Raw genomic sequence first — 59986 nt, 5'->3', positions numbered from 1 at the left:
GCATTTCCCGATACAGTGGACTCGGTGCTTGATCTACTTGGCTTATTCTATCGTGTGGGTACATTAGGTAAGTGTAACACACACACACACACACATCTATATTATCTTTATTGACTCTTGAAAGATAATGGTGGCTGGGAGAATTGGTTTCAAAACTCCACCCATGTACCCACTGTAAAATTGTATAAGAAAATGGAATTTGTTAGCTCTATCGATGAGGGCATTGGTAATGTTACGCAAAGTTTCTTTTGGAACTACGCCTTTCTCGGCTCCAAGGCACAATTGGAGTATTTGGTTCAATCGAATTTCTCCGATGAGTAAGCAATGATCTTAATCATTGATCATAAAGTACAATAAATCACTGTCTCTTATTTTCTAGAAACATTTCACGTCGTTCGGCCTTGCATTTGAGTGAAGAATGTTTTGCTCTCTTTCAAATTGGTTTTCTTTATCCACGTGAATCCGTATATAAACGTAAAATCGACTCAATGATTCTCCTGGCCCAACAGAGTGGCCTAATGGCAAAAATCGGCAATGAGGTTAGCTGGGCCATGCAGCGTTCGTCTTCGGGTCGCCTCCTCCAGGCCAGTTCGTCCAGTTCACTACGCGAAATTATACAAGAGGAACGTCAATTGACCACAGCCGATACCGAGGGCATGTTTCTATTGATGGCATTGGGCTATTTCCTCGGCGGTGTCGCCTTGGTATCCGAAATCGTTGGTGGCATCACGAATAAGTGTCGTCAAATTATCAAACGTTCACGTAAATCAGCCGCAAGTAGCTTATCCTCGCGGCATAGTTCATCGAAAGACTTGGAACGCACCTCGGCCGAGCAATTGGCCCACGATGAAAGAAAGCTGGCACGTCGCGAGGCCGCCGATGAGGGCCAACGCATGGGTTTCGGCATGAGAGAATTCAATTTGACACGAACAACATTGCGAGAGTTGTATGGAAATGTAAATAGATCGGATCAAAGCTCAAATCAGCCATTGGAAAATCTAAAGAATCATCATGGCACCCACAAACACACAAGTCCATTGAATTCGGATGTCCATGAAGCACTCGATGGTCTTGATGAATTTATAGCTCAGATCGAAATGACAGATGATAAACAATCTGCAGACCAAGAACATAGCAATTGTGACCATTTTGGACCATCGTTGGACCACGACGAGGAAGTAGAAAAAGAAGCTGATGATCTACCCGATCCTTTTGGGGATCTAAGCAATTTCCGTTTGTATAATATTCAGGAAAGCAATTCATCGCAGGAATAACCACAAAATTAGCAAATTCTTTAGTTTATGAAATAATTTCAAACATCGTCAAAGCCAAATTGGTAAAGCTGATCCAGAAAATACTTAAGAAGATAGTGTTGAAGATGAGAGCAGGTGATTTTTATTTATATTTGTATTGACTTTTTTTCCAGTAAACATTCTTTATGGCCAATTTGATTGATCAATTGTGTAAATGATGATTATTTTTTGTTTTTGATTAATATTGACTTTAAGTTGAATTGAAATTGTTTGCCATTTTTGATTGAAATTTGATTTATTTCATATTCTCACGGACAGGAACATTTCTTTTTTTCTTATTGAATCAAGAATACTGTTGGAAGTCATGGTTAATAATAAATTGTATTAGCTTTCATCTTCATTACATTTGCTTCATCTTGGTTTTTGTCTTGTTCGTTTTGCCTCTCTACTTCTGTCAGAGTTTAGTATAAGAATGGGAATGACGAGCATAAGGATGCGGATGACGACTATGTTGTTGTTGTTGCTGTTGTTGTTGTTGTTGGTGTATTTGCTGCTGCTGCTGCTGCTGTAATCGTTGAGAGCGCGCACATCATTTCACGCGGAAATCAAAGACGTTTCCTTATTTTTCTTAAGTTTAAATTGCAGGAAATTACTTTCCAGTGCCAGTTTCCCTCCTGACAGACCCGCTTTCCTCTTTCTCTCTCTCTCTCATCCTCTCTCCTCTATTGCCTTCACTATAGACATCCTTAGAGATCCCGCTATCTCATCTCTTTCTGGCTGTGGGCCACTGCAATCTCACTAATATTAAAACTCAAAAACTTAAAAAAAAATAAAGGTAAACCAAAGGGGGCAAAAAGACCAGGTGGGAGGGGGCAAATAAGTCGTTGCACAGTTAAGAGGGAGATTGTGGAATCCTTGACCACGAAGCAGGAAAATCTTAACTGCTACTTATCGAGTCGCGCCCCCTGAGCATTTCATTTCATTTTGGCGTCTTGGTTGCCACGGAAATTCATCAAAATCATATCAACTCGTTCGCCCGCGTCTCTAACATCCGCATCCGTCTAGCCATCCATCCAGCTGCCATCATCTTACCGTGGAAAGATTGCGGTTTATCATTCGCGAGTTATAGCCCCACCGCAGTAACAAAAACAACACTTTGAGAAATTGTTTAAATCGACTTGAGAATTACCCTCGAATGAGAACAGAGAACAAGAATTAAAGACAAAATCAAAGAAAATGCAATGAGAATATATCAAGGAAGAAGAAAGAAAGTTTACAACAGAAACAATAGAACAATAAACAGAGAAAAAAAAAATCTAGGTTATCCAAATTTAGTTTAGGCCATTTGAACTGTTAAAGGATATCCCCAAGTGATTGGAGTTATAATATTTTTAGCAAACTCTTCGACTGGTGTCATGGTTACAGGGTATATAAAACTTTCCACTTTCCGTGGACCTACCGACGTTTGCATGTTTTTCTTACACGATTCTTGTTGTTGATGCCTCCGACTGCTGCTGCCAGTGGCACTCGAGCAATATTTGATTTTCTTCTTTGATGCCATTAGTTTTCCCTCGTATTTCTTTTCTTTTTTTTATGTGTTTTTTGTATTTTTTGAGTGGGCCTCGTCTCTATCCGCTTCCTGGCGAATCGCGCACACTTGTAGATAAACTTTTGTAAATGAAATTGCAAAAGAAATATATGTAGCTGGTTGGGGGCTTTTTCTTCGGTCCACTCAGGCAGCTGAAGCAGATAATGCGTTTTGCGACTGCACTGCAACTGTATTGCAGTTGTATCTACCGTTTCGTGCCGTATCCTGCCCGTTCTAACTTCGCAACTCGATTGCCTGGTACTTAGAGACGATTCGAGAGTAATCAAAGCTTGAGCTTGTCTACTCATCCGCCACTCAGAAGACATCGAATTGACAGGCACCTGGTGAACACCGTGTATTTGTTACTCCATTCAATTCCTCAGTCCCTCTGCAATTTCTTACGCCCACTGCATTTATATAAGTTACAATAACACAATAAGACGATTACTAAGAAAAACATATTGCATAGAGAGACTTTAATCAAGATTCATTCATCTAATAAAAGAGGGTTCGAAAAGAGCGCAAAAAAGTATGGAAAAGTATCTACACCGAAACTCACATATTTTTAATTCTAAAGTAAGGAATCTGGTTACGATTCTTCACCTATAATCAACTGATATCTCAAATGCATAGAATTATATGTATGTATATTGAATTTATAAAGACTAAAACTACAGATAACAGAAGCAATTTCAAGTAATATCAGTAACCGTTATGATATATTAACCGTTATATGTATATTTGACATCTTATGTTCAATCGAATTGAATCGAAAAAAAACGACAAAAACAATATTCACCCATCTTTAATACTTCTACATACATATGTCCATGTCCCAACCATACACATCCACATTAGCACGCACACACAAACACACACACACAGACACTCACACACCCACACATGGAAGAGCGCAATCTCAGTTGCATTTTAATTACCGAATCAAAAATCACAGAAGCGGAAATACTTATGAATTTCTTATGAGCATACAAAAAGTAGCAGTCGAATCAGAAGAACTAGCAATAGAAGTAGAAGGAGAAACAGCAAAAACATTGAAGAAATAGAAGAAGAATGCGCCGACGATAATATGAAAAAAAAAAAAAGGAAGAAAAAACACATGAAGGAGCAACAAGATGTAACACAGTAGAGTGGAGCAATGGGAGCAGAAGGAGCAGCTGCTGCTCAGTTGTAGTTAGTAATGTTGCTTCAGCTCCTACTGGATGGGTTGCTTAAATAGTTCTAGATCTCAATAGATCTAATGGTACACCTAAACGATTCAAAAGCGAGCCAAGCGACGAAATATGAAAATAGAAAAGAAAACAAGTTTTAAATTCGTTTGCCGATTATGTAAGTTCAAAGGTAAATCTAGGTTAAGTATGTATTTTAAAACTTCAGAAAATCACCTTGTTAGGCAACTGAGACAGTCAGACAAATTGGTTTAACACACACACATGCACACACGCACACTCACCCACTGTGTTTGTGTCTGAGCCACACTCGTTCGGTCTCTCTGTGTGTATGTGTGAGTGTCCCTACTTGTAGGTGCATATATAACGAGAGATATTTAATTCAAGTGCGGGCGTTTTGGGCCTGCCTTTTTATATACATATCCTGATTCCCTCGGGAATCAACGGGTTAAAAGGGTATATTGAAGACTTTATGATGTCTGCAACAGTTCAAGAACAATTTGATAGATCTGAACGTATTGAAATCTCTTATAAAGGGTATACGAAAGTCGTTTAGCTTAGACTGCAAAAAGAATTTTTCGGCATTGTGATTGTGGTGTATTCTGGTTATGTGCAGCTGCTCATCTTCTCTCTTACTCCGACACATTCTTTCTAGCTCTTTCTCTCTCTCTCTCTCTCTCTCACACTCACACTCTCTCTCTTTTTTGCCCTTTTTTGAGTTTTGCGGTTGCACTTCACTAAAAAATGATATACTTCTCTGACATTGCTTGGTTCTGTCTCGGTTTTGTCTCACTTCTGTTTGTCTGTCTGTCTATTTGTCGATGTGTGTGTGTGTGTGTGTGTCTGTGTATCTCTGATGATGTTCACACTTGTGGCCATTAGAGTGGAACTTATTTGGTTTGCTGCCAAACTCTTACACTACTCATAGTGCCATTGAAATACATATGTATCTTGTTCTATATATGTATATTCGTTTGTGCCTGTGGTTGCTACCAACTTCTGTCAGTTCGTCAATTGTCTTTTGACTATGCAGCTCTTAAGTATCGTTGAGATATCTTTCCTCTTGCCTACACACACACACACACACACACCACAGCACCTCTCACTCATACCACTCTTCCTATCTATCTGTCTGTCGGTCTGTCGCTTTGTCTGCATGTCGTTCTGTCTAGATGTCTGGTAATCCTCTTATAAGCTGCTGCGCATACAAATGTGGCAAAACTGGAAGCGAACTTTTTGGCTACTTTTTGACTCCTGATGTTATTGCTGCTACTGCCGCCTCTGCTGCTGGTGGTAATTTGTCTGCACCAAAATGTGTACACATATTTGTACTTAACAATTATTTATTTATGAGGTAAACATCATTCAGATGCAGGCAGCAGCTTTATGAATATATAAATGCCCATACCCCTGCCCCTGCCCTTGCCCTTGCCACTGCCCATGACCATGTCCATGCCCAGCCAAGCCCACATGATGGCCGTTAGATTGGCTCGCTGCCTGGCTGTCTGACTGTCTGTCTGGCCAAATGACCGTTGCAAATTTGATTGCATTTACATATGCAAGATACACAGGGATACAAATTTATCCATTGCCAGCAAGGGACCAAAGCCGAAGGGGTAGCCAGATACGGGGGTGTAGGTGGGGGCTCGGTTTGGAAGCAGAGGTGATAGCGAGTTTCAGACAATCGGGAATTTTTTGCCTGTAATTGCCGCAAAAAGCATCATAATGATTTTTATGTATTGCTTACATTTCCACTTAACAATAAACATTTCGCCCTCATAAGTATGCTATGCTTCTTTTCTCCTCGTCTTCTCTGTTCCTAGCATTAACTTGAGGAAAGTATGTTAAGTCCAAACAAATTTTAGCAATTGTAGCAAATTGAAATGCATTGTGTAATGAAATTATAAAAATATTCGATTTTATTCACAACAAAAACATGTAACAAAATACGCGGGAAAAAATGCATTCAAAATGATTGCAATTAAATTATACCCATTTTTTTATTCCTACTAAAGGTGGCTCTTTCCGTGTGGCCAATTAAAAAACAAATAGTCAATTGACCGACAGATTGAATAATGTAATTTCCAATTAACCTATTACTTCCTTTTTTGATTTTTTTGTTATTTTAATTCGGATATATATTCCTATAAAAATTTGTTCGATTACTCAAGTTGAGCCGCATTTGGAAGCTAATTCGGGGAGGAGATGCAGGGGAAGCATAGCATCCCACCACAAAAAGGTGCTGTTCAAATATTTATGCCAATTTTCGGCGCTTGACTTTTTGCGGTTGCCTTGCAAGAAAATACAATGACTACCAAATGAATGAAACTAAATAAGGAATATGGCGATATACAATAACCGAAGGAGAACCACGAGCAACAGCAGCTACTACTTCTGGCTTGACTGAATAATGCATACGATAGATACAGATACAGACAAGCACAGATATATATACATATACAGACATGCATACATACATAGCTACAAATATAAAAGCCTTTTGTTTCTTCTGTTTACTGTGAAAGCGATGCCAAAACCATGAATTTCTGAATTTAGGCGTTACATTTTGGTAGCTCTCTCGAGTGGCTGCTGTGGGGGCCAAGTGTGGAGAGTGAGGGGTAGTGCTGTTGCCTGGCGTTTTTATTAAATCTTTCGCCCTTTACGAGTAACAGGCATATGGGAGAGGGAAACCCAAACCCATATTGCATATAAGTAGTGCACAATTACACACATTTTTCGTCCCAGTGAGTTTCAATGTCTGTGTCTCTCCTGCGCTGCCTCACGATATGCTCTGTCTGTCTCTCTATATGTGTGTATGTGTCTGTGTGTGTGTGTGTGTGTGGGCCATCAAATATTTATAAACGCGCCAGGGGAAGCCGCCGCCAAGCAATCGCTTCATATTCAATATTCAGTTGTTACGCGTCGCGGCAAGTGCAGCAAATTGCCAATTCACCATGCCAATAAGCCGAATCCAAATGAGCAAAAGCCAAACAGCCCAAATACACACCATATTGTTATATTATCTACCATATACCATACATGTATGTATATGTAACAGTAGAGTCAGGATTCAAACTGAAGCAATTATCCAGGGACCAGCCAATAAAATGCAAGCAATTCCATCCTTCAAAGTCTCCAAGTACCTACACACAACCATACATAGAGTCTAAGCTATATTACTCATCTTGGTTAATCAAAAGTGTTATAAAGAAGTTAGAAAAAAGGGCAGATTCCCAGGGAGATCCAATGAGCCAATGAGATCCTTGCATTCCACTCGTTTGCTCGTTGTGTTTAGTTAAAGATATTTAGCACCTACATCAACATAATTAACAATGAATAAACTCTAATTGCACACACATTTCCTAGCACTTAGGCAATGCCACTCAACTCTGGAGCATCGTTAAATGTTACTTTAAACAAAAAACTGAAAAAAGACTGATACAAATAAAAAAAAAATTGAAAACAAAGAAAAAAAATGAAACTTTTCCTGACCAGTTACGGCACATAAACAAACCGAGGCAAACAAACAGTCTCCCTTCGTCCGGCAAATAAAAAGCACTGAGCGAAAATCGATGTGCATAACAGAGTAGTGATAAAAAAAACAAAAAAAAAAAAACAGCACCTCATACACAGAGAAATAGACATACAAAAACTTGGACCAGTTCACATTAGGCCGGGCTCTCCATCTCACCAAGTGGATTGGTAACGTGATAAAGGGCGCGAGGGGGAAAAATGTCACTGAGAGGAGAGGAGCGTGGGTCGGGTGATGCGGGGGTGAGTGGAAAAAATGCTCGTCCCTTCGAGCAGCGCAAACACTTGGGCACTTGGCACTTGGCACTTTTTGATGTTGTTAGTGGCCATGTTGTCGACGTCGACGTTGTGGATAGGGTCCGGTCTGGATATGGCTTCGATTCGTTGACCGGTCTGCTATGGTCTGGTCCGGGGTCCTCCATTCCTGCAGGTGTCGGTGCCGCGCGCTCGGGACTTGCAAACTATGCACATGGCGGTAAATACTCGAAACGCCACGTGGTCTTCCTGCCAAGCGCGCTTAAATTTACTGCCCTCAGGCATTTTTTGGTGGGTCTTCTACAACCGAAAGATACAGCGCCATCGATAGAGAGAGAGAGAGGGAGACAGGGACAAGGACAGGGACAGTAGGGTCCGCAACATTTCCGAAATGCGACAAAAAAAAAAAAAAAAAAATCAAGCAACCAGAGAAAAAAGCAAACCCCAAAAAGGGAGTCAAACACAAAAAATAGCAAAAGAATCGTAAGGAAAAAGATACGATACAGAGATACATGGACACACTTTTTCTGTCATGTCGAAATGTCCGATTGGAATGAATGAAAGCCAAAATGATGACAAAATTTTACACGGCAGCGAGAATTGGCATGGCTAAAAGTAAAAGGTATTATCAGTCAGCAACAACCAATACATAGACCACGTAGTACAGTCACTTCAAAAGTTGGCAAGTTAAAACCGTTTAAATCGTGATTAGTTTTTTACTGAAATGTAAAAAATCATAAATATTTTAGCTAATTTCTAACCGATTTAATAAAAAGTTTTAACGTATTTTGGCATTTTTGGCAGAATCACAAAGTAATATAGATTATCAAAAGTCCTTTTAACCAGTTAAAATCGTCCACACAATTGTTATACCTATAAGCCTAATAAACCTTTTCTTCCACTCACTCTATAATTGACCTACTTGTTCAGTCTCAAGTGTATAAAAGGGACGGCAAGGCAAGAAAATTATATTATAAACGACTTTTTCACCAAAGCTTTGAAAATAAATTGCTTCGATTCGAGCAAGTCTTCAAGAGTCGCGAACTTCTGGAAGGCTCTTAAAAGTGGTTACTTAATATACTCAGAATTCTCAGGTAAAGAGATCACTGAGGAATTTGTGTGGCCAAGTGACCAAGTGACAAGTAATAAAAGGTCGAAAAAAAAGTCTTTTTCATGAGTAGCTTCAACTTTGGCGATAAATTGTCGTAAGTCCGTGCGATACAAAGTCAAATGCACTTTATTTGCCTGAGTGTGGGACTTCGTGTGTCCTTTAGTGGGTCTGTATGTGTGTGTGTGTGTGTAAGTTGAGTACATGTGATTTCATTTTGCAATATTGCATATTGTGTGTCGCACTTAAATTCAATTAAGCCACAAAGGCAGTTACACAACGCAGAGAGCAACACTCTGCGCTCAGCGCCCCCCGGCAGCCATCCCAAAATGACGATGACGCCGATGACGATGACGATGGCTTTGGCGATGACTATGAAGATGGTAAGAATGTGAATGCGACCGTAGGAAGGGGATGGGGATGGGGTTGAAGATGAGGTTGCCAATGATGACGTTAGAGAAGCGATACGAAATGAAACGAAACGTTACTGGCTACAGTTTATGGCATCGCCCTTCATGAGCTCATTCATTCATGCACCAATTCGCTCAACCATTCAGGCTTACACTCATTCAATCATTGTGAAATTTATTTGTAAATTGAGTGAGTCAGTGTGTGCGTGTGTGTGTGGGTGTGTGTTGGTGTGTATTGGTCACCACAGCTTAAATTTCAATATGGAAAATGGCAAAAGATCAAGCATGAGCATGTTTGCTTTGGGATAGGAAAACATTTAAGTAATCTATTACAATTATTGAAGCCACAGTCAAATAGTTGTTTTCGTTTTCCAACTTATGGATAAGGCATTAGATGCTGTATTTTAGTCTTTGGTTTCAGAGATGTACGGTTTAACTGAGGTATTTATGATCTATAATCTATGTAAATACAATGTTTTTAATCATTTATGAGTTTTAGAAGCCACACTCAGAATATATTTTGTGATTCAACTATAAGATGGGCTAATGGAACTGATTTCAAAGAATTGAATTATATATTGAGAGTTATTTGAGATATTTATAGTTTATATCTTAATGGTTGGTTTTCAATCATCTTTTTTCCACATAGTTTGGCATTTGACAGACAACTTGCTAAAAGTTAATATCAATTTATTTACTCTTTAAAAACAATTAAAGGCAAACTAAAATTCATATTTAGCACGTGCTAAAATTGAAATCAAATTAAAAATAACCCATTAATATCACAGATCAATTGACAAACAAGGCAACACTAGCAAGTAGTTTGACAACTGATGAGATCTAGCAGAGGTCCTGCTTCAGGACGTACTCCAGTTCCCGCCCCTGTTCCTGCAGTCTGTTTTTTCCCACAGTCATATTGTGTATGAGTGTGTGTGTGCTTGTGTGCGGGTGTGTGAGTGTGTGAGCTTAAAGGGATGTTTTGCTTGCTTGTTTTTTTGAAAGCTGTTGAATGACGTTCGGTGAATGCTGTTAGATGGGCGTGGCTCATAGCCTGGTCTGGTTATATGAGTGTGCAGATGGATGGATAGATGAGAGGAACAAATGTGTGTGTGTGTGTGTTTGTGTGTTGCATCTCTCTAATTTCATTTGCACGCTTTTCAACGCTCCTTTTACTTCAATTGAGCTCTATTTAAATGTTTGTCTAGGTGTGTCTTAGGTACGCACAGCAATCCCACCCACACACACACACACACACACATACACACCCTGCCCAGCTGTCCGCCCCTTTCATAACATACCCACTTCTTGTGTGTGCCTTTATTGCTTGCTGCTTGCTTTATTTTTTCTCTCTCGTTTGCCTTTGTCAAGATACATTGCTATCGTCTTGGCATCTTTTGCATTTACATCTATTGATGCTGTTGGCTGTTGGCTTCATCTGCTGCTGCTGGTGTTGGTGCTGTAGAACTAATTCCATTAAAGCAACCTCTAACTTGATTTTCAATTGACTCCTTATTTGGTGGGTGGAGCTGGGCTTGAACTGAAAGTGGGCGCTGTCAGCAATCAACATGTTCAATTGAGCATATCCTGGTCCGGGCACAGGACACTGTCAGAGCGAGAGCTAGTGAGGGCGCAGCAATGTGATTACCCAACGCTATTTTGTACACTCACACACACACACACACTCACACCAGTGAGGAAGAGAGAGAGAGAGAGAGAGAGCGAGAGTCAGTGGGAGACCCAAGGACCCGACAAGTCGAAGAAGAAGGACAACAACAAGGACGTCCAACAGGCGCCTTTGGTTAGCTTGGTTGCCTTTTACATTTCATTGGATTTTATGCGTTTTACTTTATGCTGATGTTTTTATTATTAAATTTTCTTGAATTTTCATTTACATTTTTCTTTCACTTCCCGCCCATTTTTTGTTTTCGCTTTTTCCTTTGCTTTTTGTTGTTGTATTATGTCGTGTTATATGTTATTTTGTGTATTCTATCCTCTGTGAGCGATGTTGGTGATGATGACTCCACTTCATTTTCACACTTTTCATTCAATTTATTGCATTTCGCAATTTGAGCACTTCTCCCCCAACAACTCGTGTCTCTCTTTCATTTTCTATTCAACCTCGTTTCATTATTGTGTCTTTTAGTTTTCTTCTTCTATTTTTTTTTTTTTTTTTTTTTTTTAATGCTTTTACAATTTGAAACAAATTTTACAGAAATTTTGCAAACAAACTAACGTGAAAATAATCAAAGAGCATTCTCCTCACAAAGAAAACCCTCAATCGTATCGAATTCTCAGTTTCAGCATAGATCCCATTATTTCTCCTGCAGTCTGCAGATGTTGGATGTCCTTCGATCTTTTGCTGGGTTATGCATAAAGGATATGGAAATTTTTTCAGCCTTATCAGCCTTATATTGAGAAGGTATTGCGATTCGATTGTCTGTTTTAAGACTGAATTCGCCATGCCAAGTAATGAAGTAGTCTAGTTGAAATGGTTTTACTTCGTTCCCCAATGATGATTAATATGTATATCGATTATTTCAATATTCTTTCAACTAAGCAAGCAAAGGCTTTATACGTCAACAATTTGTTAACCATTTTGCATTCGATTTCAAATTAACATCATGTGAGTGCCAAAGCAGAAAGTGATAGATATTTTTCCGACAGCAAATGGAAAAAAAAAAAAAATTAATAAAGCTCACCCAAAAATTACCAACAATCGCGAAATTCTCATTTGCCATAGACCGGAAACCAATTTGAAAAATGAAACCAGAAGAAACTGCTTTAGCAACAGCAGGAGCAGCAGCAGCAACTGGAGCAGCAGCAGCAACTGGGGCAGCAGCAGCAACTGGAGCAGCAGCAGCAACTGGAGCAGCAGCAGCAGCAGCAACTGGAGCAGCAGGAGCAGGTGGAGCAGCAGCAGGAGCAGCAGCAGCAACTGGAGCAGCTTTCGATGCCAATGATCCGAGCACTAGCCAGGGGCAAGTGGAGGAGCAACAGCATCAGCGACATGTCAGCTCTGATGGGTTCGAGAAAACTACTTGCATTAAACGTCTTTACAGGGAATTGGACGAAATCCGTAGGAATCCACCGCCCAATTGTGGTGTAGAGAGTCATATGGGCGATATCTTCCGTTGGAGGGCCTTCGTAAAGGGTCCACCCGGCACTGCCTATGAGGGTGGAACCTTTAAGCTGGATATACGGTTCCCCAAATCGTATCCATTTCGGCCGCCAGGCGTTCGCTTCGCCACTCGCATCTATCATTGCAATGTGGATAGTCGTGGTGCCATTTGTGTGGATGTACTCAATGAGCGTTGGTCCCCGGTGATGACCATTTCCATGTTATTGTTATCACTTTGGGTTCTGATCGGTGAATGCAATCCAAATGATCCCCTGGTCACATGCATTGCCGATCAATATAAATCCAATCGAAAGGAGCATGATAAAATCGCACGAGCTTGGACCTTGCGTTATGCCAAAGAGGAACACGAATGAACAGCAGCAGCAGCAACAACAACAGAAACACTGATCCCCGAATAGACTTAATCCAATATATACACCACCAAATCATTGTATATGTTTCGTTTTTGGTTATTCGCATAAAGTTATTGTATATGTTTATGCGAAAAAACCAAAAACGACCGCCACTCCACACCCCACATTCATTCTCCTCATCCAACAGTCACTTTCTGTTTGCCAATAAACCATGTCGATAACATTTTCCCGAGGCTTGAGAAGGTATACTGCGCTATACCCCCAAATAGGACTGTGTGTGTGTGTGTGTGTGTGTGTGTGTGTTCGTGTAGAGGTGTGGACAATTTATAAAACCATGTCCAACCCTTCTCTGGCTAAAGCTAGAGCGCTGGGGCTGTTGCGGCCAAGATACGTAGCCATCGCAAGCCATAGTGGGAGCGTTTGGCACGTTCATGTCTATGAATATTCATGAGCTGCCAAAAAATGAGAAAAGGCAGCACCAGCAGCAGCAGCAGGAGCCACGAGACGGAAGACGGAAGACGAGTTCGCGTTCCCCGTTTTCCATTCGCGGAGCAGGGCCAAAAAGCAAACCCAACCAAAATGGCGAGAGAAGAAACTGTGTCGTCCGGTTTGTAGATGATACGAGGCCGACAAGTGGCTGAATGGTTCCGTTTTTTCTGTTCTCTCCTTTTTGTTTTCTTGTTTGGATAAACACACTAAGTAGTTTCTTTTAAAATAAGGTCAATGAAATTGAACTTGGTGTATATTTCTCCGCTTATTTTAATTTTAAAGCCCATATTTGGTAGTCTAAATTGGAAAATTGAAGGATCGGTATATCAAGTTTAATAATACTACTGATATCAATAATATTTTAGAATGATTAAAATATGGCTGGGTTAATTCAGGTAATTTTAGATACAAAATAAAAGTATAAGATAGAATTTAGACTACAAAAATATCGATAGTCTATGGCTAAATCTAGATTTTTAGCCAACGAATCTCTTAATACGATTTTAATACTATAAATTTGTCTATTATTTATTCACAAACTACTTGTTGGTTTGTTTACCCCAGGAATTTTCGTTAAAGAAATGGTTCATAACTTTAGCTAAATATTTTCGAATCTTTTTAATCAAAACCCATCTGCGTAGTTTGTGCCATTTCATCTCCATTTGCTTTCTGATTATACAAAATGAAGTGAAAGTCGTTGTCCGACTGAAAACATCTTCAAAAAGCGTTCCGCCCTTTCATTGTCATTTTGCGCTTGCTTAAACAAGTCTGAAACGTTAATGAACTTAAAGAAATTAATTAAAGTGGCAACCAGAGACAGGAACTGCGACACACACTCACCAACACACTCATGTGTGTGTGTGTGTGTGTGTGGGTGTGTGGCTTAACGCTCGCAAACGCCTTTATTGAAAACGACATCCGGGTCCATCTTGTCCAGGGTAAATGCAATAAAAGTGTGTGTGTTCGCCAACAACAATCCAAACCCACGACGACTATGCGAATGCCCTTGGTTTAGTTATTATTTTCTGCCAAATGCCGAAAGTGTCACAAGCACCTCGAGAGCCATGCAAATGCCATTGGCATACAAGACGTATGGAAGCCAAAAGGGCTCTGGCCATGAGCTAAGATACAGACCCAGGGGCACAAGCACTAGTTGGGGCGTGGTCAGCCACAGGATCAAGGGCAAGGCTCTAGTGCTAAATACAGAGGCTCTCAAATTGAAAATATATCCAACATATAGACGCCTCGAATCGATTGCAAGTGCCACTAGATAAGCCAACATTTTAACAAATCCCTCAGAGTTCAAATTGCTCTCGATCTGCAAGGCCAAAGTTAGTAACTAAAACTTAGTATTTCTCGTGGACTACTACACTTACATTCATTATCATCCAAAGTGTTAGGCCAAGACTCCAAATGGCGGTTAAATAGACATTCACTTGAAGTAACAATTGCAGCCAGAGACTTGTGCCAATCGGCATTATAATCGATAAGGATAAAGCAACTTCCAGATTGTCCATTACGTAATGTATGACCAAATTGATATGGCCAGGCCTGCTGAGTGGCAAAAATGTCATATGTCAAGCCTGATAAAAGGCTAGAAAAAGTTACCGTCTGTCATGTGAAGTGCTTTAGCTAATATGCTCAACTCTTGTATTACCTTGTAGCAATTTTGATGTGAAACAGGAGCAATAAATATTGCCGCGTGTTGTCAGTAAACCGACGACCAGAACCAGAGCTGGGGCTGACTGAACAAACTTCAGTCCATTGCCATGGCCATGCCCATGCCCATGCCGATGTGAGACACTCGCCGATATTGCAGAAAATTAACAAATGAGCCTGACAAGCGCATTGCTGATGAGTTTTACCCACCATCATTTTGCCTGGCATCATCATCCGATGGTCGTGTCAAAAACTTTCTGCACTCTCAGCTGCTTTTATTGAATTCCATTACACAGTTTCCATGACAGGCCAAGCGATGTCATCATAGAGGCTGACTAAAACAACATTTCCCCTTACTACCCCCCCACCACCAGTTATTTGCTCTTTGGTTTTTGGCACCCAAAAAACAAGAGAAAAAAAAACACAAATATTGGAACACATCGTCGATATCGTTGTCATTAACATTAATGGCCAAATTGTTTTAGACGGCCAATTGCCTTTAGCCAACCAACAAAACGAAAAGCCAGAACGAAAACGAATAGCAAAAAAAACAAAAAACCCCAAAAACTAAAGAAGAGAAGTATATAACTCCACCACCCATTGTCGACTTCTGCTCTTGACATGGCCAAAGCAATGCGGGTTGTCGGATGCTCTAGCTACAAAATACAGATTGCAAATGCTTGATAATGATGACAGTCAGAGACAGAGACAAAAAGAGAGACATAGAGAGAGAGAGAGAGATAAGTCTATAGATGAAGAAAGTGAGAAAGAGAGGAAAAACGAAAGAGACAGAGATTTGGAGATATGTATACTAGTTCTGACCAAGCTTATGAAAAACAATAGCCAGTCAGTCACTGACAGAAATAGCATACCAAAAAAGGAGATCCTTATCAACAGGTAAATTGTTTTCTCTTTATGAATTTTACCACATAGATATAGTCAAAAATACATATACATACATACATATCTTTATACTATGTCCACTTCAAATTGAATTAGCTTAAAACTGATGTTTGTCTTGTGGCTTTTGTTTAATTAATTAATTTTTACTCTGCTTCGTTGTCTTGCATTGCTTATTCATCCTTACTTTGTATACATCATTTTACATCAATGCATCGTATTGGTTAGTTTTGCGTAACGTTTTATTCTTCAAGAGTGCTAGTTTTCATTACATCATTTACATCAGTTTGCTTTACTTCTTTCTGATTCGCTTTTGCAAGGTACGATTTGTCCGATTTGTTGCCCTCTCCCAGAAGTTTTTCAACATCTGTACATCAGCTTACGTTATAATTCATGGCATAACGTAAATTAAATTTAAAATGCTAAACTTTTTAGACATTTTAACACCCTTTTTTCTGTGATCGTCGTTCTTTATAATTTCAAATAATAAGAGTCTCTAATAACACTTCATCTTTACCAATTTTGTAAGTGATTTTTGACACCATATGAACTTTTTGCTAGCATTCACTTTGCCTCTGCTTATCTGTCAATACTTTGCAACAAAGTTTTTTAAAATGTTGAATAATTTTTTAATTTGCAAGATCCCAACCACCATAAACAATTTGGACCGCAACAAAAGGCAAACCAACGGCCAGAGAACAGTTTGTCAACTCATCTTGGAATGTCTCTCTGGTTGGCGCTTCAATTATTGGCAGTACAGGAGCGGATCTAGGCACAACAGAAACTTAAATTTAACTGAGTTTCGGAATATGAATAGACAGTAAAACGAAAAGCACTTCATGCTTAGACCTTCTTTCAATTGTTCCCCTGACTCCGTTAATGTTTAATCGAGTCGTTCAGATTTAGTTGTCGGAGTAAGATGAGACAATCAATTTGAAAGGATTTTCAGTAGAGCCTTTTGTGCAGCAAATTTCGTTGCCTTTAGTTTTGGCTTCGGCTTTCGCTTTGGCTTTGACTTTGGCTTGGGCTTTGGCATTTGGCGGTCTTCGCACAGATTTTTCGAGTAAAATTTAATTAAGCTGCAAAATGCTGATGCAAGTAAGCTCCCCGAGGGGGGCGATGAGTTGGATGAGTTGGCATCTAAATATTATTTTACACGACGCTATAACTGCAACTGCAACTCATACTTTCTGGTCCTGCTGATGCTGCTGATGATGGGTTTTTGCCTTTCTTTTTTTGTTTTTTCGTATGCCTTATAATAATAATCATAATAGTGCCGCTAGCTAACAACTGTTTCATTAAAAGAAAAATAAAGATGAGGAAGCATTCGCAGGGATAGGAACAGTAACAGGACCCTCTGATGTATGAATAAGTATATATATGTTGTTTTATGCGTATGATGATATTTTGCCAAGCTAAAGTTATGAGGTACAAGAAAAACGGATAATATTTTTTCTCCATCTCATCCCTCAGTTAGTTGCTCAGGGGGTGGGAAGAGGGAAAAATGGCTACAAATGTGGTGGTTGGGGGATGCGCAAGTCTATGTGTGTGTGGGTGTGTGTGTATGTGTGTGTGTGATGGACGATGGCGGCGGTGGTATGACTTGCACTTGCTCTTTTAGTTAAATGTTTGAAAAGAAAAATTAAAAACTTTTTTACAACAGCTTCCTCCCTCGCTTCTTTTCTGTGCTTTCTTTGCTTTCCTCGCATAATATCCTTCGTAAAGTTAAACGGGCCACAAGCAACAGCAGCAGCCCTAGAAGATTACTTCACATATGCGCCCCATCTTAATCCCAACTAAAGACACATCAAAAGAATAAAAAACAAAAAACAACAAACAAAAATAACAAAAAAAAAAAGAAACCTCAAGTCAAACTAGATGAGCAAGAAGAGACCACGAAAACCTCAGGCTAAAGTGACACCAAAAAACAAGTGCGAATTTTGAAGAGATAAACTAAAACATATGTTATATGTATATATGTATGTATATACTTACATATGTATGAACGTGCTGACCTCGGGTTAACTTTATATCAAAAATGTTCTAGGATGAGTAGAACCGATTTGATCAGTCGTTCAATTTCAAATCCAGATATTTTCAATTCTTGATCATTAGCCATTAAAAGTTCACAAAATGTCAGTAAAGATTTTTCCTTTATTATTTTTTAGATGTGAATGATCGCCTTATCCATCCATCATAATTATAATAATCCATAACTGTTTGGCACACCCCGCGTATACGTGATTGTTGGCTAAAAAATTAACTACCCAGTGACATTGTTAAGTTATTCCAGCTAAAGGACGCCTTAAGGAAGGCCTTTGTGATCGGTTAAAATTATCTAATCTCTTAATCCTTTTAGTACTTTCTTTTTAATCCCTTAAATCGGTCCTGAAAGGATGAACAATGATAGTTTGAGCATTTTAAAAGCAATTTCAAATAGTTTTCGTTTTCTAACATGTTTTGATGGGTTACAATGTCTGAATGAAGAGGCAACTGGTCACAAAGGCCCAGAATGCATAATGCCATAGATTAAACAATACGCTCTCCTCATAGTGTCAATAAATAAATTCAATTTATTTGCAGAATTTTGTTTTTAAAGTCAAACGAAATACTTAAAATCCCGAAGCAAAAGTTAGTTGAAATACACAAATATGTAAATATTTTTCATAATGATTGTTTAAAAATGCATTTAGCAAATGGTTTGGGTGAAACGACTTTAAGGTAGCCGTCCTTCACCTTTTACCTCAAAACAGTAATTTTGGGTTTTTCTTATTTTTTGGTTTTGGGCGTTGCGAACACATGCGGTAAACTGAGAAAGAAGCGCAAACGAAAAAAGACAAGTAAAAATTAGAAAATAGAAAACTTGTAGCAACTTTTCGTTCTTTATTTTTTTTTTTTGTATACATACACACATACATACATACATATTGCCGTGTACCTCAATCCTGGTCCCCTGTCCTTGGTATGGCCCAAGTTGACTAGCTGCTTGGCATGTCTTGTCTCGGCATGTGTACACACAGCCTCCACACGACCCTCAATTCTCCTTACCCTGCACTTCTGTTCTCCCTCAAGAAGGGAAAAAATGCTCGAAAAGAAGGAAAAAGAAAACCTTCACCCCGTGCCTTGACTGTTTGTAACTTTTGGTAGTGCGGCGACATCTGCCAATGTTTTGAACATTGCAATACACATACACACAGGGCGAATGACACATACACAGATACACAGGGGAGGGAGGGAGGTAGGTAGGGAGGTAGAGAGAAATGTTAGAAGAGCGGCAAGTGTGTCTCACACGCAAAAGGACAAACTCCTTGGCAAAATAATGAAAAAGTAACTCAAAGTCGTATTTGTATTTTCTTCAGCTTTCAGCTATCGCTCGTCTTGGTCTTCATCTTCATCTTCATCTTCGGACGACGTCTTCGTTCCGAGGTATATGTACTCGTCGTTCTCGTCGAACTCTTCCATCATGCGCCAAGGTTTTTGTGTGGAAATTGGTGCGAGTAATTGGTTTGTTAGAACAAAACTTCAAGTCGTACCCAAAAACTGGACAACATGGGCAAAGTTTTCGTCAGCCCATGCCCATGGACTGTAAGACATATTCCAAACTCCTAGCCTCCCCAACCCTACCCTACCTAGCTAGCTAGCTACCTACCTATCTACCTGGTGACTGACAGACAACCTAATAATAATCTGCATGCCAGCCAGAATCTCAGTCATGAGGATGTAAGCGGCAAAGCGGCAGCGCGGCAGGACACACAGGACACAACCGGCAAACAAACTTAAAAGCATGTCACACAGAGAGTTTTCGGTTTACACAGATTTTGCGCAACTGCACACAACTTTGCATTTAGTTTTGGCCAAAGAAGATGGAGAAGAAGACTCCCTTCTTCATTCAGCAACATTTGAGTGGTGCGGGAAAAGTAGTAAAAGGAAGATACATGTCACTGACACACACACACACACACACACACAGGCACCCAAGCACACACACGAGAAGTTGGAAAATGGAGACGAAGCTGAGGCTGTCGCAGCACAAAGGTTAAAAAGCAATTTTTCGAAATGTCAGCGAACAAAATTTCATTACAAATTTTTATTTGTCTATTCGCCTTGGTGCACACTCTCCCCTACTCCTGCTGCTGCTTCTCTTCTATGCATGTTGTTTCTGCAATGGAGTTATTCCAGCAAACAAAAACATGCAAAATTTAAAAGGGCCAAAATAACAAGTAACTGATCATCTTCTCAATGGAAACTTCAATCGATAGCGAATAACGAATGAGCAATTGAATTGTAAGCGTTTGGATCGACAACGAGTGGAGGACGAGATAGAGTAAAACAGCGAGAGCGATTGCATCTTCAACGATTATCAATCAAATAAGTATTTAAATGCAAAAGGGGGCGAAATAACAATTCATTAAACAACGAGTCAGCAACGGGGGATGGAGTCGAAAAGCCAACGAGTAAAGATGGAACGATTGATGTGTAAACCATACGAAGAAGTGAAATAGTCTTATAACTTACTCACTTTTGGGCTTACCATATAAGCCAATAATAGCCCAAAACGAGTTTTGATTGAGCTCTATATCATAAAAGTTTATATATGTATGTAGTTTCCTTTAAAGGATTTCATAGTAAACGATTTCAATTAAGGTCTATCGGTCATAGAAATTTTGATACTTATTCTACCTCACTTGGCTTTAGACAAATATTTATGTTGATGATTTATTAATAAATGAATTTTTGCATATGCAAAATGAATTCGACCGCAAAAACAGAAGATGACGACAATCGTAAGGATGATGGCGATGGCGGCGACGGCTTGTTCAATGTTCTAAAGGAGAAATTCGATGTTCTGAAAAAAAAAAGGATTTGCCATGCTAAACATTTTGGCCAAAAGCCTTAAGCTATTCGAAAAATTACATCACTCGAGTAAATATGAGAAAAAGATGGCAATGGCAAATGGCTAGAGGAGCATTTGACTGTTGGAAAGAGAGAGAGAGAGAGAAAGAGAGAGAGACAGAGAGGGGTTACATGGGTAACGAAGGCAAACGGAGGACCTTCACGATTAATGGCAACGAAAAATGTAATGTAGCGTCCTGATTTCAAATGGGTCTCTGTCTCTCATTCCCCGTCTTGATTTTACCTCCTCGCTTTTTGTCTCTACTGTGTGTATGTGTGTGGGTGTGGGCGGCTGCAAACAAAAACAAAACAGCAAGCTAAAAGGAAGTGGGATGTAGAGCAAAGGATGAGAAACAAAAACAACATTTTGGGGCCAATGGTCGGTTGATTTAACCATGCAATGGGTCAGCATTGAAGAAGGAAGGACGCCCTCAGTCGCCTCTCTCTCTCTCTCTCTATCTCTCTATCTCTCTATCTCTCTCTCTCTCTCTCTCACTCTGTGAGACTGTGTGTAAGGGAAGGTATGCGGAAGGAAATGCCAACTGGGAAGGAATTGGGGTAAAAGTTGCGGTCGCCTACTCCAGCCATCTCCTTCTCACAGTTTCTCGTTGGCAAGGGTCCTCGACATCATCGAGAAATGAAAATAACTCAAGCGAAAATACAATCATATTTTTATTGCCGGCTGGTTGGCTGCATCATCGTCGTCGTCGTTGTCCACGTCCACGTCTACGTCCTCGTCCCCATGTCACTTCTCTTGCTCCTGTTCCCGCTTTATGTTGTCCACATTCAACTGAGAACTGAGAAGCCCAAGGAAGCGGACACAAACTGGCAACCCAATTCTTGTTTTGCTCCGTTTTAGTCTCGATTATTCTTGGAGGCGTTTGTCTTAATAGCAATAGCAAGAACAACAACAACAACAACAACCACTCTCTACGGCAATAACAGTCAAGAGTGGAAACCCTGTTGCGGGTGGGTATGAGCCGGAGTTGGAGTTTCAGTTCGGGTGAAATGAATTAAAAGTGAATCAAAACATCTGGACGACGACGGCACGACCAAAAGACAAAATACAAACATCAAAACCAAAAACAGCGAATGGCGTACGATATTTCCACTATTTATTTGTAATGCTGTCCGATGGGAGGAGGAGTTGAGGGTTAAGTTGGTTGGATGGTTGCTTGCTTGAACGGTTTTCGTTTGAGTTAAATAAGCAATCATCGAGAAGGAATTACACGAGCGACATTACGTTTTGCTTCGAGCTAAATTTTTGACCGAACTGTCTAAATAATTCAGATTTTCGATTGATACTTGGACAAAATTTACTTATCAAATGACAAAAAAAAAAACCACATACAGACAATTGGCCGCACTTCAGTAAGCACATAGTTATAGATACATAGGTATATATACATATATATATATATATACTATATACTATGTTCTGGAATAGTTATAGAAAATATGCATGCCAAGCAATTTGCATTTTGCACACCGCAAAACGGTAAAGCAAAACTTGAAACACGGCAGAGAACAACAAAATGCTGCAGAAATATGCTAAATTGCGAAAAGACAAAACAAAAAACATACATACATATAAAGGAAAAAAAAAGTTTGTTAGTCCACAAACATCCCCCCGAAAATTACTTTCAAGATGTTGCCCAAAGTCGAAAAAGATAGAAAGTAGTATAGGCCAGAAGGATGGCACGACAAAAGGACGGAAGGACGGACGGAAGGAAGGTAAGTGCCGTGTGGAAGAGTAAAAACCATTTGTTGAAAATGATAGAACAAGAGACAGAGACAGAGAGAGAGAGAGAGATAGAGAGACTCCGCCATAACTCTGGCAATTGCCCAGGCCAGACCAGGCTAAACTCTGTCTTCCTTCTCTTGCCCAGGTGAGGAAAAAGCCAAATAATCAGAGTCAGAGACAGAGCGTGTCAGAGAGAGATAGCAAGCAAATCTTCTCAAGCCCTCTCTCCTCCTCCACTGCCTTGTTGTGTTCTGTTATTGAAAATAGTTTTACAATTTATACATAGTGAGTGGCCTTTGTGTGAAGCAGCAGCAACAGCAACGGCACCACCACCATCACCACCACCCTGCACCACCCAGTTGTCTGTGTGGTTGTCTTCCTTTAGTTTAGTCATTGTTGTTGTGGTTGCAGCATCTCTCTTTGCATGACAAAGGCCCTTCAAATTGGCAGTTGAAATGTCAGCTCAAGACGGACCAGCCAAAAAGGGAAAAAAGACAACCCAAAAGGGCCAAAAAGGGCCTTTTGCTTCGCCCAAATACTTTGACTAAATAATATAAATGAAACTATAACATAAATAAATTGTAAAATATATATAAATTGTGTTCAATTGAAAGTAATTTTCTTTAGAATTTATATTATTCTCAATGGGAGAATGTCAAGTTTATTTTATTGTTGGTCAAAATGAATATACCCTGTTGGACAAAATGGTATTAGCTAGAGTGGGGGATACTGGTGACATCTAAGCAGCTTTGTCGGCTTTCAGCAAACTTCGAAACAGGACGAGAAGGAAGCAGCCATGGCAACCAATCGAGGCTAGACAATTATAAAGGATCAATCAGTTTTGCATCTGCAATTTTTATTTACTATTTGCAAATATTTTGCCATCAAATTTACCAGAGTAGCTAATGTTTGAAAGAATATTTGTCTTTTGTTTTAAATATTTATCATTCCGTTCTATGTATTTTTCTCCAGCTCTTGTTTGTGTCTCTTTTCACTGCAAACGAGAAGGTGAGAAAATGAAGAAGAAATAGTGGAAAATTCAGAATTTTACATTGAAGCCTCTGAGAAATATGACATAAAAGAAAAATTAAGATACCATAAGAAGGGAGAGAAGCAACTGAGAAATAGGAACATAGATAAATGCATTTAGATTTAAAACCAAATGGAGAAAAGAAATAAAGCAGAAATAAATATGAATTGAACAAAGAACTTCTAGATTCATATATTATAAGACAGATCAAAGAGCAACTAAAAATAAATCCAACGTAAAACTGACTAAAAATTAAGATCAACACCGAATCCCAACTTTAATGTACAATATTGTAATTTATTTTGTATATTTCTCAAACTAACATTCTGTCCCATGGCTTTAGTAAAAAAAATCTTTTTTTCCTTTTTTTTTTGTGGTGTTGTTTTGTTTTGTTTATATCACAAATATAATATAATAAATTACATACGCTTGAGTAATCGAATATTTATGATGAAACCCAAACACTCACCCACAAAACACTACCGAAGCAGGGCTCATCTCTCATCCCTTACATATCCACACTTATCCACACCCATTTCATATGCATTGAAAAACAAAAAACGCAAAACGAAACGAAAGCAATCTGAAGGGAGAAGAAGAAAAAAGTAGCCAAGAAAAGAAATTGAGAATGCGAAGAAAGAAAACGCAAAAAGGAGTGTGTGCGGCTGTCAAAACAAATCCGTAAGAGATTACATTAAAAGACGCATTTGGACAGGACAGGACAGGGACAGGACACAGTAGAGGACAGCTCAATCGCAATATATGGCCCAAACATACCCATGGTATTTCCTACTTGCATTCCCCCCCATTGGAGTCTTTTGAAATGCCAACACCTTAGCTCCCAATCACTCAGAAGAAGCAGCTTCGACAACTGACGGAACATTCCGTGATGCAAAGTGACAGCACAGTAGTTATTTTTACTTATTTTTCTATTTATTATGTTTACATTATTATATTATTAGTATTCGTGTATTTTTTGTTTTGTATTTGCAACACGGAATGGTAAATGGAAACTTTGGCTACGCTTACTGAATCATAAGACAAAGTAATAACTTTGGTGACCCCGACGTCTGTAAGCACAACCACTTCCCACTTGCCAATCCAGAAAGGTATTCATGGTTGGAAAATTGGAAATAGACTCAATGACGTCAGGATGGAGGAAGAGAGACATTAAAATAAATAGTGGTGACCCCGACGTCTATTCTGTAGTACAGTGTCATTGTTGACCTCGATGTGGTAAAGGTGGCTGGCGACTATAAGCCTATATGGAGGTCATATGCCAGCTTCATGCAAATATAATCTTAACCGTTTTTAGTCTCAACATATGGGCCTACCTACTTCGCCCCTCTTTCGCACACACAAGCTCTCTCCCTGCCTCTCTCTCTCTCTGCCTATCTTCCTCTAGCTGCCCACATATTCGAGTCTATGATATGCAAATATTTGAGGGGATTTTATCCGCCCAAAGGAAAAATAACCGAATGCAATGCTATTGGTGGGCGCTGATGCGGATCCGGATCGGGAACCGATGCGGATATGTATGCGGATGTGGTTATTCTGAGCAAACTGCTCGCTCTCTCTCTCTCTCTCTCTCTCTCTCTCTCTCTGTCTGTCTCTGTAAGTGCGACTCTGGAAATCCGATTTACATATTACTGTGAGAAAAGTCTGCTTTGAATAAACTTTCTCTCTCTCTCGCTCTTATTCTCACTCTCTCTCCCGCTCTATCTTTGGCACTTTTTCTCTGTCTCACTATCTCTTAGTATGCGTGCAGTTTTTAAATTTGCAAACATGAGCATGTAAATTTGCAATGAATAAATTAACCAGAGTCTCGCCTCCCTCTTCCCACCCCCACCCCTTGACATTCGCCTCCATCACCCACACTTAGCCACCTCTCTGTATCATTCTATGTCGTCGTCTGTCTCCAATATTTGTCAACACTTTTGCTATTTATTACTATAAATAAATAGACTTACTTGCCTTGACATATGGTGAATGCTTTAAGTCAAGCTTTCTGCAATATAAATTTTAAGTTTTTTAATCACTTTTTTATTATAAGCATATCTATGTATCTCTCCTCACTCTTTCTTTATGTGCGCTCTGTCTCTTTCTTAAAGTGTTTGCCAGGCCCAGCGGCTAGAAAGAAGAAACAATCACGTGGCTGAAGAGATAGACAGCCGCCTGACAACAAACTCTTTTTGCAACATCAACAATAAAAAATATACAAAAAATTAAAAGAAATCAACAGCATTGAGCTCTCGGTATCGACGTACAAATATCCTTTATACATTATTAAGGATAAAATACACTAACTAATTGTAAGACTTTTCTTAAGTAAACTGATTTATTGCGAATGCCATTCAACAATTGTGTTTTTGAATATATATATTTATTACCTGATACATATTAAGCAAGGAACTATATATAACCTTCTTGGAATATCCAGCTATAGGGTATTAAAGCCAACGACAGAAAATAGGGAGTTTTGCGGCGGCGACCAGATGAAAAATAAAAGACAAAAAGACAAAAAAGAAAAGAAAAACGCAGAGCAAAAAATAACGTCAACAGCAGCAACAAATGCAAACAGGAGGAGCAAGTGTAGAAGAGGCAGTAGCAGCTAGGACGACAATGTCAGGACGACTTTCACACAGAATCCAGAATCCTGAAGCCAAGGGGACAAACTTCCCCAAAACAGCGACAACAGCAACAAGCAGCCAGCCATCCAGCCAGCCAGCACACAACGAGCCGAGAAAACTCAATTAAACTTTTGTAATTACAGCTAAAACGGAAGAAGATATTTATCCAGTATAATTGCATTGAAGGCAAATGAAAGGAAAAGAAGAAAAGACAAGGCATGGCACGGCACGGCACGGCACGGCACGGCATAGCACGGCAAAAGCAAAAGCAGAGCCACAGCAAAAAGGAAAAACCAAAACCCAAAACCCAAGCGTCCCAAAAGAAAGCCAAAGAAAATAAATAAATAAAAGAAACGCTAGACACAAACAATAAAAAGAAGGAGAGAGAGAAACAAAAAAAAAACAGAAAGCAAAAAACAAAGAACCAAAGTGTCCAAGCCAACGCTTAGATTATCCTCATCCAATGCCTGGAGAGTAGGCTCCGCAAGTGTCCCTAATTGAAATATGATATCTGAATCTCATAATGCAACAGTTGATTGTTTTGACTGTGGACTGAAAAAAAGCCTTTAAATTGAATTCCCCATACTGCATCAACTCAAAATCAATCGCATGCATCCCACCGACTACTTACTCTTCAAGTTGAATCGAGAATCTTACAATGTTTTTAGGTCAGAAGGGTTTCCCTACGTTTATATGAATAAATTTCTGACTAATTGTGTTTAGGCACTTTTAATCTAGAAAGCAATTTACTTGGACTCTATATGGACTAATTCCTGTTTATACTCTTTGAGTTGTTGCTCTTTATAATCATGTTTAAAATTGATCTTAAAGAATTAGATTGATCTATACTTTTAGTCTTCTTCTTCCCTTCTGTAAAACTAAAAAAAAATTATACTTAGAGTCAACTGCAATGGGATTATAAATTCAATAAACATTTGTAAACTAAATAAGTCACTCAATTTACATATGATTGGCTATTGGTCGTTGTTTAGTTCATTTGGTTGTGAGAGTGAGAAGACGGGATGGGTATTTGTGTGTGTGTGTGTGTGTGCACTGGATGAAGACATTAATTTGATGCAAATCGCGTCAAATGAACACAATCGAAGTGCTAATTGCGCTTCTTTCAATGCAGCCAATCAATGAAACGTTGAATAGCAGGGTACAGGTGTGTGCAGGTGGCTACAGGTCAGGCGAATGCATTGACACAATCAACCATAGTAGAAGAGAGTGAGAGTGAGAAAGAAGTGTGTGTGAGAGAGAGAGTAAGAGAGCTTCCAGCTTACCTTGGATTCATTATGTATGCGCGACACAGACAATGGACCACTGATGGACATAGCTAGAGGACATGGAGAACATGAAGAAATCGAGAATGTGGAGAAGCCACTGATGGCTCCAACTGTTGGCCACGCCACAAACACAGACTCTGGTCAACCTGAAGCCGTTGACTGAATAAAATGTTTTGTAAATCTAAAACGCTTGGCATTTCACTATGCTATATACAAATACACAAACACATATGTACATTTGTGTGTGTGACTGTGTAGGTGTATGACTCTGTGAGCATTCTATAGATTTGACCTGCAGCTTGTCCATATACGGAGTCAAATTGCCGTAACTATGCGGTGCCAGTTTATCTATTTGCCTGCCCGACCAGCTTGTTAAGTTTTTGTGTACCACACACAACACACACACACAGGGACACACACACACATCAGTGACAGGAAGCCATCCTTTCCGTTCACTATCCACACTCTCTCTCTCTCTCTCTTTCAGTTGAGCTGACAAACCGCAAATCGAACTCCAACTGTGTAATAATGCCTGCAGTTTTCATCATCATCAAAAGAACAGTGTGTAAGAGGCCCACAGTGAGAGAAAATCGAGAATCTGATGGAGACAGCGAGAGTCAGAGAATGCGAGACACCCACATAGAGAGTGAGAGAGATAGACGGGGAAGATATGGCATGATGTTTCTTTCAGCCTTCTGACAACATCATCAAAGTGTCATTGGCAAATGTTATCTCTTATGTTCTGTGCTGTTCAGTAATTTAATGTGGGCGTGGACTATAAAATATAAACTCAATTTTCCCAGCTTTCATTTAGCTCACTATATACATACACAAAGTTCACTATATACACATACATACATACATGTATACAAAAATGAATTTGTAAACGCAACTTTATGCTTAAACAACATTATTTTAATGCAATTTTTTTGTTTACCTCTCTCACCATCTAGACTTTTATTGATAGTCACTTTTTAGACTGGACCAAAAGTTGCCAGCGATATCAATTGTGAGACAATCAATCAATCAGTTTCTTCTCTTTCTCTCTTCGTTTATTGATCTATTTTTCATTAGTTTTGAATTGCAATTTCTTCACCAAATACCAGCCTAGAGTTAATTTATAGTCTTGAATAGTGAACTATCCTTTTAGCTACCCTTCGTTTGGTTGATATCAGATATCAGAAAGCTGGTGTATTTTCTGACAACTCTGATCATTAATTTTCATCAGAGTCACCTGTAAAGGAAGCTGTTAGAGTGCCTTGGGTCCACCCTAAAGGTTCATGAAGTGCTTTTAATTTATATGCAACATTTTATACATACATTCTTATATTATAGATTTAAGTGCATACATTAAGCAACGAATGGCTGAGAGGAGTCCTTCTATACATATGTATATTGAATGCTGGATATGGTCAGGTCACAAAGCCATTATTAATATTATTATTATTATTATTATTACAAGAGTATGTAAAATATATGTATGTGTATGTCTATGTATACATTGTGGGCTGTGTGTGCTCTATTCAATTTTTATAAGCAAGCAAAAACAAAAACCAATGCGAGCCTAAGTGCAGTCAGTGTTGGATTTTTAATGGTCGGTTGGACCGTTGGTCGAAACGGAGCGAACCGGAGCGGACCAGACCGGACTGGAGCAGAGCGGAGCGGAGCTTGTTGCCAGGCATTATTTCATTTCATAAAAAGTTGCTATATAGTAGCTAAAGTCGCAAACAATTTATGAGTTCTTTCATGTCAGTTGCCATGGACATTGCCTGCTCATTAAATCCTGTATCAGTGTGTGTGTGTGCGTGAGTGTGTTTGTGATTGTGTTTGTGTGCGTGTATCCTGTCCTAGCCAGGCCTGTTCCCATACGACTCTCGACTCGGTTTGTCGTGGCCATCAAAGTCGATTACCTAGAAAATGCTCAACATGCCACAATGCCAATCGATTAAGTTGCATTAGAGCAGCCAGAGAGAAAGAGACAAATGAGAGACAGAGACAGCGAGAGAGAGAGAGAGACAGACACGGAGAGAGCTGTTGGCTCTTGACCTGAACCCTGACTTTCAGTTTATGCCCATCGGTTTAATGTCAAATTACATTACCATCTGAGAAGCGTCTGGTGTTTTGACAGCTGTTTTTGGCTATTGACATTCACTTCTTGCCAGCATCACACACAAACACAAAACATACATACACACACACACACACACACACACGCACAGATTCCCTACCAAACACACTTCCCCTACTATACCCATCCATTTTATTTAGGAGTACTTAACCTACAACGACTCTTTATGCTCTCACTCCTTTTATTTTTTGGCCTCTCATAAACGTTAACATATATTTTGGATTCTGCGTTTTTATGAACCGAAAAGGCTCATCAAAGTTAATTTTTCGGGTAAGCATCGTGCTTACCACAAAACACAGATGCTCGATGTAAGCCAAAATGAGTGTCATGACTGGATAACACCAAATTTCGAGCAGTGATTTAATTTTCTTAACTTCATCCTTGTATTTCAGCACTGCGTCTCTAGTATTTCAATATTTTAAAACTAGCCAAATGTAATATGGGAATATAACTTAACCCAAACAAAATTTGAAGCTTGGATAAACATATTGAATGATTGAATGAGTGAGTGAGTGTCACCAACAACTGATGTCATCAATTCAATGTAAATCAAGAAATGTAAACCCAAACTCAATCGCATGTTCCAGGCAAAACTACAATATATAACCATTATCAGGTGTCAGACTTGATGTTTACATAGTCAGCGGACATTTTCCATTCCATTTGAGTGTGTGTGTGTGTGTGTGTGTCTAAGGGTGGTGGTTGTTGGAGAAACTGTAAGACTTTCATAGACTTGACCGAAAGGGTCATCATTTGCTTGAACACGTCGTACAATCAATTGCCATTAGTTTTCATTACAGGCAAATTACCATAAAATCACAATGCCCAGGCAACGACTGAATAAGCCGATGCTGATGATGATGATAATGACGATGGTGATGATGATGATGATGTCGGCGGTAGTGGCAGACGACTTTTTCGATATTCATAGAATAATTACACTTTATCAGCTCTCATGAATTAACACCAAGGAAGGAATTTCATGGGTACCTTGGTCCTTGGGTCCATTTTAGATAGTTTCGTTTGCCTCGTCCACCTCAAATTAGTCAAGTTTTTGTTACATTTACGTGAAAATTACTGTAATTAGAATATATTGAGCAATAAAAGTGATTTTTATTATTGAACCATAGAGAAAAAGCAGCATGAACTCAAACCCCAAACTCAACTCCATGGCCACTGCCATTGCCATGGCCATTTATTGACGGCCAGAAGATTGGGATGGGAGCGAGACAGTCGAGACGAGTGAGTGGGGGGGATGACCATAGATTTGGTGTATATGTTCACATATCTACACTCTCTCTCGCTCTCTCTCTCTCTTTCTCTGATTCTTTGAAACAGTTTTCCCGGTTTTTGTAGTTCATTTGTGGCTTCTCTCGTTGGCTATCAAAAAACTGGGCAAACTTTGTTTCCATGCAGCAACTCTTGAGCTTCCCCTCCTGATAGTGCTGCAAATGGAATGGGATCAAATGGGCTCGGATGGAGGGGGTCAACTGTTGCCGAAGCCAATAAATGCCAGCCAACAACCGGTCCATACCATAATAGGAACTTGTGCGGCTGCACAGATAATAATTATGCTCCGTTGAGAAAGGAATGCGTACTCGTTTCGGGTCTCAGGCTCAAAAGGGATAACACAAATGTGAAATATCAAACATGGATGCATTTTAATCAAAACCGTAACAATTGCTGTCAATTAAATTTTAAAGCTCTTAAAATATAGTCAATTACCAAATACAATTTTTACTTAGTTCAGTATGAATACCTTTGAGTATAACTATAAATTACTTAAACTTATGCAAATTTTATACCAAAAATATTTACAAGACATTTGTTTCGATTTTTATGATTCTTTCGACTTTAGTTGATCGAAAAGGCAAATAAGCCAAGATTCTCGAAATTCTCGCCAAATCAGATATCTGTCATGAAAATCATAATTACATTATGAGAACCAAAATGGGATTAAATTAGTGGACACCATTGTATACCTATATTAGCGATGCTTTTAAAAGTTCCTTTTCATATATCATTTCTATAACAGAAACAAATCTCATTGCTTTAAGGGCAAGATTGAAGGATAACGGATACACACACTTGCCACAGCCCTGTTTATGTATGTGTGTGTGTGTGTGTGTGTGTGTGTGTGTGTTGGTGAGTTCTATGTGAGAACATGCAACTAAGCAGCTGCAAGTTCTTTCATTTCTTTTGCTGTTTCTTGCACCTGGACATCGCGAGTTGCATGCAATCTCTTACATGAACACTTACATATAACCCCAACACACGCGACTATATATCGACTGAGAGAAGAATAAGAAAAGATAAAGGTTTTTTTTTTCAGCAACTAACTAAATTGATTATGTTCTCGATCAAACAGTCCTTGCCTTTGTAAACTATATTGGAAAGTCGGTTGAAAATTTCAGTAGGCAACAGTCTTTAACTCAAATTCTTTGTCATCCAATCGGTCTACAGATATAATTTCAAAATATTCATAAAGAGAAAGAAAAAAAAAACCCAAACAGATTATCATTGATAAATTACTCTCAGCAAAAGGGAAAAAGTAAAACTTAAAAAGAAAGCAAATTATTCATTTCGTTTTTGTGTTTTGTTTATCATCATATTTCGTAGTTGTAACACTGTTTCGGTTCTCTCTTAGATTTTCCCATAAAATATATATATTTTTCCAATATTTTTTTTTGGATACTTTGAAAACTTTTGAACAAGAAAAAGAAAAATGGTTATCAATTTAGCAGCACAGCCACCAAATAACACCCACGGCATTTTGGGTATTGTCCAGGCTCCGGGAGTATTCCAGCCATTAGAAGACTGGTTCGATATGTTGGAACAACGTTATGACGCTGTGGGAATTGAATCCTTGCAAATAAAATGCTATCATTTGCGTCTCTTTCTGGATCAGCAGTTGCCGGACACTTTGAAACTCCAGTTGAATGAGGCATTGGATCAGCATCCTGAAATCGATTTGGACTATGAGCATGTGAAGCAGTGTATGCTAGAAATTTGGTCCTAAAGATGCAGAATACAGAATAGAAAAATGAATGTCAAGCCAAGACTTCATTTTATGCAAGGACGGTGGACGGCGGCATGGAAGACAAGGGAGGGATGAAGATTAAAGAAGACTAAAAAAATTATCAGGCAAAATCGTAACAAATCAATATCAAGAGGCATATATGTCACATTAGCATTTCGTGATCGTGTTTAACAATTTCAAAACAATTAAAAACAACTAAAAAGTCCAACAAAAATTGGAAACAAAAAACAAGAGAAGTTGTATCCCCTTTTCAATTAATTAGCATTGCTTTTCAGGCGTCGCAATCAACAACAGTGCTCGATCCCAATATTTGCATATAATCAGGCCATCCAAATTGTTATTGATGTGTGGAAATGTGACACCCCTTTTTTGTTGTTGGGTGTGTCCAGTGAATCACTTAAATATCTCTGGTTGCTTCAGCTCTTTGGCTAGACTGCAAACTGCCAACTGATTGATTGCCACACATGATTGCATTTTTCTACTCAACTAGAAATTCTACTCAGACTTCGATAAATATTAGTATTTATTTTATTCAGACAGGCGGCTATATGGACTCGGCTTCTCCTCCAAATCAGGTATATATATATAGGAGGAAATTTATAACAACTTTTACAATCGAATGACTTGAATCTAAAGAATGACTTTAACTATCGAATGTCCTGGTTATCGTAATACTGATCGATTAGAAAGGTTAAACTAAGAGTTTGTAAACTTTTGTCTTATTACAAAGTGAATTCAAGCACTATAAATATGTTTTGGGTAAATAACACCGCATGTTTAATAACATCCTCAATAACTCATCCCTATAAAGACAGAGAGTGAGTTAATTATCGATAAGTAAGCTAAGCTGTAGCGATATTCGATTTCATTTGTTATTGTATAAGCCCCGACCCACTTCAGAGCCACATTAAGAGTTCTTTAGCCTTCTCGTCGACATATTCAGCGTCGTCTTTGGTTTCTGTTTTTCCGCATATGTTTCTTCTTTTTCGTCGACTGGCTAGCTGAGACAATGGGCAACAATTTGGGGCGACACGATATGGTGCCAAGCCAGGATGATGATGATGATGATGATCAGGATGCTGGTCTAGCAATATTTCGTCCACCGGCATTCAATCGACAGAGGCCAGTGCAGTGGTTTGCCGCAGTTGAGCAGCATTTCGAGGCATTCGAGATAACCAGCGATGCGGCTAAATGTGAATTGCTTATCGATGAGCTGGACATGGATATGCTCCAACTGATCGAAGCGGATGAATTGTGCAGTCCGGAATTTGATGGTGAACGCTATGAGAATATCAAACAAATTGTATTGCAATTGTGCTTGCCGCCAGATTGTTTGGCGAGAAAATATTGAACGCCAAATATATTTCATATATACCAAAATATACCTACATTTATTTAAGACAGAGAGAGAAGGAGAGGAACAGAGAGAGAGAGAGAAAGTATGGGACTTTTCTGTCACTCTCCATCTCAATTTATACAAAAATGAATCAAAAACCATTTATTTGGACCTATTGAAAGCTCTAGAGTAGCTTTTTCCCTCTCTCTCTCTCTCTCTCACGCTCTCTCTTTCCTCCAACGGGATGGGTCAAGTGAATATTTAAGATCTCCTATAATAATTGATCCAAAATTACAAAATTAACTGCCTTTTGGCTGATGATCCTAAAGATTACCAATTCGATTCAATAAGTCTTTAATTATTTTTTTTAAATGTTGATGATTTTTCATAAAGAGTATTTAATTAACCTAACTTCCCTTTGCATTTTCACATAGAAAGCTCTCTATATTTCTCTCTCTCTCTTCGATCTCTTTTGTTGTTATATATAAGTATACATAGAAGATCAGTTGAATAAAACAGAAGGAAAATCTTACACAGCAGAGCACATGATCAGTTCATCTAGGTCCTATATATGTATACACATATATATATGAACATATAAATATGTATGTATATGCAACGCCAGATAGATAAAAATTGAAAAGAGAAACAGAAGAAGGAGGAGGTGCAGGTGGTGGGGGGTAAAACCAAACAACACGAAAACAAATGAAAATCGAAAATGGAAAAATCTCTGCTTCTCTGGCGCATTTGCTCTCTCTCTCTCTCTCTCTCTCTCTCTCTCTCTGTTTGGTTTTCTCTCAGTGAGTGCTGAGATGCTCGGATATAGAGACTGAGAAAAACTAGGGAGATATCAGGAGGATATATACACATATCACTTTCAGATACATATTCTGAGCGTTACCGTGCGAACACATTATTCAAATTGAGCGGAAGATTTCAATTTGCGTTTGTCGTTTACCTTTTTTTTTTTTCAATTTTTCTTTTTCCTTTTCGTTTCTTGTTCTCTCAAAAAATGCATTGATCCTACACGGCGTATGCGTGTTGTCTGGCTGTGAACAAAAGCGAACGAAAAACAAAAAACAGATTGGTGCCAAGTGGAAATAGAAAAAGAAACAACAAAACTGAAAAGTGAAAGTGAGTGCCTGTAATAACAATTAAATTCAAAAAGGAAAACATTTATTCCTTAATAAATTTCTTTGTGTTGTTTCATTTTTTTTTTTGTTTTTTTTGGCTTGAGTGAAAACGAAAGCGAAAGTAAGAGTGTGTGACACCTGTGTGAGAGAAGAGATTGCTTCATGACGTCACAAAAGACAAACATCTAGGAGTCGTCGTTGTCTTTTTCTTTTATAATCTTTCCATTTAGTATTTTTTTTTCTGTTTCGTTATTGTTGTTGTTATTGTTGGTTTTTTTTTTTTTTTTTTGGTATAACTAAAGATACGCTGGCCATAGGCAACCGCACAATCATACAGTCAATTTGCGCTGTGTTTTTCGGGGCATTAAAACAAAAGCATTTCACTACGAAATATTTATTATTGTGTGTACGAATGTGGAATGTGTTTATAGTAGCCAAAGCCAAACCAAATCGCTTCATCCACCTCACATATATGTAGGTATATATATATGTATATATATATGGGCCCCCTGTCTCCGCTCCGTGCTCCACTGATCTCTACACCACAATTCACCACCCAGCCCCGCCCTCAGTATTTCAACCAAATAACCATTTCCATTGCCCAGTTTTCCATTATTTTTATTTTGCTTTTGCTCCAACAGAAAACATCACCAAATTTTGCTACAATTGTGTGTGTTTCCGTTTTGGCATCTTTCTTTTTTTACAACTTTTTGTTGGTTTTCCCCCATTTCCCTTATAACACGTGCGATGTGTTACTTGGCACACACACACACACACACATTCACAGAATGTAAAGTATATTTCACAAAAGTCACAACTCATACTCAGTGGATATTGTTTCTTAATCAAATTCACAGTTGACTTTTAATTAAGTGCTAATTAATAATCACTTTTTTATGATTTCTAAATATTTTCAAAATCTTTTATCGCATCATTTTGTCATAATTTAATTGAAACTTCTTCTTAAGGTCCAAAAAATACATATCAAAAGCAAATCGTACAATCTATGTATTGCAAGGATGGCCACGTAGTGTCCTCTCGAGCACTCATCAATAACAACCCTTATTTGTTACTTGTCCCTCACTCCCTCTGCCTAAAAGTTGCGAGCTCGAGATCGCGTTCCTCTTCCTTCCTCCCCGCAAAATTCGGGATTTGGCCGTCACTCTGCCTAAAAGTTCGACGACGATCGCTCGCTCAACCCAAAAAAGGTCGTTTATGACCCGCCATAAAACTCGAGACACAAATTTTTGTTTGCGTCGACTCGCAAAAGCGACCTTTTTCTCTGCTCAGCCTCTGCCGCTGATGCTCTGGCTCCCAAGTTAAATTTCCGTGGCCATCCTTGATATAGTGCATTCTACTTAGTGATTCTTTGAGTTAGGTTAGAAAAAATGGAAATTTTTGATTGAATTTTAGATTGGGAGGGAATTGAAACTAATCTACATGATCCTTGTAGGTACACTTAAGCTTCTATAAGGCATAGCAATGGACTGGATCAGCTTCTAAAGGTTGAAAACAAAAAAGTGAAACAGATCAAAGTTAAACTAACTAAAAAGGGCTTAGTTCTCACTGTCTATAAATTATATAAAGTTTAAAGTAAGAGATGCTCAAAAAGTGTAATTTTTTTATAAAGCTTTCTACTAAATTCGTCCATTTCTCTCATCAGCCAATTTCGCTTACCATTTTACTGAAATAAGTTCAAAGTAAATGCAACAATCTAAAACGCAATGGTAAGAACTAAAACAAAGGAAAATACAATGGAAGTGGAATGAAAATAGAGTGAGAGAAACAGATACTTCTGTAGTGCTAAATGGGTAGAAGGCATTTGGGAACACACTTTAACCGGTATCCACTGGTTTCCACTGCAACTCGAACCGACACCGAAATGCTAGTTTAATAAAAACAATTAAAATTTCGTCGACTTTCGAGCAATTTCTTGGACATCACAGAATCGCTGAATCTTTTTTTTTTTCATCTAAAATGCGTAAATATCCGCCTCATCGTTTAGCTAGCGCACTCTCCCGCCCTTTTCTCTTCCATCTTCTGACATTGAAAATGTTTGACAGCCTAATAAAAACACAAAAAAAAAACGAAACGAAACTTAAAAAACCAAAATGGAAAAGAAAAGAATAAAAAAAACAGAAAAAGGAAGAAAAGCAAGCAAGATGTTTGCTCACTTGGCCTCCTCTTCTTCTTCTTGTTGGCCTGGTTGGGTGAGGTGGGATGGAGTGGGGGGTCCACTTCGACACCCACATGTATCCCATCATAGGGGTCTGGGAGATCTGTCTAACATATTATTTACACATTTAGTTTTGTCTGTATCGTAATTATTTGCATTTTTTGTGTTTTATGCTCTATTTCATATTGTTATTGCCATTTGGCACATATTTTCTGTTTTTGTCGGCTTTATCATATCCGGCAAAATGCAAATCAATTGGCACACAATCTTGCCACTTAATTTCTATTTTTAATAACATTAACACATTAAAAGCAACAACAACAACAACAACAGCACTAACAAAAACAACAAGAACAGCAATAGCAATAATAATAATAATAATAATAATAATAATAATAATACGAAGCACAGCCATAGTAAGATTTGGAATGAATCAAGAACTTATTTTTGGGTTACCACAACCCACAAAGGAACAACAACAACAACAACAACATCGAGTGAGATATATTGAATATATTCGTTCGTAGAATAAATGCAGCGACTTTCTAGTACTCTCTTCAATATTCACAATTCAACTTTTGTTTTCTCGTTGACTTCTTTGTCAATTGTTTTTTTTGATCTATAGAATATCTTTTGAGCTGATACCATCTGTTTTGCTTAGTTAGAGTTTATTTTGAAACAATCTGTTGATAATGATCGGGAATGCGATTGAAGCAAATATTAATATACCCGTCTCTTTTAAAGAGTATTAATATCATATTTTTAAACATATTTACGTCTGAATGTGGAATCCCTCTCTCTTAGCATATATTGGTAATATAACTGTGTATGTATATATATGTGTGTGTGGTTCGGTTGAGTGGGTGTGTGTGTGTGTGAGTGTGAGTGTATGCCCTTGCATTGCCTAATATATCACAATGTCGGCCAAATTGTATATTATTTGTCTTCGCCCTCTCAAATGAACTTCCTCAGAAATCTGACAGCCATAACATTTAATCAGAAAATCAGCCAAGGCATAAACACGAAACATAAAGCAATAAAAAACAAAACAATACAACCCACTCGAATTGCCAGTCAATTGTTTATTCATGGGTTGTGCGAAAGTATGTCCACCTATATCACAAATATATATACATATTTATATACATGGAGGGGGAAAAACAATATCTTTCTTGTCTGAATCATCGGCTCATAAACCAAATTCTTTTTAAAATTAAATTAATCCTTAAGATTTCCACTGAAACTTCCTGTCTACGAAATGCACTGACAGAAAACTGTGAAACGATTTTTCACTCGATACTGGTATAGTAAGAGCTCTTTATTATGCTTGTGTGGAGAAACGATTGAAGAAATTATACAATTTAAATTTATATTGAATCAATTAAACGTTTATACTGAGAACATTATTAAACGCCTAATCCTTGTATTTAGAATGAGACCTTCTAAATAACCGATTGCAAATACTTAAAAAAAAGGCAGCAATTGACTGATTTCGCATGAATAGATGATAGAGTCCTTGCGTGCTTCCTCCTGACTAAATAAGGATTTTGGCTCTTACCTACCATAAAGTCTTGTAAATCTGTAAAGTCCTTATGAAGAATCTTTATAAATTTTGATTGTAGAGAATATTATTGAAAATCTTGAAATTTCAACGAAAAGATCATTATTAATGCATGTATATATATAAAATCTATCTGGAAGACAGTTGTTTCCGGAAGACAAATCAATACAAGTTCATTTCGTTCGTTTTTCGCCCTTGTGATCTCTCCAAAATGATTTCTATTCATCAATTTAGCTGTTTGCAACAAATCAATCATATCGCATTCACACATACTTTTCAATCATCCAAGAAAATACCCCACCAAAGTCAAATTAATATACTCACACCCCCCTCCACTCACTCACACACCATCAATCAACATTCTTCAACATTTTCATGGGCTATCGGTTCTTGAACTTGCCTAGCTGTCCTTCCCCAATTCAATGCCGATTTGTATACGTGACACAATTTGAATTTGTCTGTGGTGGATGAGAGATTTCTTTTCGTACATACATAGATATGTATATACATATGTCGGATTGACTGAAACAACAACAAAAAAAATAACATATCCAACACTCGGCACATTTCTTCTGTTTTTGTTCTCTTCTCCACAGATAGCCAGCCATTAAGAAGGCTTTAACAAATCAGAAGAAGGAGAAAAAATATCTCGGAACTTGTTTATTTAATAGAAATATCAGAACATAATCCAAAAAGCAAAAGAAAAATCATTAAAAACAAAACACAAAGCAGAAGGCACATCAGGCACATTATCTGTCTCAGTCTCTCCTCATCGTAACGGCCTCCAATACGCCTCCTCCTCCACCTCCACCTTCTCAACATACTTTGCCTCTATACTATTTAATAACGGAACGTTACTTGTATAAAATTTTTGGAGCGTCATTGACGCGGATGTGGATGCGGTCAAGATGATGTTCACACGCGCTCAACTGCGCAAGCAGAAGACAAGCAGCAACTCAAATAATTCCCGGCCACGAAGCGCCGGTTCATCCTCATCCAGGCATCAAAGCGGCCAAAATCATGAGGTAAGTTTACTCATTCATTCACAAAAAAATTCAGTAAAATTCTACAAAAATATTTTCCTTAGTTTCGAAACAAACAGAGCTCATCTAGCAGCAGTGGAGCTGGCAGTGGCATTAGTGGGGCAAGTGGACGATCTCGGGATCGTGATCGTGATCGCGATGGTGATAATCATCATTATCATTATGGCAAGCAGCATTCCTTTGAATTACCACGACAGCACTCTAAAGAAGAGGCATACAGCAGAGATAGAGATCGGGATCGGGATCGAGATCGAGAACGTGATCGAGAACGTGATCGCGATCGTGATCGAGATCGTGATAGTGGCATTGCCAGCTCAGTTGGTATCGGTGGAACCAACTCTAACATCTATGTGGATAGAAGAACCCGACCACGCAGCATCACAAATCGTCGAGGTGCCATTAAGCATCAAAAGTAAGTTAATCAATAGACTAAAAATTTCACTCACTTTTGTATTCCCAACTAGAACGCACGATATAAATGGTCATCGATTTGTGGCCAAATTCTTTCGCCAGCCCACATTCTGTGCCTTCTGTAATCTCTTCCTTTGGGGTTTCGGTAAACAGGGCTATCAGTGTATAAGTAAGTAAGATTTTTCTCGTTTTCTCCCAACAACTCAATTAACTCAATCTCAAACAGTCTGTCAGACAGCGGTTCATAAAAAGTGCCACGAGAAGCTTCTGGGCAAATGTTCTGGCTCGGTTTTCACTTCGGCCAGCACAATAGTAAGTTCTATGCCTACATATACAAATTGATATATATCATTTATCCCGCATTCTTCCGCCTTCGTTGCAGCTGTTACGGGAAAGGTTTAAAATTGATATGCCACATCGTTTCAAGCCACATACGTTTATGTCGCCAACGTTTTGTGATCACTGTGGATCCCTAATGGGAGGATTTTTTATCCAAGGACTCAAATGTGAAGGTAAGTGGTGACCCTCCTCCCCCATTAATTTGGACATGTGCTTTAGCTGAGCTTTTTGTCTAGTGCTTATTGGTTGCTCTCAAGCTTTTTGCAAATGGTTGGCCAAAAGCCCAGCCAAGTTTTTAACCAGAACATAAAGCATAAAAAAACGGGCAAAGACAAAATGTAACGGTTTATCGAAATGAAAAATATGGGGATTTTTATGTAACGGTCGTGGCAAAGGAAATCGACTTGTAACTAATCTAGAAATTATATCACTAAGGGATTCTAGAAATGAGATCTTCTAATTTAAGCTAATGCTAGACCTAAGACAGTTCTTATAAACATCTTACAATTAGAGTCAAATTATTCAAGAACAGTATGAATAGGATGATATAATAGCAAATTCATTTATATAAATGGGGAAAATGCAAACATTCCAGAATTCAAAGGGCTGAACTTACCATAAATCACCCAGAACACAAAATATCTTATTGAGTCGATCTGAGTCAGAGTTGAGTTTAGGAAAATATCAAAAAAATGTTTGAATAAAGCAAAAATAAATACCTCTAATATTTAAAGTTAACTTTATAGTTGTAAGATGAGCTTTTCTTCTTTACTTTACTTACTTATAATTCTCAACTTGTTTAAGACTTGAACTACAGACGACTAGTTTCTTTTTGATTGCTCCTCAAATCTGGTTATTCGAAAATTTGTTGTATTCATGGTAAATTTATATGATTAGTTGATTACATAAGGCAAAATATAATGAAACTTAAAGCCAGACAAAAATTTTCAGAATCAAATGAAACAGAAGCAAACAAAATTACCAAATACATGTAAATTAAAATTATTAAAATTCTATCTGTATTAAATCTCATACGCAAATATTTAAAGAATATTATAAACAATTTCTGATATTCTGACATAATGGTAGATTCTTCCAGTTCAATCCATAGCACACAAATATCTGCCCCCCAAAAATGTTATTTTTGCATTCTTGGAATGACAAACCACATTCATATAAGTATAAACATATGTATATGGTTAACATATCTCGGAAATAAATGATATTGTTTACCTTATTTTATAGACTTACATTATAGTCGTTCCATATTTGTCACAAAAGAAACAAATAAAAAAACAAGAAATTTAATGATTATTTTTCTTGCAGTTGCAATCATTTTTGTCAGCGAGTTGGATCCCTGTACTTTTTAATTATAAATATATTTTTGTATATATCTTGGAGGTAAATCTCTTCCTGGTATAAAAATGCAAAATAAATTCATTTATTTCAACCAAAATGATCAACATCAAGTGGGTCAACAGCTGCTGCCGATGATCAGCAGCTAATGTCATTGTGTATAAAAAATATTTGAAGAATCTGCTAATAAAATTTGCTGGGTGCTCTCTCATATATAACTGATTAATTGGTTATAATACATAATTATAGAAAAGAAAGTCTTAAATTTTGTTCCTGTTAAAAAAAAAAAAAGAAATTGTCAAATAAATTAGCCACACGAGCCACTTTTTCTCTCCCTCTCTGACCAAAACTAAGAGTAAAAGAGGTCCAATATTTATAGAAGAAAAAGCGGTGAGGTGGGACGAAATACATACATATATCTATAGATTATATTAGAAATCAATTTCTTTGCAACTTTGCCAAAAAATAATAGAAAATTTGTTTCGTTTCTCAAAAAAAATAAGTACCTAACAAATAATTTCACCGCACCACCACACCACACCACACCATACCACACCAACCACCACCACAGGCAACCACTGGCATTAGAATTGGTTTGCAATTGCCTCTGCCCTCTGTTGTCTCTGGCCGGCTCTTAGGATGTCTCTAGTGCAATCTCTCTTTAACAACATGACAGGAATGCAGCCAAAAATACGAAAACAAAACTTTGTTTTTGTTTGGGTTTTTGTCTGCTGTCGCAGTCGCTGCTTCTGCTGCTGCTGCTGCCTGTCGCATTTAAAAATAATGGAAAGGCGTCGGGCTCTTTGGGCTATAAATCGCCAAAAGATTAAGTACTCTAAGTGAACTGAGCAAGAGATAGAGAGAGGAGACAGGGGAGAGAGCGAGCGGACTGTAAGGAAGAAAGAAAGCTGCGGTACATGCGATTGCAATTTCTATTTCTAGTTGTTTGGCGCTTTCTTCCGCACACACTGACGACCCTCTGGCACCTTCGCCTCCTCCTTCACCTTTTTAGTCCCTCCCTCCTGCCCACTCCTGCCCCATGTCCGTCCACTCGTCGCACTTGCCTCTATCTAAAATTGTGAATTTTCTTTTTGCGGAACCGAAAAGCGTCACAACTTGAGCCAACAGCCCGCAGCAGCATCAGCAGCAGCACGGGGCCAATTGGACAATTTTAGAAGAACATCTTGATAGCAGGTGCCACAAACAAGTCACTACAACTGTATACATATATGTACATATACATATATGCGATTTCTGTATATGAGTTTTATGGTTTCATCGAATGAAAATCAAAATTAATTTCCAAATGCCAATACATTAGGCAAGTCAATGTACAATTTAATTAAAACTAATTTGGTTTTCCAATACAATTTGTGCTAAAAAGTAGTCTTTAATTTTAGTTGCACATTAACTCAAGTTTTGAGTAGTCTTTTGTCTGTCAAATCATATTTTTATAAGAAACAATTTCCTAGAGGATCTATTTAGAGAAACATCCAATCAAAAATGTATCCGAGGATCTGCCCTCGAAAGGGTATATGAGGGGAATTCGACCTAAAAAGGAAAGGAAAATGCCCGATTTCCTCTTTCTGTATTTTCCTGTCTCCTAACTACATACATCGAATTAGCTAATCTAGAATATATATACTGTCCAGACTTCTGTTATCTTTTGACTGATAAATTGAAACCAAGACTTTTTCATCTGTATCTCTTCATATTTACGACACGCTAAGATCATTTGACTGAAAGTAAGATATATTGAGGCAGATTTGTTTCTATGTTTTCATAAATAAGTCAACATTTGAACTAAATAATTTATTGTATACAATTTGTTGGCAATTAATTTAAAAATGGTTATAATTCAATTCGAGCACAATGTCGAACGAATTTCCAGCTAACGCAGGGTGTTTGGGTATAGAAATCTTTAGTCAGCATGACTAGCCAGCTGACTAGTGGCCTGTTAGTCATGACTGATTCAGCACAAATTAATCTTCAAATTGTTTCAAAATCTTTTCGACAGACAGCAAGACTTAAAGCAGATCAAAATGGTTTCAAGTGAAAGGAAGAAAGAAAAAGTATTATATCCTTTGTATGTGTTTTTTTTTTCCTTTTGATTCAAAATTTGTTTGAGGTCGTGAAACAATTTCGAAATCTCATAATCATTCTCATATCTTGTCTCACTAGTTCCCTCTCTCTCTCTCTCTCTCTCTTAGTCTCTGTTTTTGGGAGAGTATAACAATTTTACTCTCTGACATTTCCTACGTTTAAATTTTGTTTTGCTCAATTTTGACACCTTTTACTTTCGTTTACTCAAAAATTGTTCTGATATTTTTCGAAATTCGAAAATCTTTGCACATATACACTATGTATGTTTATGTGTATGTGTGTGTGTGTATCTCAGTGTGTGTAATTTATGGTTATATGTGTTGGCTATTTCGAAATGGGCAGCAAATAAAATTCCACCCAGACGAAATATAGATACATTTGTATCTGTATCTGGTATCTATGTTTCATACACACTGACTAACTGACTGAGACCGAAACCGAGACTGAGAGAGCATCAGCAGTCGGATGTCGAAGAACAAAAATGATGCCAATGATGCTTCGTCGATGATGATGCTGTTGATCTGGGCCTTCTTTGCTTTTTTGAGTGTTATACCCCAACACCCATACAGGCGAATCCCTATCATCATCATCCTCATCAGCATGATCATTAAGAAGACAGCGACAGCAAAGACGACTCTCTCTCCCCACACACAATGATACTTTCTGCTGATTTTTGATGGTGTTAGTGGAGAATAATGTTGATGATCAGAAGAAGGAACATCTCCGGTCGGTCGGTCGATTTGCCCGCTGAGATTGCCTTTTCACATTTCAGTAGTTTCCGTTAATGCGTTCGGCTCGTTGTCGGCTGATTTACACAGATCTATTCAATATTTCAATTATTATTTTTTTGACTTTTTTTCCTGTTTGCCTCTGTAAGCATCTACTTTTCCCTTACATTTTAAAATTCGAGTTTCAACACTGAACAATCAACGTTAAATTTTTCCAAATTTACTAACGTTTCGCGTCTCGATCGGAATCAAAAAATCTCTCTTAAAAACTAATAAAAGAACGACAAAAGAAAAAAGTAATAAAAAAAAAAAAGAAAACTTTGTTTTTTGGTGCGTGTCGCATAAAAATTCGCAACGTCTAAAAATCTACAATATATATAGTGCATATATATAAAAAAAGAAATATACATATATATATAAATATATAAAAAACGTTTCCAACAACTCGTGAGCTTACGTCATACAAAAATTTTGTATATTATATGGTCAAATATGTCTATTTCTATTTGGGCACATGTGGGCAAAGCCAATAACATATGTATATACGAAATGAATATATAGTATATTCCTCCCCTCCCCAAAAAAAAGATATTGAAATTGGATTTTGAATGCGAAATTTATCAGGAAATTAGCCATATTAAAAGTTCAATTTTTCGAAATCAATTGATTTCCAATCAAGCAGCAAATAGTTGCTGAAAATTAAATTTCAATTTCGAGAACTGCATAAAGAAAAAAACTATTAACCTAAACGTAAACTTAATCAATTAATTATTTGCCTCAATGCAGTTCAAATGAGCCAAGAAAAAAGTAAAACAAAGATTTTCAAGATTTCTCTTTGGAATTCAGTTTTTGCTGTATTTCAGTTGAGTTTTAGCTTGCAGTTCTTTTCACTCGGTTTCATTAGTAACTCAAAACTCGTTTAATTTATAAAAGAAGAGGAGAAAATATTAGAGTTTATTTCAATTCTTTTTAAATCAAAATAACTCAATTTTTGTTGAGACAATTATGACAATAAAAATTTTAGGTGTTTCGAAAGAGCTTCACTTTAAAGTCAATTCAAAATCGTAGTTTATATTCCTAGTTTCAATCAGCGAACTAAATTCTTTTAAATTTCAATTGATTAGTTTGAATAGTTTTTTAGTTTCAATCAATATTGAGAACTTTTCAGTTTTTTGAGTTCGTTTTGCTGTGTGGACTCTTGCTTTCAGCCAATTAAAGAATAATTAATGTGGTCTGCGCGTTGGCTTTAGATATATATCAGAATTATTGCCAAATGTTTGAAATGTTACGAAAAAAAAATTGTATAATTAAAGCAACGACAAGTCAAAACGACAACGACGACATCAGAAATTAAATATATATACTTTTTCAGACAAGCGTTAACCTGAGAAATATTTCTCATGAGACGGAGAAGGCAGAAAAAAAAAACAAATATTGCTGCCGTAGAAGAAAATAGAATAGTGGATAAGATACTTCTACTAAAGATAGATTGAGGGATTGGGGGAATTTACGAGGAAAATTTATTGATTGCAAATTATTATTATTGCCACATGTGCCACATTTAGAAAGACAAGCATTAATTAAATTCAAAATAAAATAGCAACAACATCAACAGAAATTAAGTGAAAATTAGCCAAGAAAATGCCACTCTATTCGGATTCGGGCAACTACTATTATAGTGGGGGGAGCAGTCAGCTCTATTCGCCCTACTATAGCTCTGGACTGGGCCTATCATTGCCCACATCGCTGGGCGGGAGTGGCAGCAGTCCCAGCAGCTATTCAAGCAGCTACAATCGCTCCTATCCGGCCAGCTACATGATTGTGCCACTAACGACAACAACATCGCGTTCACCTGGCAGCTATTCAAGCTGTGGCAGCAGCAGTTCAAGCGGATTGCATCACAGTTCGCGATATCAACCAAAATTGACAACCATCACGGAAACTGGACGACATAGCGGTCATAGCAGTCTGATGCCATTGACACGCATTCAATCGCCCAAATATGTGCCCAGCTCTAGCAGTTACACGCCAGTTTCGACATCATCGACAACCGCCTCAAGTCGTTATATTCCACCACGCCCGATTGCCATTAATACGGCCGATATTGATGTCAGCTCGTCGCGATATCATCGCCGACAGGCTAGAGAGTCAGAAAAAGAGCCGGAGATTAAGCCCAAAGAGCAATCACCAAAAAAACAGGAGCAGGAGGAGGAGGGGCCCAAAGAAGATACTAATGATGAGACAACTCAAGAGGAAAAAACTCTACGACCAAGACGTTCAACAATTAAACGTAATCGGGCTGTAGTACGTTTATCCACAATACGCAGACGTAGCAAGGATAGGAGTCAGAATCAATCACAACAACAACAGCAGCAACAGCAACAGCAACAGCAGGAACAATTGCCGACAGAACATCAGTTTCGTGATTTGCCGCCAGCAACTGAGCCCAGTTTGAGTTGGCGTCAAAAGTTGGCCGATGAATTGGCCGCATTTCCCACAGTTAGTAATAAAAAATCACCCGGTGAATTGTTACGCGAAAGATTCTATATACACGATGGCAAAGAGCAAGAAAATGAATTGGATAAGTCCTCGGCACAGAATATTGTTGCTGTTGTCATGCAACAGCAGCAACCGCAGCAGCAGGATGAGCAGGACTTGCCACAAGAACCGCCACAACAACTTGAAGTGCGTCGCCTTAGTTTAGTGCAGTGTCCGACATTTCACGATATATGCGAGGATATATCATCGGACAAAATCGATGACGATTTAAATGCTGGCGAATTGCGTCGTCGTGCTTCTCTCATACAGGAACAAGAGCAGGAGATATTAAACAAATTACAAAAATCCAATTCAGGTAGCTTTCAATTGATACATTTGGAACGTCGTCGGAGCTCTAGTCATGACGAGGCCGATGATATCTCCTCCTCACAATCGTCCACATCGCAGCCACATCGTCGTAGCTCTAAACAGAAGCGAAAGAGTAAGAAAGTGCGACACAAAATCACAGCAATTGTCGATATAGAAAACGCCCCAACACCGGCTCCATTGATGCATATGCCCAGCGTGTTGGAGCTCAATGAGGATATCAATACGCCGGCAATGCCAATTAGTCCAAAGCCAAAATTCACAGTCAATGTGGAGACAATTGAAGAGCATCATCAAATACATAAGGTCTTTAAGTTGCCCAAGAAAAAAGAGGAAAAAATTGAGCCTGAATTGCCAGAGGGTTTCATGAAGGCAGCTCCACCCAAGGCGAAAACATCTCCGCTTAAGAAACCAAAGCCAATCAAAGAGAAAGAACAGCAACAGCCGGCCAATATTTTCAATTTTGATGAGGCCGCTATCGAGCAACAGCAGCAACAACAGCCACAACAGCCACAACAGCCACAAGAACCGCCGCAGGAAACAGTTGGCATAGCCACACCGAAACCTATAAGAAAAGCTCTACCGAAATCGGAAAGTGGTGAAGATTTTTGGTCACAAATTGGCTCAAGGGAAACTCTCTATATGAATAATCGCAAGAAGGCCTTGGGTGAGCGACAAGAGAAGGAAACTGATTTGGAATCAACAGCGCCAGCAACGCCAAAATTAAAATCTGAAATTCTCATTGAACTAAAGTCAACGACAGCAAAATCCGAACCAGCAACAAAAACAACTACACCAACAACTAAGGGCATTAACCTAGTGAAAGCTAAAGATAATACGGCAGCAGCAACATCTGCCAAGGCAACAACTAAAAAGACGCCAGAGACAACAGCAACAGCAACAGCAACTGAAACACCAAAGACATTATTGACAGCAGCAGCAACAACTTCTAAGCCGACAGATAAATCTACAACAACAACAACATCCCCTAAGAAAACTATTGCCACAGCAGAAGTAAAGCAAATTGAATCAAAACCATCAACTGCATTAAAAGCATCACCAACAACAACAACAACAACTAGCATAGATGGAAAACCATCAACAGCAGTACCTAAATCAATAACAAAGTCACCAAAATCTTCACCAGCAACAACCGAGGCAATTGCAACAACAAACAAAACAGACGAAAAGACACCAGCAACATCTAAGTTAACTGCAGCAATGACAAAGCCTTCATTAGTCGAAACCACAGCAGCAACTTCACCAAAATCTACACCAGCAACACCAAAACTGACAAGAGCAGCAGCCAAAGTGGTGGTGACCCCAACAACATCACCGAAATCTACACCAGCAACGCCCAAACTGACAAGAGCAGCAACCAAAGTGGAAGTGACACCAACAACATCACCAAAAGCTACACCAGCAACGCCAAAACTAACAACAGGAACATCCAAAGTTGAATTGACACCAACAACATCACCGAAATCTACACCAGCAACACCCAAATTGACAACAGCGGCAGCAATTATTTCTACTGCATCCGAAACAAAATCGCCAGCAACAACTGTTGCTGCAACATTTATAAGCACAGCAACAATCAATACATTGGCTGCAACACCAGCAACAAGCGCTCCCAAAGTCCCATCGGCAACATTGGCTGGAAAAACAAATTTAACAGATGTAAAATCATCTGGCAACGCCACAACAGCAACAGTCAAAACAAAACTGAGCGAATCAACGCCAGCATTAACAACTACAACAACAATAGCAGCATTAGCAGGGCCAAAAATAAATAACGGGCAGATAGCCAAGTCACCTGAACAACAGCAACAACAACAACAAGCACAGGCAATAGTAGCCACAAAAATAAATAAAACAACGCATAAGGAACAGCAACAACAGCAGCAGCAGCAACCACTGACAACAGAGAGCAACAGGCAACAAACGGAAACTAAAACTAAATTGACGGAAACTGCAGTAACAACTGCAGCAGCAGCAGCAGCAGGAGGAGGAGCAGCAGCAGCAGCAACAGCAACATCAACAGCGGCGGTTGCCGCCAACAAGTCAAAGGTGCCAAAAAGTGCCGGCAAAAAGAAAATAACAACAACTGCAAGTGCAGCAGCAGCAACAACAACAACAACAACAACAACAGCAACTGCAACTACAACAACATCAGCAGCAATAACAACAACAACAGACGACCAATGCAATGTGACCCCAATCAATGCCGATCAATTTATAACGCTGGCCCCCACAAAAACGCAACAGCAACAGGCTACAAATGCGTCATCATCATCGCCAACATCGGCAACTGCAACAACATTGCCAACAGCGACAATAGCAACCACAGCAATAGCAACAGCAACAGCAACGACAACGATAACAATAGAAGACGATTTGCTCTCGGGCAACATCATCAACAGCTGCGGCGAAGGCGTCGGCAATAATTTATCAAAGTTTGCAACAGTATCGAATTTGGCACAGTGTTTGCGAGACGTTGATGCCGATCTAGAGGACTATATACCATCGTCGGCCGAAGACGACGACGACGACGACGACGGAGACGACAGTTCATACGACTCTTCCAGCGCGGACGGTTGTGAGAATTTAAGCGCCAGTATGAAAAAGAAACAACGTAAGGAGAAAAAGAAACAAAAACTGGCAGCAGCCAAAGCAAGTGGAGCCGCTGCACCACCACGTTTTGATCCACATAAGAAAATCAAAATCGATACAACAAATAAATGTTATGTTAAGGAGGAGGCGCCACGCTATCCATTAGTGGCCACACCGCGTCCACTGTGGAAACGTGAGAAGATTGTCTATTCCGATGAGAATACCGATGATGAGAGTAACTCACTGGACGACGACGATGATGAGGAGGATGACGATGAGGATGTTGACGATGAGGCCGGCGAAGAAGAGGCCACCGATGATGATGATGACGATGAGGACGAGAGTGAAGAGTGTAGCACAAGTAGTCATAGTTCAGGGGGGGGAGCCAGAGGAGCCAAAGCCAGAGCAGTCAAGGCAAGTGGCGGCGTCGCCGGCGTCGGCGGCGGCATTGGTGGTGGTGCTAGTGGTGGTTTGGCTGTCACTGGTGGTGCCACCTCCACATCGGCCCCATCATCTAGTTCACCTTCGATAATACGCATGAGCACGTGCAGCAATGATTCCGGCTTTGAAGGTGGCACTGCCCCCTCTAGTCCCAAGAAGATGTTAGGTAAGCATAAATCAACAACACTTTGACCCGACGACATTTGACGCCTACGACGACGACCTAACAATCATTCGTTCTCTCTCTCTCTCTCTCGATCGATCGATCATTAGATAAATCTTTGTCTGGCGGTCACTTTTTTTTTGGTTTTGGTTTTGGTTTTTGTTTTTGTTTTTGTGTGTGTGGGGGGCAAGGCACGTGCCGGCAGCATCTCTCGGGCATTCCGGGCATTTAAAATGTTCGACAAATTTTTTGTTTATACCCTATAGCTATAGGGTCAATGGCTATAATTAGAATTGTAAACCAAACAATCCATATTCACTGATATATATATATATACTATATATACTTGATCAGCATAAACAATTGAATTGTTCTATCACCTTAAATCGGTTAACAAAATTCGTTTGTTTTCTTAGGAAATTGAATTTTTGAAAATCTGTTTGTTTTCCCATTTATTCTTAGCTTTTAAGGGTATCTTCTCGTTGACTTGTCGCAATTTTTGGTTTTAAATTTTTGCTTTCATTTTCAATAGCAGACTGGCATGCGGACTATTCCGTTGCGAAAAACAAATAAACAGGCTATATTCTATATGTTTTTATATATATACACAAATATATATATATGTATATCGATGGATATACAGATAGATATGTAGGTACTATATGGTTTTGCTGAATGCCAAAACACACACTAAATCAAAACATTTTTCTAAGCAAATCTTTTTATCTAGCAGATGAAGTCATTTTCCTTCCTTACCCATATGAAAATTGTGCAAGAAAAACAAAAAGAAATGCATTCATATTACATTTGGATATCATTTTTCCTATAGATATAATGTTTTCCTGAAGAAAATAGTTTAAAAATTTCGTTTAAAATAAAATTATTTATAGAGAACTCTTCAGTATGATCAATTTTTTAATGTTCTGAATAAGTTCCTAAAAAAAATTCTTAAACTGTATTCTAGAATCTGAAGTTGGTAAAACTCTTTACTGGAATATCAGTCTTTTAAGTTAATAAGGTAAATATTTTCCAAATGTCCTGGAAATATTAGGTTCAATAAGAAGCGCAGAAAAACTTGCTGATTCTAGTATTCACTCAGTAAGTTCTGTGTTGATTGTTCAAAAAATCATAGGAAATATTACAAATACCAAATGTTATAACTATTGCGAATTACTTTGGCGCCCACAAATCAATTTATAACCTTCCCTTTTAAAGTAAATCTATATCGGTCCCCAACTATATAAGGTATATAACTTTAACTTGTAATCAAATCTAAACTAGTTGCTAAAAATTGTTGAAAATGCGAGAATCAAAGCGAGAATCAAAATCTTAAAATGGTTTTCAGTTCATAATTATTCCATATATATGTTGATACCTTTCAAAAAGGTCCACAAATATTCAGAGAATGCATCCCATATATAAATAAAGGGCAGTATTAGCATTTTATATGACTTCAGTTTCTATATTTCATTGTCCCTTTTATGTAATTAACTAACAAAACATTAAGAACAAACACATATACAACAAAACAAAAAAAAAACATTTCGTACGCTTTTTTCCGTTATCATGTATTTCAAAAACGAAATTTCCTCAATACGATGAGAATTTGCCAGAGAATTCTCTCGTGAGTAAATTTGGCATTTTACTTTTACCCAAAAAACACAACAAAAAAACAAAAACAACAACAACAAAGACAAAGAATAAAGATAAAATTGTGTTTAGCGCACATTCGTCTGCTACTTTTGATTATTTTTTGTGTCTGAGCGTATTTTCTGATACACTTTAAACGCGGAAAGTATATTTATTTATTTATTTACAAAGTTATTCAGGGAACTCAATAGTAGATGAAAAACTATGGCATTGATCTTGTCTGTTTATTTGTTTCCAAGTAATGGCTATCGAAAAAAAAAGATTAGATCTTACAATTTCACCTGGGAAAACAAAGACAAAAAAACAGAAGCAGAAAGAGAAACAATTTCCATATCTTTGCTTATCTGAGTCCTAACAAATAGAGTCGTGTTATATCCTTTTTCAAAGAGGACTTTTATGCACTTTTTCCGTTACTTGGCTAATAAATATTTTGTTTAAAGGGTATATAAAACAGATCAACACACTTGCTGGTGGCCAATTTTGTTGAATTTTGAATGAAAACCTCTTTGAAAATGAAAATGCTTTAATTGCTATAGTTAAATATTTTTAGAATTAATGGAAAATTCATTTGTTCTATTCTAGTTTTTAATGGCAGGTAAAATTTTTTTATGGGGTTATTCTTTTTGTTTCTTCGTTTTGTGTTCTGATCTCATTTTACACAAAGACACGCGCACACGTCGTATGCGTGATATTTTCAGCACAATTAGTACGAATTGAGTTTTCAGTTTTCGGTTTCTGTGTTGTTTTTTTTCTTCTCTTGTGCGATTCTGCTCTTTTTGCTCTTTCTGTTACACCCGACCTCCCCACCCAAACCACCCACACCACATAAGAAACGGATGTGTTTGTTTTGCTAAAATATACATATATATGTATGTATGTATGTAGTATATATATGTATGTATGTACGAATGTATGTGTGTTTAGAGGGCTAAGAAGGCAGAGTTGTTTGGGCTTAAGTCTATTTTTTAAACGATTTACGGAAATTGTACATTTTGTCTGTGTGTTTTTTTGGCTCTTGTTTTTGGTGGAACATTAAAACGTAATTAAATGTTTCAGGCAACCAATAAGTAGCTAGTAATTAAATTGCCAAACGCTCTCCGCTTACATCTGTTAAACAAAATCTAGCACTTAATATTGTTTCATTGATTGGGTAAATTTTTGCAAAAATTTATGTCTAGAATGCGATGTGAATTGTCACAAGAAATGTGAAAAGCTAACGGCCAATTTATGCGGTGTCAATCAGAAGCTTATTGTGGAGGCTCTCAATCATGTGAAGCGAGGTAAAAAAAAATCAAAACAATGGAACACCCAAAGAAAGAAAAACGTCAACAAATTGTGTGAACTTAATCTAGAAGTTTATCTTTAAATCTAATCCAGGCTTTTAGGAAAGTTTTTAAAAGTAGTCTTTTATATATAGTTGTAAACTATCAACCTAACTATATTTTACAAGCACTGGCAACTAAGGCCTTTGGCTTAGACGAAAACTGCATCCATACACTAGCCTGGGATTCGAACCCGGATCCTCGTTGTTCAGTTTACCAAATGACTGGGCCACTTATTGTTAGACATCTCATCTACCGAGGACTGCAAAATTCTATTTATTTATTCAATTTATTGAGTTTTTCGTTATATCATCGTCAAGTGAAGTTACACCTATTTATCAAATGGAAACCACATTGCAGCTAACTTAAAAAATTTGTTAAGTGCAAAATCAATTTAATTAGAAAAACAATTAGTTATCAACACAATCAAGTTCATTCTATATATAAACATGATTTTTCTATAAAAACAATTCCATGACTTATTGTTTTGAAAACGATTTCAACAAATTTTCATTTAGTAACCAAATATTTAGATAAGGGTAAAGTTGTAGCTTAAATTTGATCCTTTTGCTCACACAATTTGTTGTTCAGTTCAGTCTCATTATCTTCAAGTCGCGACATTATCTTGAAATTTTTGTTTCTAAATTGAATTAGGAGCACGAGAAGCACGAGATTCACCCAGTACACCGCCGAGCTTAAATCCAGCCTATAAAATCGATGCCAATGATGGACATGATGGTAAAAAACTACATTTAAAAAATATTTAAATTAAGAAACAAAACAAAAAAAAGTGACCACGAAATCAGCGGACTGAAACATCTATCCTATATACTCCTATATTCTATATATATGCTCATCATATCTATCTGTCTTTATCTCTTGCACGCTTCTCTACTATCTCTCTGGTCTTGGGTTTTCGGCTCACTCAGAAACATCATATACATATTCACAATTCCAAAAATCCGGACGTTTCACTGCGCCAGCAACAGTAATACCTAGATTTAAGAATTATTCGGTAGATGACTTTCATTTTCTGGCCGTCCTGGGCAAAGGAAGTTTTGGCAAGGTGAGTGAACTTTTAATTGCAGTAGCAAATATTTTGGTTGACCTTTCATCATTAATTAACAGGTTCTTCTGGCCGAACTACGTGATACAACATATTATTATGCAATCAAATGTTTGAAAAAAGATGTCGTACTCGAAGATGATGATGTTGATTCAACACTAATTGAACGCAAAGTCTTAGCCTTGGGTACCAAACATCCATATCTGTGTCATCTGTTCTGTACATTTCAAACGGAGGTAAGAACAAAAAAAAAAACAGCCCACTCAAGGTCTTGAAGACCTTCACCCAGTGTATATCCGAAAAGGTAGAAGAGATGTGTATATAGATTAAAAATAGCAAAAAGAAAAGGTAAAAATTCTCTATAATTAGTAAGTAGTAGTAGATATCTGTGTGTGTGTGCGTTGTGCTGACCATCGATTGGAATAGATCGACAGAGGGCAGGTTGAATACGAATACAATTTCGAACCCGAGCCCCCCAAACAAGTCTTCGTTTTGGCACATCTCCTGACAAAACCTCCACCTCCGGCAGTCAACCAACAAAAAAAATAAATAAATAAATAAACGAATGTTCTCAACATAAGACAATAAGTCTATGCGTTTTGCCTCTTTTTGCTCTCGTTGTCTTGCATTGACACCGATTAGAAGGTATTTTAATTATTTATGACTTTGAGGATCCTCAGCTGTCCGTTGCCCCGCCCCTCCGCCTCGCTCTCACTCATTTGTAGCTCTCTCTCCCACTAGAATGTTTTGTGAGGTTGTAGAAAACATAAAACATCGAGGGTCGCTTGTAAAGTAATCTCTAACATTTTTTATACTACAAAATATGTTTAAATCAAAAAAAAAAAAACTTTAAAAAGACTTAAAGCTTGATTATAAATATATACAAAGATTCTCGTTGCCATTGTATAATGCTAGAATTTAAATTGTATTAACTTTTACTGTAGATACGTGTAGTAGTTCTAGTTTTGCGAGCGCAGCTGTAATTTTTGGACGCCAAGAAATTAATTTAAAAGAAAGGCAACTGCTTTTGGTTAACCAACTTTTAAACTTAACTGCAGATTTATTTATGTGAAAATCGCTGTAGCTATCAGAATTATCATAGACTTAAAGGATTTGTTCTAATAACTCTCTTAACTGTTCTTTTTTTTTCCCCCAGAGCCATTTGTTCTTTGTGATGGAGTATCTGAATGGTGGTGATCTCATGTTCCACATACAGGAGAGTGGACGCTTTTCAGAGGAACGGGCACGTTTCTATGGCGCTGAAATCATATCGGGTCTTAAATTTCTACACAAAAAGGGCATTATCTATAGGTAAGTAAAACCAAACCAAATTATGATAAATCATATATATACATATATTAACGTTTCTCTTGAAGGGATCTCAAATTGGATAATGTTTTATTGGACTATGAGGGTCATGTGCGTATAGCCGATTTTGGTATGTGTAAATTGCAAATCTATTTGGACAAGACAGCCGATAGTTTTTGCGGCACACCCGATTATATGGCGCCCGAAATCATAAAGGTATATATCCATAACAATTATTGATCCAAAAATACTTGTGATACTGTAACTTGACTTTCTTTTTTTTGTTCTTAGGGTGAGAAGTACAATCAGAATGTGGATTGGTGGTCATTTGGTGTGTTGCTCTATGAGATGCTAATTGGACAGTCGCCATTCAGCGGCTGCGATGAGGATGAACTTTTCTGGTCCATATGCAATGAGATTCCATGGTTTCCTGTATATATATCCGCCGAGGCCACGGGCATACTTAAAGGCGTAAGTCCAAAACAAGCCAGAGAGAGGCAAGAAGAAGTTGCTTATTATATATGTATTCTTTATTGACAGCTTCTGGAAAAGGATTATACAAAACGTATTGGCTCACAATACAGTCCAGCTGGTGATATATCCGATCATATATTCTTTAGACCCATCGATTGGAATCTTCTAGAGAAACGTCAAATCGAACCACCATTTAAACCTCAAGTGGTAAGATTCCAGAATGAATTTGCTAATTCTAATATATATGCTAACTTACAAAAATCCGTTTGTTTAGAAACATCCGTTGGATACGCAATACTTTGATCGTGTCTTTACCCGTGAACGTGTTCGTCTCACACCGATCGATAAAGAAATCCTAGCATCTATGGATCAGAAACAGTTTCACGGTTTCACCTATACAAATCCTCACATTACCCTGGATTAGAGCCCTAGAATATACTTTACTCTATACATACATACATATCTCTATCTATACATAACTTTGTTAAATTATTGTTTTGACTATTTCGTTCTTCTTAGTACAACACAGTATTTGTATATGTACATATTAATTGTGGTTTTCCATATATTTTTTTTTTTTTTGTTGATTTATTCCCTCATTTGTTTATTTATTTTATTTTTTATGTTGTTGTCCTACTAGGTTTAGATTTCCATCAGATTCAGATAATCTAAACCATTCAATGCTAGTCAAGTCATGCTCTAGAAATACTCAATATATATCTAAGTCTTTAAGTCTCTATATAACTGAAGGAAACTCAAATTGTATATATATAAAAATAATCTTATTCTATTCAAAAGCAAGTATATATATATATATATATACTAAAGTCGTACGTACTATATAAATCTATGGAATACAATTAAAGAAAAAATATATATAAAACTATATAAGAAAGATTATTTTATGATTAATGAATTAACTATTATAAGTTGGCCGGATTGGATTTTTGGATTGGATTTTTTTTGTCTGACGTCAAAGGTTTTTTTTAAGTGTTGTAAAAGTCAGTAAAGTAAAGTTGTTTAAATTTTTTTCAAATCAAAGTAGGACATGACATGGAAATGTCATTATTTTAGGCAAGGTACTGATTTGAGGTCCCCATAATAATCATTCTGTATCCAACTGTGTTTGGAGTAACACCTTTTGGAACTAAACAAAATTAACACAAAATTCTAAATTTATTAGTAAAAAAAAACAGAGATAAAAAAACAACTTTGGCTTATCCTTTTTCGGAAAAATTACAGAATATAGTATCAGAAGTTTAACAATTAAAAGGACAAAATTGCAAACAAAAAAACCAAAAAAAAAACCAAGCCAAGTTAAAGAAAAACTTGAAAAACTATAAAAATTTTAAAAAACTTTAATAAAAAAACTAAAAAAAAATACTATAGGACTGCGACTGAATTTAATAAAGATGGGAAACGATTATAAATTATAAAGCGACGAAAAAATTTATAATGTTACGAAAAAATTGTAAACCGTGAAAAAACTAGTAAACTTGTGGTAAGTTACTTCCTTTTTTTTAGTTTCTGCTGTGCAATAAATGTTTTTTTTTTCTAATTATTAGTCGAACATCTGAATGCAATACTCTTCACATGCTCATGGAAAGTTGGATTAAATTGTCACCGATTTTTATGTGGACGGTACCGGATCCCCTCCCCTCGCTTTACACACAAGGCTGAACGGAGAAACTTCAGGATCTGCAGATTTGCGTCAAGAATCCAACAAACATGCGTGTAACCTCTAAGCTAAATAAAAAATGGACAAGCCGAAAAACATAGACAATTTGACTTCATTTTTTTTAGCGGACGTTGACGATACTATGCGCAGTACGTTCAAGTGGCCCCTACGACACCAGGACAAAGCCTGTTACGCACAAGCCCAAGCAGATAACTGCCCACCTCCCACTCGACCGACCGAGGGGTGCAGCCGAATAACGCGCGGCACGAATCACGTGGACAAATACACAATAGAAAAAACAAACAAATAATACTATGTTTTAAGCATATTAATAGAAAACTCTAAGCCGATTACAGGGAATAGAAAGTTGTAATCAGAGCAGAGAACCCTAAAAGGTTCATGCATAGCATAGTTAGAAGAACAACAACTAAGGGATAAAGGTATCAAAGGATGTCTACTCCGACTACGTGGTACCGACAGATTCACCTGAGCTAATAACGAGGCGAGTCGATATCACCAATTAGGAGCTTGTGCATAAAAGTGACACCAAGCATAATTCTACGGTTAGTTAGGGACGGAAGGTTAATCAAGAGAAGTCTACTAGAATACGAAGGCAAATTGACATTGCGATCCCAGCTTAAGCCACGAAGAGCAAATAGCAAGAACTGCTTTTGAACGGATTCTAGTCTAATCTGGTGCGACTCATATTGAGGTGACCAAATGCAAGATCCATACTCTAAAATAGGACGGACAAGCGTAGTAAAAAGAACTTTAGTTGTATAGGGGTCATCAAATTCTTGACCATCTTTTAATGAAACCCATGACACTCATGGCCTTTGCGACCGTGGTGGAAATATGGGTGTTAAAATTGAACTTATGGTCCATAAGTACGCCCAAATCATTCATATTATTTAGACGTTCTAAAGGGCTATTGTTTAGAAAATAAGTGACCAGTTGAGGAGAGTTAGGAAAAAAAGTCATTACCTTACATTTGGTAGTGTTAAGATTTAGTAGATTAAACTGGCACCAGGATTGAAAGTTTTTAAGATCAGCTTGTAGCCGACTAAATGAATCTGTATCTTTATAAGTAAGACACAGCTTGACATCGTCAGCATACATAAGCACAGGCGAATGAACAATGACTGATGGAAGATCGTTAATGAATAGTGTGAAGAGCAGAGGGCCAAGATGACTACTAGTCACAGGAATGGAAACGAAAAAAAAGACTTAAAAAGTACCTTCTGTTTTCTATTTGTTAGAAATTCTCGAACCCAAGCAAGGAAAAGGGGTGGAAACCCAATGTCGCTCAGCTTAGAAAGTAATAGGGTATGATTAACGGAATCAAAGGCTTTGCTGAAGTCAGTGTATATGACATCAGTTTTTTTATCATTTTTGAACCCCTTGATAATTATTTATGTAAATTCTAAAAGGTTAGTGGTTGTAGATCTACGTTTCACAAACCCATGTTGGGATGGCGAAATAATATAGCTGCAAAAATGTTGCAATTGAGAAGTTATAATTTTCTCAAAAGCTTTCGGAATAGCGGACAATTTTGAGATACCCCTATAGTTAGAGGCTTCGGACTTTTTGCCATTTT

The 59986-nt window shown here is 37.9% G+C and overlaps 4 protein-coding genes and 2 long non-coding RNA genes across 7 annotated transcripts in view; 4 read left to right on the top strand and 2 right to left on the bottom strand.

The window, feature by feature from the left end:
* LOC6644723 (ionotropic receptor 21a) overlaps positions 1–1274 on the top strand; it is a 12877-nt gene extending 11603 nt beyond the window's left edge. The window contains exons 6-8 of the mRNA XM_047011590.1: positions 1–67; positions 125–317; positions 380–1274. The exon at positions 1–67 is cut by the window's left edge and continues 813 nt beyond it. Coding sequence (XP_046867546.1) covers positions 1–67; positions 125–317; positions 380–1274 — 1155 coding nt within the window. The remainder of the gene's footprint in view (positions 68–124; positions 318–379) is intronic.
* Positions 1275–9251: 7977 nt separating this feature from the next.
* On the top strand, positions 9252–13047 carry LOC6644724 (ubiquitin-conjugating enzyme E2 11). Its single transcript, XM_047011589.1, has 2 exons — positions 9252–9313; positions 12227–13047. Exons 1-2 carry the CDS (start codon positions 9252–9254, stop codon positions 12822–12824), a joined length of 660 nt encoding a protein of 219 aa, XP_046867545.1. The 3' UTR covers positions 12825–13047.
* Positions 13048–13805: 758 nt separating this feature from the next.
* Positions 13806–14875, bottom strand: LOC111518877. The gene is made up of 2 exons (XM_023176980.2): positions 14690–14875; positions 13806–14631 (listed from the first exon to the last, which is right to left on the bottom strand). Exons 1-2 carry the CDS (start codon positions 14828–14830, stop codon positions 14332–14334), a joined length of 441 nt encoding a protein of 146 aa, XP_023032748.2. The 5' UTR covers positions 14831–14875; the 3' UTR covers positions 13806–14331.
* A 15801-nt stretch (positions 14876–30676) lies between these two features.
* LOC111518882 lies at positions 30677–31468 on the bottom strand. The gene is made up of 2 exons (XR_006954432.1): positions 31343–31468; positions 30677–31266 (listed from the first exon to the last, which is right to left on the bottom strand). It is a non-coding gene; the product is annotated as an uncharacterized LOC111518882 (long non-coding RNA).
* Positions 31469–39443: 7975 nt separating this feature from the next.
* Positions 39444–57891, top strand: LOC6644683 (putative protein kinase C delta type homolog). 2 transcript variants are annotated; one of them, XM_002067521.3, is made up of 14 exons: positions 39444–39854; positions 39917–40284; positions 40337–40452; positions 40510–40595; positions 40666–40795; positions 53720–53821; positions 54518–54601; positions 54793–54929; positions 54992–55165; positions 56086–56240; positions 56306–56453; positions 56529–56708; positions 56778–56918; positions 56986–57891. In XM_002067521.3, the coding sequence occupies exons 1-14, from the start codon at positions 39738–39740 to the stop codon at positions 57133–57135; spliced, it is 2088 nt and encodes a 695-aa protein (XP_002067557.1). In that variant the 5' UTR covers positions 39444–39737; the 3' UTR covers positions 57136–57891. The 2 variants fall into 2 exon arrangements, with proteins under 2 accessions (XP_002067557.1, XP_023032745.1); XM_023176977.2 differs by lacking the exons at positions 39444–39854; positions 39917–40284; positions 40337–40452; ... (2 more) ...; positions 53720–53821; positions 54518–54601 and adding an exon at positions 50227–50894 and having other exon boundaries at positions 54883–54929.
* A 158-nt stretch (positions 57892–58049) lies between these two features.
* On the top strand, positions 58050–58489 carry LOC111518881. The gene is made up of 2 exons (XR_002724131.2): positions 58050–58212; positions 58277–58489. It is a non-coding gene; the product is annotated as an uncharacterized LOC111518881 (long non-coding RNA).
* Positions 58490–59986: the final 1497 nt, after the last annotated feature.

Source organism: Drosophila willistoni (genome assembly GCF_018902025.1).
Source record: "Drosophila willistoni isolate 14030-0811.24 chromosome XL unlocalized genomic scaffold, UCI_dwil_1.1 Seg142, whole genome shotgun sequence".
Classification (NCBI taxonomy): Eukaryota; Metazoa; Arthropoda; class Insecta; order Diptera; family Drosophilidae; genus Drosophila; species Drosophila willistoni.
The sequence above is the reverse complement of the archived record's forward strand: the minus strand, read 5'-3'. Positions and strand labels throughout refer to the sequence as shown.

Bases quoted from the DNA above. Each gene is read 5' to 3' on its own strand.
- LOC111518877 (XM_023176980.2), bottom strand. From the start codon at position 14,830: ATGGACAATCTGGAAGTTGCTTTATCCTTATCGATTATAATGCCGATT. The intron at 14,632-14,689 runs GTAAGTGTAGTA...TTGGCCTTGCAG, and splicing joins CACTTTGGATGATAATGAAT to ATCGAGAGCAATTTGAACTC.
- LOC6644683 (XM_002067521.3), top strand. From the start codon at position 39,738: ATGATGTTCACACGCGCTCAACTGCGCAAGCAGAAGACAAGCAGCAAC. The intron at 40,453-40,509 runs GTAAGTAAGATT...AATCTCAAACAG, and splicing joins ACAGGGCTATCAGTGTATAA to TCTGTCAGACAGCGGTTCAT. The intron at 40,596-40,665 runs GTAAGTTCTATG...CCTTCGTTGCAG, and splicing joins TCACTTCGGCCAGCACAATA to CTGTTACGGGAAAGGTTTAA.
- LOC6644724 (XM_047011589.1), top strand. From the start codon at position 9,252: ATGACGATGACGCCGATGACGATGACGATGGCTTTGGCGATGACTATG. The intron at 9,314-12,226 runs GTGAATGCGACC...AGCAACTGGAGC, and splicing joins ACTATGAAGATGGTAAGAAT to AGCAGGAGCAGGTGGAGCAG.